Raw genomic sequence first — 72,089 nt, 5'->3', positions numbered from 1 at the left:
GGAAAGTTTACATCAATACAAGCCTACCTCAAGAAACAAGAAAAATCTCAAATGAACAATCTAACTTTATGTCTAAAGGAACTAGAGAATGAAGAAAAACAAAACCCAAAGTTGGCAGAATGAAAGAAATCATAATGATCAGAGCAGAAATAAATGAAAAAGAAACAAAGAAAACAACAGCAAAGATCAATAAGACTAAAAGCTGGTTCTTTGAGAAGATAAACAAAATTGATAAACCATTAGCCACACTCATCAAGAAAGAGAGGGAGAGGATTTAAATCAATAATATTAGAAATGAAAAAGGAGAAATTACAACAGACACTGCAGAAATGCAAAGCATCCTAAGAGACTACTACAAGGAACTCTATGCCAATAAAATGGACAACATGGAAGAAATGGACAAATTCTTAGAAAGGTAGAAACTTCCAATAATGAACCAGAAGTATAACCTTCAAATAATGAAACAGAAAGAAATAGAAAATATGAACAGAGCAATCACAAGTAATGAGGGTGTAACTGTGATTAAAAATATCTCAACAAACAGAAGTCCAGGACCAGATAGCTTCACAGGTGAACTCTATCAAACATTTAGAGGGGCCTCCCTGGTGGCGCAGTGGTTGAGAGTCCGCCTGCCGATGCAGGGGATACGGGTTCGTGCCCCGGTCTGGGAGGATCCCATATGCCACGGAGCGGCTGGGCCCGTGAGCCATGGCCGCTGGGCCTGCGCATCCGGAGCCTGTGCTCCGCAACGGGAGAGGCCACAACAGTGAGAGGCCCGCATAACGCAAAAAAAAAAAAAAAACATTTAGAGAAGAGCTAACATGCATCCTTCTCAAAGTCTTCCAAAAAATTGCAGAGGAAGGAACGCTCCTTTCATAGAATGAGAAAATTCATTCTATAGGGCCACCATCACCCTGTTAACAAAACCAGACAAAGATAGTACAAAAAACGAAAATTACAGACCAATATCACTGATGAATATAGATGCAAAAGTCCTCAACAAAATATTCGCAAACAGAATCCAAAAACACATTGAAAGGATCATACACCAGGATCAAGTGGGATATACCCCAAGGATGCAAAGATTCTTCAGTATATGCAAATCAATCAATGTGATACACCATATTAACAAATTGAAGAATAAAAACCATATGATCATCTCAATAGATGTAGAAAATTTTTTTGACAAAATTCAACACCCATTTATGATAAAAATTCTCCAGAAAGTGGGCATAGAGGGAACATACCTCAACATATTAAAGGCCATATATGACAAACCCACAGCAAACATCATTCTCAATGGTAAAAAACTGAAAGCATTTCCTCTAAGATCAGGAAAAAGCAAAGATTGCCCACTCTCACCACTATTATTCAACATAGTTTTGGAAGTCCTAGCCATGGCAATCGGAGAAGAAAAAGAAATAAAAGGAATACAAATTGGAAAAGAAGAAGTAAAACTGTCACTGTTTGCAGATGACCTGATACTATACAGAGAGTATCCTAAAGATGCCATCAGAAAACTACTAGAGCTAATCAATGAATTTGGTAAAGTTGCAGCATAGAAAGTTAATGCACAGAAATCTCTTGCATTCCTATACATTAATGGTGAAAAATATGAAAGAGAAATTAAGGAAACACTCCCATTTACCATTGCAACAAGAAGAATAAAATATCTAGGAATAAACCTACCTAGGGAGACAAAAGACCAGTATGCAGAAAACTATAAGGCACTGATGAAAGAAATTAAAAATGGTACAAACAGATGGAGAGATCTACCATGTTCTCAGATTAGAAGAATCGATATTGTGAAAATGACTATACTACCCAAAGCAATCTACAGATTCAACGCAATCCCTATCAAATTACCAATGGCATTTTTTACAGAACTAGAACATAAAATCTTAAAATTTGTATAGAGACAAAAAAGACCCTGAATAGCTAAAGCAGTCTTGAGGGAAAAAAAATGGAGATGGAGGAATCAGACTCCCTGACTTCAGACTATATATACTACAAAGTTACAGTAATCATAACAATATGGTACCGGCACAAAAACAGAAATATAGAGCAATGGAACAGGATAGAAAGCCCAGAGATAAACTCACACACTGATAGTCAACTAATCTATGACAAAGGAGGCAAGAATATACAATGGAGAAAAGACAGTCTCTTCAATAAGTGGTGCTGAGAAAACTGGACAGCTACATGTAAAAGAATGAAATTAGAACAGTCCCTAACACCATACACAAAAATAAACTCAAAATGGGTTAAAGACCTAAAGGTAAGGCTGGACACTTTAAAACTCCTAGAGGAGAACATAGGAAAAATGCTCTTTGACATTGATCACAGCAAGATATTTTTTGATCCACCTCCCAGAGTAATGGAAATAAAAACAAAAATCATGAATGGGACCTACTGAAACTTAAATGCTTTTGAAAAGCAAAGGAAACTACAAAGAAGACGAAAAGACAACCCTCGAATCAGAGAAAATATTTGCAAATGAATCAATGGACAAAGGATTAATCTCCAAAATGTATAAACAGCTCATGCAGCTCAGTATTAAAAAAACAAACAACCCAATCTAAAAATTCACAGAAGAACTAAATAGACATTTCTCCAAAGAAGGCATACAGATGACCAAGAAGCACATGAAAAGCTGCTCAACATCACTAATTAATAGAGAAATACAGATCAATACTACAATGAGGTATCACCTCACACAAGTTAGAATGGGCATCATCAGAAAATCTACAAACAACAAATGCTGGAGAGGGTGTGGAGAAAAGAGAATCCTCTTGCACTGTTGGTGGGAATGTAAATTGATACAGCCACTATGGAGAACAGTATGGAGGTTCTTTAAAAAACTAAGTATAGAATTACCATGTGACCCAGCAATCCCACTACTGGGCATATACCGAGAGAAAACCGTAATTCAAAAAGATACATGCACCCCAATGTTCATTGCAGCACTATATACAATAGCCAGGTCATGGAAGCAACCTAAATGTCCATTGACAGATGATTGGATAAAGAAGAAGTGGTACATATATACAATGGAATATTACTCAGCCATAAAAAGGAACAAAATTAGGTCATCTGTAGAAATGTGGATCAATCTAGATACTGTCATACAGAGTGAAGTAAGTTAGAGAAAAACAAATATCGTATATTAATGCATATATGTGGAACCTAGAAAAATGGTACAGATTAATGGGTTTGCAGGGCAGAAATTGAGACACAGATGTAGAGAACAAACGTATGGACACCAAGGGGGGGAAGGGGCGGGGGTGGTAGCAGTGGTGTGATGAATTGGGAGCTTGGGATTGATATATATACACTACTATGTCTAAAATGGATAACTAATAAGAATTTGCTGTTTAAAAATAAATAAAATTAAATTAAAAAATTCAAAACAAATTAGTAAGTAAAAATAAAAATATGACAGGGAATAAAAAAAGAATGGCTAAGTCCAAAATCTAGCCTTTAATCCCTGAATCAGAGGTCACAAATGTACACAAGACCATGGGCTTGGCAAGGAACAGAAACTGTGATAATCTGGTTAGGTGGGAACAGGGAAAATAGGAAAGACTATAAATGTAGCTCTATGGATTTGGTTCCAGCTAATTATTATCATGTGGAAATTCAGGCAAGAGACCACTATAGTCCAAAACTTTATTTGAAATCTCATAACTTTTAACTTCTGTTAAATAATCAGTGCCATAAAATTACATCTGTGAGTGTCAAAAATGTACATGATGCTCATGATGCAGTCTGTGAGGGCCACCAATTTTTGACTTCTGTTTTAACTCATGTGGTCTATGTTCTACCACTAGATTATAAATCCTTGTGGATGATATCGCCCCTCACTTATGTGACCAAGTAGTTCATCTCTCTGAGACTGTTTTCTCACCTGCAAAATGGAATCAGCAATGTCTTTATTCGTTTCCTAGGGCTGCTATAACAAAGTATCATAAACAGGGAGACTCAAAACTGAAATTTATTCTCTTATACTTCTGGAGCCTAGAAGTCTGAAATCAAGGTTTCAGCAGGGCCATGATATCACTGATAGCTTCCGGTTGTTTCTGACAATCCTTGATGTTCCTTGGTTTACAGGTGCATAACTCTGATCTTTGCATTCAGTATAATATTGCTGCCTTCTTTTTGTGTGTCTGTGTTTTCATATGTTTGTCTCTGTTCCTGAGTCTCTTTCTTTTTTTAAAGGTCACTGGTCATATTGAATTAAGGGCCAACCCTAATCTAATATGTCCTCATCTTAACTAATTGCATTTTCAAGAACACTTTTTCCAAATAAGAGCATACTCTGAGTTACTGTGGGTTAGGACTTCAACATATATTTTTGTGGCACACAGTTCAACCCATAAAGATACCTAACTCACAGGGCTGTCATAAAGCAGTCATTCTTTGGATTTATCCTGTTTGGGGTATGTCATTTTTCCTCATTCAGTGGATTCATTTTTCCTTATTTCCAGAAAATTATTTTTAAATTTTGTCTCTCTTCCATTTTCTCAATTATGTCTTTCTCAGATTTTAATAAGATATATATTAGAATTTCTCATTCCATCCTTCTTATCTCTGAATCCCTCTTTCAAAATTTCCAGCTCCTCATCTCTGTTTATTGTATTCTAAATAAATTGTTGTATATGTCTCCAGATCATTTATGCTCTCACAAAGTTTGTGTGTCTTCCTTTTTTACCTATCAATTATTAATTACAATTGATGTATGTCCTTTATACATGTTCCATTTTCATTAAATTGTTCTGACTATTCCTTTTTATAAAATAATTGCTTTCTTCCCTTTATTTGAATCCCTCATACACTGACATTATATACTCTATATTTGATTAATCCAACACTTGCATATCCTTGGAGATATAAATTTGTAGCTTCTTGTTTCTGCTGATATATTGTCACAGTGGCTTGCATTCTAGTGTGTTTGTATAGTTCTTATTTTGAGTAGAAAATTTGGGGGGCAACATTGGAAAATAATTCCTTCTGCTTGAGCTGCCATGTGACAACACAAGATTCAAGGCCTACATTCCTCCTCAAGGATTTGGCCCCAGTGTGATTCCAAGGTCAGCCTTTCCACTTTGTGGAGGTTCCATGGGTCAGTATTTTCATAGTACTATTGGAATAGAAACAAGGAGAACACACTCCTCCTGACTGCTGCCAGTCCATTCAAGCTCTGCGCTGTTCCACTCCAGCTCACAACCTCTGCAGCTTCTTTTCCCAGCCAACCCTAAATCCCAGGTGCTCCCATCCCATATCTTGGTCTGAATGCCCTGGCTTCTCAAGGCCCAGCTCCTGATTCATATGTGACCAGCAATGCCTCAATGAATATGTGCTATTAAATTCTCAATGCTGTGGAGCATGGGTGTCTCAGAGAGCTCTTATTTATCCCTGATGCTACTAGATTAGGACATTCAGCAATGATATTCATAGAGAATATATATCCAAAATACCTTGGATTATTTTTATATAGTCATAACCCTCACTCTTGGAGATTCTGGTTCAATAATCTGGAGTAAACTTGAATATTAGTTTTTTCAAAAGTTTCCACAAGCAGAATAAATATAGATTAAGTACTCATTCCAATGTCTATTTCTCCTTAAACCCTCAATACAAAATAGCTACTTTAGAGGCATGTTCATGTGACTCTCCTACTCAAGAAGCTACATTGGCTCCCTATTACCTGTCACATCAGTTAAAATTCCACACTGAGGCTGATTACTGTAAATCATCATAATCTAGATCCAGTCTATCTCTCAAAACATGCCTTTGACTGATCTCAAACAAATGTCCTTTGATTCAAACAAAATTAAAAAAAAAAATTCCCTCCTTCCTTGATTTTGGCCTTGAAATTTTGTTTATATTATTCTCCCCATCAGATTGCTCTGGTCTCACATTTCTATGCTCTGTTTTTTTTATTTTTTTTTTTTAATTTTTATTTATTTATTTATTTATTTATTTTTAAATCATGGACTTTAGAGTTAAGCAATCAAATTAAATTTTGTACTCATGGACTCTGCTATTGACAAAGAGATGTATCCACTCAGAACCTCAATTTCTGATCTTTAAAATTGGGATACTAGTAATAAGTTTCCAGTATTGTTGAATGGGTGAAGGGACTTATCTCAGTACCTAGAACACAGAAATATCTCAATAAATTAGTTACATTCTCTCTTCTCTATTATCAATCTGAAAACTATCTTTCCTGCTGGCATGTGCACTCTTCCCTGCACTTTCCTGCCGGCATGTGCACTTCTTCATAAGTCATATTTAATTGACCCTTTGCTGATATATCCAAAGCCCTCACTTATCATCACTATAATTCTTATCACTGTTTATATTTTATCTCCCCAAATTATCTTCAGTTCCATAAGAACAAGTGAATAGTTTTATCCTCTGCTTTTACACTCCATATTTCCTGAGGAGTCCAGGCTGAAGCATAGCACATCACATAGAGCAAGTATTGGATGGGGAGGAAAGCTGTCTTCTCACCCAAATTCTGCAACTTGTGCTTGCCAAGCCTCTGAACCAACTGTTTACCTGGTTTTCTTCTTCATAGGATATAATTAGTGCTTATTTAACCTAACTTACACAGTTGTTATGACAGGACATAAAATATGGCATATGAAAAATTTAGAAGTACTTTACAAAATATATTTTGACATTGCCTTGCTTTTGGAATATAGCTCATGACTACTATAGCTGGGAGGCATTGTGGCATGGTCTTTACACATACTATGCCATCCTACAAATAAGAATAATTATGAGCTCCCCCATACAGATGAGAAAACAGAAGCTTAGAGACATTAAATAAATATCCAATATCGAGTGTTAATAAATGGAAGTTGATGCCAAGGCTATTGAATCTCAAAATCCATCTTGATAAGCTGTACAGAAGGGAAGGTTTTAGATGAAAAAAAAGATAAAATAACATGTTAGTTGTCTTACTAAGATTTATTAATCACAATGTCCTAAAAATATAAAGAAGAATAAGAGATAGATAAACTTAGAGGGTGAGTGGATTTCTAAGGGTTGAAAATGGCACAACCAGAACACAAGCACAGGATCTTCTGCCTTCTGTGTAAAAGCTTCTCATATTACCTTTATTAAAAGATGATACTTTTGTACAAACAGACTATCACAGACAATTCTAACAGGAGGATTTTTAAATCATTATGCTTCCTTTAAAACACTTACAATTGGACTGCTACTTTATTTTACAACAATCTTATCTATGTAATATTCTATCTATATATTACTACTTTCTAGGTACATATCTTATTTGATAAACTGGTCATCTCTATAAATTATCCCTATACATTATTTTCATTCTGTCTACAAATCCCCATCCAACTGTAGATAATTCCATTTCTGTCACTATAGGAACCTCTTCCTTTTACCAGAGTTTTGACTGATTTGTGGAGCTTGATCGAGAATGTCCAGAAAAACAAGAAAAGAAAATTCTTTCCAGTCTATCATTACAACAATTGATTTTAGTTTTTAACCAGCAATATTATTGTGGTATAATTTACATAAAAAATAAAGTGGATCTCTGTTAAGTTTACAATTTGATTATTAATGACAAATGTATATTGTAGTATAACATCACCCCAATTAAGATGCAGAACATTTCCATCCATCAACCCAGAAAGTCACCTTGTGCCTTTTGTACTCAATTTCCTTCCATCTTCCCCTCAGGCAATTAGTGACTTGATTTCTATCACAATGCATTTGTTTTTCTTATTTTAGAACTTCATATAATTGAAATCATAAGGTATGTATTTATTGTATATGGGTTCTTTCGGTTATAATAAAAACATAATATTTTCATCCATGTTTCTGCATGTTTCAGTAATTTGTTACTTTTTCAATTGTTTTTATTTTTTATTATTTTATTTATTATTTTTTATTATTTTATTTATTATTTTTTTTGTGTGTGGTTCACGGGCCTCTCACTGTTGTGGCCTCTCCCATTGTGGAGCACAGGCTCCAGACACGCAGGCTCAGGGACCATGGCTCACAGGCACAGCCACTCTGTGGCATGTGGGATCTTCCCGGACTGGAGCACAAACCCACGTCCCCTGCATCGGCAGGCGGACTCTCAACCACTGTGTCACCAGGGAAGCCCTGTTACTTTTTTATTGTTGAGTAGTATGCCAGTGTATGCATATAATACAGTTTGTTTACTCCAGCACCTATAATGGGCATTTGGGATGTTTCCAGTTTTTAGCATCTTCACTTTTGTGGAAACAGTGGACCCATACTATGCAGTGCCTCTCTGTTTAGCTTCCAGAGATCAATGGGATAATCAATTGATCATGTCCTTAGAGTTCTACATCGCCAAGTATACTGCCTAGCCATCCTTCTGTGGCTTGGATGCCACATCAGCATGCTTCAACTCAGTGCTATGTGGCCCTGGCTGGTGGAGAAATCCTCATGTGAAATCCTTAAGGTATTTGGGAAATAACTAACTAAACAAATAATTATAAAAATGGAAAGGAAAAAAGTACATGTAATTTCTGCTTTCTTACCTGCAGCAAGTCTCCCTGTGGCAAGGAACACAGGATTGTGCTGCAAACTTGATTGGATAACTAAGCAAAGTAGTAAAGATTAAAAAAAAAAAAAAACACCCTGAGAAAACCCTTGGATTAAAATCTACACAGTGAATTTTCTAATTAAAATAAATTTAACACTTAGCCTAGAGTGCAGGGAGCAAAACTGGTGCCCACATGCAAAACAAGTTTGTTTGTAATTGTACAGAATTTTAAAACAATAGTAATAGAGCTATCAATATTTAATTTAGATATTTCATGCATGTGTGAATGTACACACACAGACACACACACACACACACAGAATATTTTAGTAACTCTGGATCCTTATTGTCTTAAGATAATAAGGCCCAAAGTGTTTTATTTTTTATTTTATTTTTTAAATTTTTTAAATTTAATTTTTATTTTATATTGGAGTATAGTTGATTTACAATGTTCTGTTAGATTCAGGTGTACAGCAAAGTGATTCAGTTATACATATACATATATCCATTCTTTTTCAGCTTCTTTTTCCATATAGGTTATTACAGAATACTGAGTAGAGTTTCCTATGGACAGTAAGCCCTTACTGATTATCTATTTTATATATAGTAGTATGTATATGTTAATCCCAAACTCCTAATTTATCCCTCCCTCTCACGTTTTCCCTTTGGTAACCATAAGTTTGTTTTCAAAGTCTGTGAGCCTGCTTGTGTTTGGAAATAAGTTCATTTTATTAGATTCCACATATAAGTGATATCATATGATATTTGTCTTTGTCTGATTTACTTAACTTTGTATGATAATCTCTAGGTCCATCCATGTTGCTGTAAATGGCATTATTTCATTCTTTTGCATGGCTGAGTAATATTCCATTGTATGTATGTAACATATCTTCTTTATCCATTCCTCTGTTGATGGACATTTATGTTGCATCCATGCCTTGGCTGTTGTAAATAGTGCTGCAGTGAATTTTGAGGTGCATGTATCTTTTCAAATTATGTTTTTTTCCATATATATGTCCAGGAGTGGGATTGCTGGATCACATGGTAGTTCTATTTTTAGTTTTTTAAGGAACCCCCATATTGTTCTCCATAGTGGTTGTACCAATTTACATTCCCCAAAACTATTTTCAGTAAATAAATTGATAAGCATGAAGGCCTAATATCTGCATTTTTTTACTAGCCCATTTTTCATCAAATATATCAAATATATGTAAAATAAATTGACCACATTGAGTTTATTTCTGGGATAATTAATTGTACATGTGTTTACAAAAAGCAATGACTTCTTGTGTCTTCCTGAACTCCTCTATTTTCAGTATTAATGAGTCTTCCAACATTCATAACCTGCTTCCTTAATTAATTTCTCCTCCATAGCACTTACCACATCTAATATTCTGAATATCCTTGTTACACATATTGGGTTTCATGTTTGTCTTTCCATTTTGGATGTGAGGCCATGGTGGGTAGGGGACCATTGTTTGCTTTGGCTAAACCCTGGCACCTAGAACAGTGTCTGGTATGGAGTAGGTCATCCATATATATTTGCTAAATGAATGAATAAACGAGATGCACAAAAGATAAAAGGAAAATCTTCAGATAATTAACCTTGGCTATTTTTCAAGTGTACAATATTTATATTATAAATAATAACACCACTTATTGTGTGTTTATCATGTGTCAGGAAATATTCTATGGAGTTTCCACGTTTTCACCTACTTAATGCTCAAAACTGTGTATGTATGTACTATTAATGAAAGCATTTTACAGATAGAGGATGCAAAGCATAGAAAAGTTCTATACCTTGCCCAAGAACAGATAGTTAAAATGCTAAAAGTCCAACATTCTGAGTCTGGAGCCTGTGCTTTTATCTCTGCATTGCCCCTCAAAACAGCGTCACTTGAAATAGAAGAGTGTTAGATTTGATTCTGGTGAGAAATGTTTCTTTCCTAAAAATAGAAAATGTAGGAAATTCTTTCAGTAGAAATTTTAGGAAGTTCCCTTCCTAAAAGCTTCACAGGGACACACAGCTCCTAGGACACAGCCCAGAGTCATTAGGTGGGACCATCGATTACAGTGGTTCATCTTCTCCCAGTACTGTAGATTGAATGTCTGTTCCAAATTCACATGTTCAAAACCTAATGCCCAAGGTGATGGTATTAGGAGGTGGGACCTTTGGGTGTTGAATTGATCATGAGGGCAGAACCCTTATAACAGAGATTCCCAGAGAGATACCTTGTCCTTTCAGCCATGTGAGGACAATGGTGAGAGGTTGGCAGTCTGCAACTCATAAAAGGAACTTCACCACAACTCAACCATGCTGGCACCCTGATCTTAGACTCTCAGCCTCTGGAACTGTGAGGAATACATTTCTCTTGTTTATAAGCCATACAGTCTGTAGTATTTTGTTACAGCAGCCTGAATGAATGAAAATACCAAAGAATGAGTTGCTCTTGCAGATCACACTTCATTATTATGTGAGTTTAATTGTATATATACTTTCTCACTCTTTTCTTATTCCGTAAGCCCCATTCCCTTCCTACCCTGACCTGAGTCAAGTTCTGGTGAAGGATACGTTCTCTGATGTTGTCTCAGTTTCAGTAATCTGATAATTTCTTTGGAACAACAACAAAAAATGCATATATATGCATGTGTCATGGGTATTTTGCAATGTGTACACGCCCTGCTGAAAAGGAAGGTGGAACATGCTTTCAGTTTCATACCACACACCAAGGCTAAGAGAGAAAAACCATGGCCGGTGAGTTTCTTTCTTGAAAGAATAGTTTTGGAGGGGCTGGCTTTTTCAGAAGCCATAATTAAGTTCTGTGAATGTTTAGGTGAGCAGAACAGAGGGAGTGCAAAGAGAGGGAGGGGTGGGGGCAAAGGGAAGGAGAGAAGGGGTCCAGAGGCCGCACAGTCTTTAAAAAGGGAAGACAAGGTCCAGAAAGGAACCAGGCTTTACTGGCTGGTATCCTGCTGTCATTTTGCAATCTTAACTGAATTCTTAAATGTCATAGTCTGACAGATGATGCAGAATTGGCATAGAATGGGTACAAGCAGTTGTTGTCCCCAAGGGAAATGGACAATCACTATTTCATTATTTTATTATGCACAGTTGAATAAATATGAGGCATGTTATGATGACCCCTGGTTTTCAGGTACTAACTTGGAGGTAGTAAATCTCAGTCTTCAGGCCACTCAGTGAGCATATATGGGTAATACTGAGGGAAGAATAAGAGATGTGGGTGTCCTCAGGATTACCACACTGTGTGGGGAGGGACATTTTATTGATTAAATCTAAAGGAGGCTATTCTCCGTTGCTGAGGTGAAAGGAAAATGAGGCTGTTTCTGTGACTTGAGGCATCCTTATGTTTCCAACAGACAAGGTCCTGAAGGAGAAGAGAAAGCTGTTTGTCCATTCAGTGGGCATGGGTACAATAAATGGCTTGCTGGATGAACTATTAGAGAAAAGAGTGCTGAACCAGGAGGAGATGGAGAAAGTAAGAGATGAAAATGCTACAGTTATGGATAAGGCCCGGGCTTTGATAGACTCTGTTATTCGGAAAGGGCCCCAGGCATGCCAAATTTGCATCAGTCATATTAGTGAAGATGACTCCTTCCTTGCAGGAACACTGGGGCTCTCCTCAGGTAAGGGTCAATAACTCAGACTGAAGTTCATGTAGACCATGTTTCTTTATGCCTAACATCTGATTTCTTCATTGGTCATGTTAGTTTGCAAACAACTTCCCTACCTCTGGCTTCAGGGCCCCATTTCTATATCAGTGGTCATTTTGCATCCCCTCTGTCTCTTTTCTTCTTTGTTCCTGTTGTTTTGGTCTTAATGGCCTTTTTTTTTTTTTTTTTTTTTTTTTTCTTCAGTACGTGGGTCTCTCACTGCTGTGGCCTCTTCCGTTGCAGAGCACAGGCTCCAGACACGCAGGCTCAGTGGCCATGGCTCACGGGCCCAGCCGCTCCACGGCATGTGGGATCTTCCCGGATCGGGGCACAAACCCGTGTCCCCTGCATCAGCAGGCGGACTCTCAACCAGTGCGCCACCAGGGAAGCCCTTAGTTGCCTTCTTTTGATTAAAGCTCATTTCCTATCCTGAGTACGTTGTAGCTCATTTGTTGAAGGTCATGAGAACAGTCTTGAAAAGCTCCATGCTGTATCCTCTATTCCTCCTAGCAAGGCACTATTGATTTATCTAGTTAGTTAAAATAGTTAAAGCCTAGAGGTCCCTAGGAACTTATGTAGTCATCAGACACAAAGGTTTAAGGTCTGTAATCAAATACTTTGTCTAACTTCTCTCCAAAATTTTGCTCTCCAGGTGGAATAAAATATATTTCAGGGATAGTGGAACACTCAGAGAATAAATTCAACTTTTAGGAAAAGTAAGGATTTTAAGCAGACTCTTTAACTTGCCCCCTTGCATTTTCTTTTGAATAAGATTGTGCACTAGCATGGTACTCTGCTGGGGACCATTCTGGGAAGCCCAGCTCCCCTACTCTAGTCTCCTGAGGGCCCAATACAGTTTCAGCCATCTGAGCTGCCACTTCTGTGGTTCTCTAGTTCCTCCATAAAAAAAAAAAAAAAAAAAAGTGGAGCTCTGATGGACTTACAGTTACTGGTTTCTTTTGTGCTTCTGGAAGTCATTCAGGGGAAGAAGATGTTATTTGAAAGCAAGAAGCCATTTTTTTCCTAGGGATTGAGAGAAGCCTGTGCCCCTCTGAGTGACACAGCAAATGTTTTTTGTGTTCAATTTCTTTGTTTTGTTTTGTTTTGTTTTTGATACATCATTTACATTAACCCCTGTCTTAAGAAGTAAAGACAGGGCCTCCCTGGTGGCGCAAGTGGTTGAGAGTCCGCCTGCCGATGCAGGGGATACGGGTTCGTGCCCCGGTCTGGGAGGATCCCATATGCCGCGGAGCGGCTGGGCCCGTGAGCCATGGCCGCTGAGCCTGCGCGTCCGGAGCCTGTGCTCCGCAACGGGGGAGGCCACAACAGTGAGAGGCCCGCATACAGCAAAAAAAAAAAAAAAAAAAAAAAAAAAAAAGAAGTAAAGACAATCAGTCAATAACAATAGTGTTCTAGAATATTTGTATAATAGCCAAAGTGTCTTCTTCCTTGTCATGTTTCTTTCAACTCATAGTTCTTGAACCATAGGGGCACTTATACAACTCGCGATAACTAATTCCTGGAGTCTGCCTCCCTAGTTGTCAGATGATGCCCCCTCTGTCAGGGTTGTCATCACTTTTTTCCTCCTCATCTATTTGCCAGTTGTTTCAGGGTGCTAGTATATGATAATTGGATGTAATATTTAAATGTACTGTAAAGGAAGAGATATAAAAAAATTCTTAGCAGACACAATACTGCAATAGCAAGGCCTCCTCCAGAAAATGTTCTTGAATTTATTGATGGTTAATTTAGTCCAGCAGTCTACATGGGAAAGACGGGACAAACTGCAGCCTTCTTCCTCGGACTTGAAGTTTTGTGAGATGTCCTATGGGCTCTCCTCCATTCACAACAGAGACATGAACCATATTTTGCCTATGGAAATCTTGTCTTCAATAGGTACTATGAGAGAAAAACTTGGAGTATTTTTCAGTTGTTGGCTCATGCCAATTATTAAGTTTCTGGAATAAGTTTCTCAGGTGGGTGTTGCTACATTGAGATCTTTATAAAACCTTAAATAAATTTAATCTCAATTCCTGTCCTTGAAATTGACAATCACAATGTATAGTGACGCCAGAGAAGATATTAATAGATTTGAGTGAGTAAGGCAAATGCAGATTACAGAGGCTGTGTGTCTAACACATTGGGGTAAGAATCTTCACAGACTGTGACTATTTTAATGTCCTTCATCTTTCCTCAGGTTCACAATCTGGAAATTATTTTAATACACAAGAATCCCAAGCGGTGGTTCCTCCTTTCCCAGGTAATGGTATTTTCAAAGCAATGACATTCTTTGAACCCCACCTTCCCTGACATTAACTACAGATTAATGGGATGAATCCAGGGTAAGGGGGGTTATGAGTAATTCTCACAGATTTATTCCATATCCTTTTCTCTTCTTAATCTATTCTGCTTTAGTAGGAGCTGTTCCTACAGCTTCACTATCATGTTTATACCAACAAATCCTGAATCTGTATCTCAAATCCTGACTAACCACTTGAGTGCCACACTTCACTAAGTGTCTATTGAACATATGCACTCATATCTCCTGCAGACACATTTACTCTACATGGGCCCAGAAATAGCTTGCCATCCTTCCCCCACCTTGCTTCCCTTCCACTTTCCTCTATCTTGATTAATGGTGACACCATTACCCAGTTATTCAAACCAGAAACCTGAAATTATCGTAGACACTTTCTTCTTCCTCACTTCCAACATTCAAGCAGCAGCCAGATTTTATTGATTTCTCTCTCAAATTCAGATCTGTCTCTGCATTTCTACTTCTACAACTAGATTTCAGAGCCCCCATTGTTACAGTGTTCCAGAATTCTCCAGTCATAACTCTCAATATATTTTTCTTGCATTTTTTTAAATAAATACATCCTTTTCCCTCACAGAACTTTAAGTTTAATGAGGAAATTGAACATATCTGATTTATTTATAGATAACATCTAATAGAAGTTGACCTGTAATGTGTATGAACATATATTTGTTAAGACTATTTCACTAAATAATGTGGGCAGAATCACTACTATTTGCTATGCCATTAGAAAATATTTAGCACATGCCAACTGTGTTACAGACCCTATTCTATAAACTATTTAGAGAGTAATGAATGAAACAAGAAAGGGTCTTGCTTTTATTGAACTTACATTAATATATGAATAGTGAGTGGATAGGCATTTAAGAAGCTCCACCATCAAATTAAAGCCAGCCATAAATTTAGGGATGGAAATGACACTACACATACCTGTATCAGTTAAGATGATACGGAATGTTATAACACAGACATATTTTTATAATGGCTCAGATATGATAGAAATGTTTTTCCCAAATCACAAAAATTCTAAAATGGGCATTTTTCATCAGAAGGCAGCTTTCTTCCAGGTGCTAATTAAGGTACCTAAGCCTCTTCCATCATATGGCTCTGATATCTGCAACATATGATGTCAGAATAACTGTGGTAACAACAGTCAAGTTAATGACATTGGAAAGAGTATATGGGATCATTTGTGAGAGATTTTGCTAGGCTTGACCTGGATGAATCACACAGTACTTCAGCTTGCATCCCATTGTCTAGAACTTAGTTATATTGTCACACCAAGTCACTGGATTGGTTAGCAGTATAGATCAGATATGTGTCCAGGAATAAAGAATAAATTGTCTTGTTGAACAGCTAGCCAGTCTCTGCCACAAAACTTAAATGGAAAACTTTTCATTCTACACAATATCGAAGGTAACACAAGAAATACCTAGGTCCCAAATCACAAAGAAGTTCTTAAAAATATTTCATTTCTCTACCCTGAAAATGGTGGTCTCAGCTTTATTGAATCAAGGTCAATATGCATTAGATTTCTTATTAGCAAACCTTATATTTGTCTGAATCCAGCCTCTTGCTTACCAAATAATCACTGCTTTACTTGTCCTGGAACAGTATTTCATCCACAGTTGTAGACAGATTTCATCACAAAGTGATCTTTTTCTCTTAAAATAAAAATACCTTTAATTTGGAAGAAATTTAGAGGCCACAGAAGCAAATATTTCACCAAGTTTAGAAATTACCCTAGTGAAGCAATTAAGGGTGCATATTTTCTTAGCTATTTCATGGGATGGGACACTCACTATATAACCAAATGCCATAAGAAAAATTAGTTCTAATAAAATCCAAATATTTATCTTTAATATTTTCTATTGTTCTTCAGACTCCTTTATGAAGGAATACATTTCTTCCACATAATAATGATTTCTATAGTTTTCTCAGATATATCCATTCTAATTATCTCTTACTTTCTCCACAGTCAACACACTTCATGCTACCTTGGCTTACCTGAATTTACAATAGTTTCTTCAAATTCCCCTTCAAAATTGAATATGTTTCTTGCTTGAATAGTTTAGTTTCTAAAGGATCTTCCAAATATCAAGAAAACATTTCTATTTTGAAACAAAGATTATGTTAATTTCTTTAGAAAATACATCACATTATTGGATGGTGTTGAACTTGTGATCAAAGAAACCCCCAAGCCTTTTTTCAAATGAACTACTGTGAAAACTATTCCTCATATATTTGTGCAATCAATGTTTAGTGCTATAAATCTCTCTAAGAGTACACCTTGATTTTAGTATTTATCATTCTATTTCATATTCATTTTAGTTCATGTATTCAATATCTTCTCCTTCTCACTATATGTACGCACAGTAGAGAGATCTTAAAGTTTAGGACAAAAGTTCGCTTTCTTTCTTTCTTACTTTTTTTCTCTCTTTCTTTCTTTCTTTCCTTCAAATCTCTAATGTCTACTATCATGCCTGTTAAGCAAATAAATAACTAAATAAATAGATACATAAACATATTTTTTAAAACATCATTGAAATAGATTCATTAAGGTCTACCTCCACTATCCTAATCTTTCAATTATTTGAAATAGATTTATATCTTAACTATTATATCTAACATATTGTTTTCTGAGAATTTTATCATGCATGGCCTTAAAAACCTCCCTTTCAATTATTTTAATGAAAAAGATTTGTGAAATTCTGATTCTAAGACATGAAGGGATGTGATAACTGTATCACACCACTGGAAATCTCTGGCTTGGAATATATTTCTTTAGCAGAGATGCATTTAATGATGCTAAGGACTAGCCCAGGATTGTCTTCTTAAAGATTAATTTCCTCCTCCATGGCTTCACACACAGATGATTCTAGGAGGAGCAGCAAATGGGACAGTCAGGAATGCCATTATTCATAATGTTTCTTGTCTCTTGCAGCTCCTCAGGCAATGCAGGACAACCCAGTTAAGTGTGCATCTTCAGGGCCAGGAGGGAACCTCAAGCTTTGCCCCCTAGAAACAGCCCAAAGGATATGGAAAGAAAAGTCAGCAGAGGTGCTGTGCTCAGAACATAAGGATCCGGGTGAAATATACATGGAAGACCATTCTAAACTGCAGTGTTCTGCCTTAGAGCTAATTTACTTGAGAGGTTCTGGAAAACCATTCTGCTCTTCCCTTACATAAAGGATTCCTATTTCCCAGGTTTATGTAGAGATTTCCAAGTTTGGTCCAATCCCCTGAGTAAATAATTATAATAATAACAACAATAGTATCTATTTAATGCTTAATATGAATCAGACACTCTTCTAAGGAAGTTGCAAGTAATAACACCTTGAACCCTCAAAATAACCCATTTTAGAGATCAGGAAGCTGAGACATGGATTGTTAACTATTTTGGCTAAACCAGTAAGTCAAGGAATACATTTTAAAATTGAGTCATTATGACTCCAAGCCAGTTCATCTCACACAGCCCTACCTCTCAAAAGTATTTAAATCAAGTGCTCAGCTGCCATCTGGGCATTTGCAAATTTCATTCCACTCCTATGGTAGGACTCATTCTCCCTCCCTGTTTTTATCTATGTTTCAAGAGATTAGGTTTCTAGGTAGGACTAAGGGTAGAGAAGCTGTCTTATACATTCAAGATGAATATTTAATTAGAGAGAACAAGACTGTTCATCCAACCTACATTTCTTACAGATTTACCCAATAATGGAAAGGTCAATCCGCACACGTATTGCCCTCATTATCTGCAACACAGAGTTTGAAAATCTTCCCAGGAGAGATGGAGCTGATGTTGATATCAGAAACATGAAGATGCTACTAGAAGGTCTGGGGTACAGTGTGGATGTGAAAGAAAATCTCACTGCTTCGGTAAAGTCTGTCATAATGTAGAGACAATGCTCATGCCCTTTATATTCCTAAATAACATTAGAAAGATTGGTTGTAGAACCAGAAACTTAAACTCTTGACAGTCTAAAATCTAAATTTGTTCTTGTAGGGTACTTCATGCTTCTAACCTAGAGTCTTTTAACAAGGGTCTGGTAAAACTTTTAACTGGGAAGAGTTCTATTAATTCAGTAATGTCAACAGCCAAATGAATAAATAAATAAATAAACAAACAAATAAATAAATAAATAAATAAACAGTCCCTTACATTCTACTAGAAATCCCTGAATGGCATCCCATAACATTTTCTTCACCTTTCTGTGAATTGAAACTTAAATTTTCTTTTTGTATTTCATTGATTTTCATATCATCCAGGAATTCCTTAATGTTCTTTATTTGATTCCAAGGTGCCATGATAACCAATCACATAGTTCAAAATCAGTGGTATGTCTCTTTTAGGACATGACTGTAGAGCTGAAGGCATTTGCTGCTCGCCCAGAGCACCGGACCTCTGATAGTACTTTTCTGGTTCTCATGTCTCATGGAATCCGGACTGGAGTTTGTGGGAAGAAATACTCTGAAGAAGTCCCAGATATATTAAAAGTCAACACCATCTTTCAAATTTTGAACACCTGGAATTGTCCAAGTTTGAAAGACAAACCCAAGGTGATCATTATCCAGGCCTGCCGTGGTGGTGAGTGCTGATGTCTGTTAGAACACAGACGCTGAAGTTTTGATCTCATCATCTGTATGTATCCAGTATTTTTCAGTTCCTTTGAGTCTACTCAAAAAAGGCTACAATCTTTTTTGGTGACGGCAGATGTTCTTTGACATTACAAACAAGTTTGTAGCTTCTATGGATTGTATGACTGGTTGGAAGATATTTGTTCCATTTTCAACTGAGATATCACTTTTAATCTTAAGACTGATACTTGGTTGGGATACTTGGATGGGATATATTCATTTGAGGGCTAGGAGAGATAAGATAAGCCTCTTAAGATAAGAATTGTTGAAAAGATAGTTTTTGAAATGTATGTGTGGATCTGCATGTGAATTAAAGCTAATGACAAATAGATTAGTAAATATGGTTGTACAGATGTTTAGGGGAGAAAGTTCTCTTGACTATTGATAGTAACAAGAGACCAAATCTTGTCTTTCCAGAGAACCATGGGATGGTATGGCTAAAAGATTCAGTAGAAGCTTCTGGAAACTGTTCCTTATTGGCTCCAGAAGATTTTGAGGATGATGCCATTAAGAAAGCCCACATAGAGAAGGATTTTATTGCTTTCTGCTCTTCGACACCAGGTAATGGATATCTGTGTAAGACACGTTTGTGGGCATTACCAATGCAGAAACTCACAACCATCCTTTAGAGTGTGGATATCTGTGTTGAACTTTTCATGAGACTCTTGAAGACTAACTCAAGCCTTCCTCTCAGTGACACCTTCAATTCCCCTTATCCATGGAGACCAAATAAATATACATATATTTTTACTAAATTAGTAACTAGTAAACTCCCATGGTGCAAAATATTTTCCTGGACTGTGAGAAATAAATAGAAACATATCTACACTGAAGTAAATTAGAATCTGACTCCACATACAAAAAGTTCTACATGTTGGGATCACTCAGCAGTTCAATTTGCCTAGACAAATATTATAAAACTGTGGTATTTATAAAGGGGGTAGGGAGAAGGAGAAAAGCAGACAAAGCATATTGAGTCCCTAAGTTAAAGTTGTTTCAACCAGAAATATGGAGTTTATGAAACAGAAACAACCTGAATGATTCTAAACCTCTAAAACCTAGAGGTTTTAGATTAAGAGTACTGCCAATTATATTTTGACTCTGTCATTTAGTACTCTGTATGTAGCTTCTCTGGGCTTTCTTTGAATTCCTCACTAATATATGCAAATACAAATATCATTGTTGTAAGGATTAAATGAGATAATAAATATGAAATATTGAGCATGACAGAGTAAAGTACACATTAAATGATGACTACTATTAAAGATGATTTTATGGTGTAACTTAATTCAAGGTTTTACCTTGAGTTACTTTCCATATAAAGGCTTAAATAAAAGTCATCCACTATGTTTTGGAATTTCTTGGACATTGACATTCTCTTGATTACTTCCAACCTTAAAAACTTGCCTCTGATCAAATAGTTTAATTTCCAGATTATTTTCTATAATATGGTGCCATCTCTCCGGAGATAGCCTGCTTTTTGCATTGTGTTGATCATAACTTTTTGAAAAAATCTTTATTGGAGTATAATTTCTTTACAATGGTGTGTTAGTTTCTGCTTTATAACAAAGTGAATCAGCTGTACGTGTACATATATCCCCATATCTCCTACCTCTTGCGTGTCCCTCCCACCCTCCCTATCCCACACTTCTAGGTGGAAACAAAGTACCGAGTTTATCTCCCTGTGCCATGTGGCTGCTTCCCACTAGCTATCTATTCTACATTTGGTAGTGTATATATGGCCATGCCACTCTCTCACTTCTAGTGTTGACTATATCTTGATGTAGAAATCATTTTTTTTCAACAATTGAAAACAATGAAACTAGGCAAAACCTCCACACATTTACAGTTTGTGTATATTTAGCAGACTTAATATTAGACATAACTATTTTTTAAAAGTCCTTTGATCCCAACCTTCCACAAGAGACTTACCTCTGGCAAATATAGGCTTTGTAGCCCCTTGTCATCTTGTCATCCATCTGGGTGATTTCTGTCTCCTTTTCATTCACTTTCTTTACCCTCCTTTCCAGATGATTCATAGAAACTCCAGTTCAGTTGTCTTCAGTTTCCACAAGTAAACCTAGCTTCACATTCTCTGGTATTAATCCCAATTACATTGTACGTAGTGCTCTTCTGAAGAAAAGTGACAGACCCCTACCTAATTTCACAAAGAACTTACAGGGATACCAGCCTGCAACTCTCTCCCACCTACTTCCTTTAACTGGAACCAGCTTCGTAAGACTGTTGTAGTTTTAGATAGGATATTAATCCATTACTATTTTACATTTTATTACCATGTTTATTGGCAAAAAGGTTTTTAAAGCATATATCCATGTTAAAGGCACAGCTATTGATACTTTTCTTATATATTCCTTTGCATAATTTTGAAATGGCTTATAACATCTATGTTCCTACTATTTTGTATAATTATTATTTTTCAATGTCTTTTCCATAAGACTGTTTTGTCCTCCAATAGAATATGATATTTCCCTCTTAAATTTTTTTCTAGGTATGTATTTCTTTTCTGTTGGTACCATTTTCATATTTAGTTAATGTTTTCTTTGTCTAAATACCTTATGGTCAGTATTATTTGATTTTAATTAAACTATAAAGTAGATAAACTGAAATATTATTAATATGATTACCTTGTATAGACTGGGTATTACATATCCTATATTCTCCCAGATCCTTGTGATACATTACATCTAATATGAAAATATATCTTTGTGGCAGAAATTATGACCCTACCCATTGCTGTCAAAGCCATTGCCTTTCAGAACATATAATTAACTATCAAGTCACTAAATAGTACTCCTGGGATCCATACTCAGGTATTTCTTTCTCAAAACCCAGTCACTCCCCTCCACTTCATTATGCCTTTCTCTCCTTGTCTACTAAACTTGTGTTTCCTTGAACTCAGAGACTGTGCTGCCCTAACATCTGTACTTATATAGCATACTTCACATGACTTTAACTATTGTCAAGTATCAGTGAAAATATACACACAAAATGATGAATATATTCACTTAAAAATGACTACAGTCTGTAGGAAACAACATAAACTCAACAGCCTGCCTCAGCTTGAAGAGAAATCCTAGGACTCCATTTTTGTGGCCAGGCAAGACCTTGCATGAAATTTGGAATGTGTTTTCTTCACAGATAATGTTTCTTGGCGACATCCCATATTGGGTTCTCTTTTTATTATTAAACTCATTGAAAATTTGCAAGAATATGCCTGGTTTTGTGACCTGGAAGAAATTTTCCGAAAGGTAGGTTCTAGATACTTCTTACACTCTACTTACCTGTTTGTTCTAATTGGAAATCTAGGGAGCAGCTCTGGACATGTTTTTCTACTAAAAACTGTTCTGCATTTCAAATGAGTTTTGAGGGTCTTTGGTGAGTCAGCCAACCTGGAAGCCAGTTCCAAGTTTTATGACATAGAAACCCCCTAGAAGACAATCAATTATTTGAACTCCCCTCTTTTCTGAATAGACAAATGAGTGGACTTTAATTTGCTTGTGTCCATATCTATTAGATTCAGTAGATTTTAAAAGCTTGGTCATTCCATCCTTAGATATGTATATTGCTGATCTGTACAGAGGCACAAACTTTTTGTTTTTATCACTTATTTTGCTATACTTTTTGCAATTTTTCCAGCATAAGTGAAAATCCTTCTACTCAGAAAAAAAAATAATTCTACAGACCTTCTTTTACTTTTAGGTTCGATTTTCATTTGAGCTGCCAGATGGTAAGGCACAGATGCCCACCGCTGAAAGAGTGACTTTGACAAGATGTTTCTACCTCTTTCCAGGATATTAAAAAAGTAAGTTGTAGGGACAGATGTGTGTGTGCAGTAGGGGTGGGGTGAGGTTGGAGGAAGAGTGCTGAACTACATCCTGGTCAGATCTCAAGGTCTAATATAATAAACGGAGGATAATGAAAGGATGTCTTTCTGTTGTTTAGTGCAGAGCACATTGCACTCCTCTCAAAGTTCTTCAGAGATAGATGGCCCTTTCTCAAGGTTAGCTGATATAGATTGAGAGGTGGCCAGAGATGATGAAAGCTCAGTTTTAGATGTTCCTCCCCTTTACCTCAGCAGGGCAATATTTAGACATAACATACGCTCTTCCCTCTTATGAGTCTGTGTGACCCCTTGGTGGAGTGATTCTATAACTTGAATTTCTTTTAGCAGGATTCATTTTTTTTTTCTTTTATTTCCTCTTCCTTTTCTTTAGGAAGCCAGGAGTTCTGCCACTCTATACATGCTTTGGGATCCTGTCAGCAGAAAAGAGACATTTCTTTAAACATTCCAATAAATCTGAAATAAAAATGAAAGGCTGTCTTTTTTTTTCCCACCACTCTTAGAAGGCAGGGGATGGAATTTGGAGCAAGTAATGGCTTTGGAGTCTTTAGACTTCATAAGAACTGAACTGGCTAACTCCATTATTTCCTTCTAGAAACGATTTGCTAGACTTTCTTCTTTAGGAATACAGAAAAAATTACAGTAGGTGCCTGACTTCAAAGAATTTAGAGCTCAACAAGAGATTCAGAGAAGGTAATATGATAAGAAACATCCCAAATCCCAGAATTTAGGATGAAAAAGTCACGACTACTGTTTATGTAATTCTAACCCTTCCTTAAGGAATTTCAGGAATACAAAGTATTTTTTTTTCTTTTTTTATTTGGGTATAGTCGGTTTACAATGTTGTGTTAGGTTCTGCTGTACAAAGAAGTGAATCAGCTATATGTATACATATATTCCCTCCCTCTTGGATCTACCTCCTACCCCCCACCCCCTTCCCACCCATCTAGGTCACACAGTGCAGGAGCTCCCTGCACTGTACAGCAGGTTTCCACTAGCTATCTGTTTTGCACATGGCAGTACATGTACATCAATCTTAATCTCCAAATTCATCTCACGCCCCCTTCCCTCACCATGTCCACATGTCCATTCTCTATGTCTGCATCCTTATTCCTGACCTGCAAATAGGTTCATCTGTACCACTTTTCTAGATTCCACATATATGCATTAATATATGATATTTGTTTTTCTCTTTCTGACTTACTTCACTCTGCATGACAGTCTCTAGGTACATCCACATCTCTAAAAATGACCCAATTCTGTTCCTATTTATGACTGAGTGATATGCCATTATGTATATGTACCACATCTTCTTTATCCATTCATGTGCTGATGGACATTTAGGTTGCTGCCATGTCCTGGCTACTGTAAATAGTGCTTCAGTGAACACTGGGATGCAGGTCTCTTTTTAAATTATGGGTTTCTCATGGTATATGCTCAGTAGTGGGACTACTGGGTCATATGGTAGTTATATTTTTTTGGTTTTTTAATGAGCCTCCATACTTTTCTCCAAAGTGGCTGCATCAGTTTACATTCCCATCAACAGTGTAAGAGGGTTCCCTTTTTTCCACACCTCTGCCATCATTTATTGTTTGTAGATTTTTTGATGATGGCCATTCTGACAAGTGTGAGGTGATATCTCATTGTAGTTTTGATCTAAATTTCTCTAATAATTAGTGATGTTGAGCATCTTTTCATTTGCTCTTTTGGATATTGAGCTGCAGGAGCTGTTTGTATATTTTGAAGATTAATCCCTTGTCAGTTGCTTTGTTTACAAATATTTTCTCCTATTCTGAGGGTTGTCTTTTTGTCATGTTTATGGTTATCTTTGCTGTGCAAAAGCTTTAAGTTTTATTAGGTCCCATTTGTTGTTTTCCTGTGTGTTTTTATTTTCATTACTCTAGGAAGTGAGTCAAAAATGATCTTGCTGTGATTTATGTCAAAGAGTGTTCTTCCTATGTTTTCCTCTAAGAGTTTTATAGTTTCCCATCTTACATGTAGGTCTTTAATCCATTTTGAGTTTATTTTTGTGTATGGTGTTAGGGAATGTTCTAAGTTCATCCTTTTACATGTAGCTGTCCAGTTTTCCAGGCACCACTTATTGAAGAGACTCTTTTCTCTATTATATATTCTTGCCTACTTTGTTGTGGAGTAGGTGGCCATAGGTGTGTGGGTTTGTCTCTGGGTTTTCTATCCTGTTACTCTGATCTGTATTTCTGTTTCTCTGTCAGTGTCATACTCTCTTGATTACTGTAAATTTGTAATACAGTTTGAAGACAGGGAACCTCATTCCTCCAGCTCTCTTTTACTTTCTCAACATTGCTTTGGCTATTCAGGGTCTTTGTGATTCCATATAAATTGTGAATTTTTTTTTATTCTAGTTCTGTGAAAAATGTCATTGGTGGTTTGATAGGGATTGCATTGAATCTGTAGGTTGTTTGGGGTAATATAGTCATTTTCACAATATTGATTCTTCCAATCCAAGAACATAGTATATCTCTCCACCTGTTTGTGTCATCTTTGATTTCTTTCATCAATGTCTTATAGTTTTCTGCATACTGGTCTTTTACTTCCTTAGTCAGCTTTATTCCTGAGTATTTTATTGTTTTTGTTGCAATGGTAAATGAGATTGTTTCCTTACCTTCTCTTTCTGATTTTTCATTGTTAGTGTATAGGAATGCAAGATATTTCTGTGTATTAATTTTGTATCCTGAAACTTTTCTAAATTCATTGATTAGCTCTAGTAGTTTTCTGGTGGCATCTTTAGGATTTTCTATGAATAATGTCATGTCATCTGTAAACAGTGACAGTTTTACTTCTTTTCCAATTTGGATTCCTTTTATTTCTTTTTCTTCTGTGATTGCCATGGCTAGGACTTCCAAAATTATCTTGAATAAGAGTGGTGAGATAGGACATCCTTGTCTTTTTCCTGATCTTAGAGGAAATGCTTTCAGTGTTTCACCATTGAGAATGATTTTTGCTATGGGTTTGTTGTATATGACCTTTATTATGTTAAGGTAGGTTCCCTCTATGCCCACTTTCCGGAGAGTTTTTATTATGGGTGTTGGATTCTGTCAAAAGTTTTTTCCGCATCTATTAAGATGATTGTATGATTTTTCTTCTTTAATTTGTCAATATGGTGTATCACATTGATTGATTTGAGACAGAAGAATGAATAAGTGAGCTGGAACATACAATGGAAATAAATGCCAAGACACAGAATAAAGAAAAAAAAAAAGAATGGAAAGCAATAAGCACAGTCTCAGAGTCTCAGAGTCATCTACACCAACACTAAATGCACCGACATTCAAATTATACTGGTCCCAGAAGAAGAAGAGAAAAAGAAACAGTCTGAGAAAATATTTTAAAAGATTATAGTAGAAATCTTCCCTAATATGGGAAAGGAAATATCCAACCAAGTTCAGGAAGTGCAGAGTCCCATGCAGGATAAACCCAAGGAGAAACATGCTGAGACACACATTAATCAAAATAACAAAAATAAAATTCAAAGAAAAATATATTTAAAGAAACAAGGGAAAAACAAAAAAAATAACATATAAAGGAATCCCAATAAGGTTATCAGCTGATTTTTCAGCAGAAACTCTACAGTCCAGAAGGAAGCAGCAGGATATACTTAAAGTGATGAAACAGAAAAACATACAACCAAAAATACTCTACCCAGCAAGGCTGCCACTCAGAGTTGACAGAGAAATCAAAAGTTTTACAGATAAGCAGAAGCTAAGAATATTCAGCACCACCAAACCAGCTTTAAAACAAATGCTAAAGAAACTTCTCTAGGCTGGAAACACAAGAGAAGAAGAAGGAAAAGACCTACAAAAACAAAAACCCCAAAGCAAAAAACAAAAGGCAATCGGAACATACATATCGATAATACCTTAAATGTAAATGGATTAAATGCTCCAACCAAAAGGCACATACTGGATGAATGGATACCAAAATAAGACCCATTTATATGCTGTGTACAAGAATCCCACTTTGGGGCTTCCCTGGTGGCGCAGAGGTTGAGAGCCTTCCTGCTGATGCAGGGGACACAGATTCGTGCCCCGGTCTAGGAAGATCCCACATGCTGCAGAGCAGCTGGGCCTGTGAGCCATGGCCACTGAGCCTGCATGTCCAGAGTTTGTGCTCCACAACGAGAGAGGCCACAACAGTGAGAGGCCTGCATACCGCAAAAAAAAAAAAAAAAAAAAAAAAAAGAATCCCACTTTGGACCCAGAGACACATACAGACTGAAACTGAGGGGATGGAAAAAGATTTTCCATGCAAATAGAAATCAAAATAAACCTGGAATAGCAATACTCAAATCAGATAAACTAGACTTTAAAATAAAAACTTTTATAAGAGACAGGGAAGGACACTACATAATGGTCAAAGGATCAATCCAAGAAGAAGACATAACAATTATAAATATTTATGCACCCAACATAGGAGCACCTCAATACATAAGGCAAATGCTAAATGCCATAAAAGGGGAAATCTACAGTAACACAATACTAGTGGGGGTCTCTAACACGTGACTTACACCAATGGATAGATCATGCAGACAGAAAATAAATAAGGAAGGAAAAACTTTAAATTACACTGTAGAGCAGATAGGCTTAATTGATATTTATAAGACATTCCATCCAAAAGCAACAGAATACACATTCTTCTGAAAGGCACATGGAATGTTCTCCAGGACTGATCACATGCTGGGCCGCAGAGTGAGCCTCAGTATATTTAAGAAAATTAAAAGCATATCAAGCATCTTTTATGACCAAAACACAAGGAACTTAGGAATCCAGTACAAGAAAAAAACTTTAATAAACAAAACACAAGGAGGGTAAACAATATGCTACTAATCAATCAAAGGATCAATGAAGAAATAAAAGAGGAAATCAAATCAAAAAGTACCTAGAGACAAATTAAAATGAAAGCATACCCACCCAAAACCTATTGGATGTGACAAAAGCATTTCTAACAGGGAAGTTTATAGCAATATCATCTTACCTCAGAGAACAAGAAAAATCACAAATAAACAAACTATCTTTACACCTGAAGCAACTAGAAGAAGAAGAACAAACAAAACCCAAAGTTAGTAGAAAGAAAGAACTCATAAAAATCAGAGCAGAAATAAATGAAATAGAAACTAAGAACACAATAGAAAATATCAATGAAACTAAAAGCTGGTTCTTTGAAAAGATAAAGAAAATTGATAAACCTTTAGCCAGACTCATCAAGAAAAAAAATAAGGGAGAGGGCTCAAATCAATAAAATTAGAAATGAAAGAGGAGAAATTACAACTGACACTGCAGAAATACAAAGGATCATAAGAGACCACTACAAGCAACCGTAAGTCAATAAAATGGACAACCTGGAAGAAATGGACAAATTCTTAGAAAGGTACAACCTTCTGAGACTGAACCAGGAAGAAACAGAAAATATAAAGAGACTGATTACAAATAATGAAATTGAAACTGCAATTAAAAACCTTCCAAGAAACAAAAGTCCAGGACCAGATGGATTCACAGGTAAATTCTATCAAACATTTGGAGAAGAGCTGACACTCATCCTTCTCAAACTTTTCCAAAAAAATTGCAGAGGAAGGAACACTGCCAAACCCATTCTACAAGGCCACTATCACCCTGATACCAAAACCAGACAAAGATATCACACTAAAAAGAAAATTACAGACCAACATCACTGATGAACATAGATGCAAAAGTCCTCAACAAAATACTAGCAAACAGAATCTAACAACACATTAAAAGGATCATACACCATGATCAAGTGAGATTTATCCCAGGGATACAATGATTCTTCAATATACAAAGTAATTTGATTCAACTCTAGGTACATAGTAGTTTACAGTCTCATTGATAAGATGGGACAGTCAACAAACATAAAACAATCAGCAGACAGTACATGACACTTTATGAATAAATGCTAGGGTGACTTGTATGCAAAACAATGTCCCTGTGTGGTGCACAGATAATGAGTTTGGGGTGAAATTTTCACTTAGCAAGGTTAGACTTAGGAAGAACTGGAAAAACTACTATTGTACTTGCAAATATGAGCCTTTTCTAATCCTAACCCTTTAACAGTGAAGGTGAATTTCTGTCCTTTTTTTAAAATTTATTTTTTGGACTTGTCAAAAATACACCTTTTTTTTTAATTGGAGTATATATATATATATATATTTTGGAGCATAGTTGATTTACGATGTTGTGTTAGTGTCAGGTGTACAGCAAAGAGAATCAGGTGTACATATACATATATCCACTCCTTTTTAGATATTTTTCCCATTTAGGTTATTACAGAATATTGGCTAGGGTCCCCTGTGCTATACAGTAGGTCCTTAATAGTTATCTATTTTATCTATAGTAGTGTGTATATGTTAATCTCAATCTCCTAATTTATCCCTCCCACCCCCCTTCACCTTTGGTAACCATAAGTTTGTTTACTACTTCTGTGACTATTTCTGTTTTGTAAATAAGTTCATTTGTACCATTTTTTTTTCAATTTCACATATAAGTGATACCATATGGTATTTCTTTCTTGTCTGACTTACTTCACTTAGTATGATTTACAGCAACATGGATGGATCTAGAATTTCTGACCTTTTCAAGACCTTCAAGTTGAGCATTTCATAGTCTTTTTTTTTTCCTTTCACTAACAATTCTTCTGTATATATATATATATATATATATATATAGTACTATCACACAATCATTCTACTATAGCCTGAGACTGCTTCTATGGTCAGTCTTTGTTCAGAATATAACAAAAAGGGGAGGTGAATAGTTACCCTCAGTAAAAATTAAATGTTAAGGGAAGCTTAGGCAGTTAAAGAAAATCATGAAACGAATGGAGACAAGGGTTCAGAACTTATTTCCAATAAAAGTATAAGATGATAGGGAGATGGAGAGGGGATAATACCACCATGATCAGCACAGTTAAAACAGGAAACTAAAGTCATTTGGGTAATCCTTATCAAGAAATGAAAGGGAACCTGTTAGTTTTAACTTCTTCATGATTTGCACTTGTAGCTGAGCAAAGGAGAAATACTGAGAGATAAGAAGCAGGACAGAGAGAAAGAGGTGTGGAGCAATGAGGAAAGAAAAAGAAAAGGAGGGAAAAAACAGTCAGAGGTTCCAACATAGGCTGGAAAATATTTTGTCAATTCAATTTTTTGCTTCCAAAAGGAAGAAAAAATTCTTCCCAAAGGATTGGGAAATCCATTTGCTGACTACAGGGGACTTCCTGACAGTGAACGCAGAAGTTCTGAGCAGCAGTTTCCCAATCTATGATTAGGGGTCCCCGCCCCCTGAATGGAGGAAGTGTCCAGTAACTTTCATTTTCAAGCCTGTGCTCTTCTCAAGGCATCAAGAAGGGACTACGGTTGTTACATATGGCTGGTGAGTAAGGGTCCTTCCCCAGCTGAGGGTCAGGAACTTGGGTCTTAGAAAACACTTATTAATTGCTTTGTGACAGGAAGAAATATACAAAAGGGACGTGAGTCAATTCTGTGCAAGGTAAATTCTCCTTATTAACTCTGTGTAACTTGAACTGGGGGACACTGCCTCGGAGACGCTGAAGGAGAGTATGGTGTCCAGATTATCTCAGAGCCAGGAAGAAGTTATTTCCTTTTTTGCAGTTCCTGGTAATCAAAGTGAAGGGTGGATAAAGACAAATAAAGTAAGTTATTTATGTGTGAGAAAACTCTGAAAATTCCTAAATGCACTCTGAAATCTTCTCAGATTCCTCTTGGTTCCATAAAATTGTCCCCGTAATCAGATAAGTGAGTCTTTGGATTCCCACCCCCCTTACTATATCCTATACTGAATTATGCTCTTTGTCTTTATAAAGTAACTACACCCCCCCCCTTTCTAGCTGTGGTGTTAACTACTCTAGCACAGTATTTCTTGGATTGCTATCACAGTTTTTAACTGGTTTCCCTTTCTCCAGGATTTAACCCTCCTATCCATACTGCATACTGCTTTCAGGTCACATATCTTACACACAGAAAGCATAAGAGATGGAATCATTGGCTATTTATACAGCTAGTATTCAAGTATATCATATCACTTCTTTTTGAATTTAGAATTTTATTTAATTTATTTTTTTATGTAGCATGTTCTTATTAGTTATCCATTTTATACATATAAGTGTGTATATCACTTCTTTTGCTTCATTTTCTTCATTTGAAAAAGAAGAGGTTCAACTACATCAGTGGTTTCTAAACATTACAACAAATCTAAATAATCTGTAGACATTAACAAATTTAGATTATTTCCCCCTTCATAACCCCGAATTACTCAACCATGGATAGACGGTAAGCATTTATAATCTTTTAAAGATCTACAAATGATTCTTATTTAGCTGGACTAGGTTCGTCTGCAGATTAGCAATGATAGGAAAGATGATCAGATCCTTATCTTTCAGTTTTTACCTTCTAGGTATTTACAAATGCAATTTTCTTACTCAGGAACATACAATGGCTCTGTATTGCCTTTTAAAACATGTCTGAACTTGTCAGACAGATTTTCCTACCTTTCAAAATATATTTATTCACTTTACCATTAATCTCTCTAAAGCATGATTTCAGCTTCATTAACAAACATTCACTTGCATTCCCCCCACTCATACTTTCTTGCTATTGTGTTTCTTTATTTCTTTCATAAGAACTGACTGTTTTCTTATCTTCTTCATGATGCTCATACAGCATTTGACTGGGGAGTAGTATGTTAAATTCACACTCATGGCTGCCTCTTTAACTAGGCAGGATGACCTTACTTGTTATTGAATTGGAATCAGGACATCATTAAATAATAGATATAATAAACTGAAAAGCAGTAGACAAAACACATAAAGTGACTCAATAAACATAAACTAATGAGTTTGATTGCCATTGTTAACTAGTTAACAGCTATAAGGAAAAAAAAATGCTAGCTTGGGAGAAACAAGTTTCTCTGGGAGCATAATGCTCTGACACTCAGTCTAGTCTTAAGCACCAGGGAGAATTGCCTAAAGAAAATGCCATGTCATCTGAGACCAGGAAGCAGTTGAGAAATAGAAAGGAATGTTGGGTGTGAGAAACTGTACACATAAGGATCCCTAAGTAAAGGCTTCGTAGAACCTGAAAGAAAGGCAAAGTGTTTAATATGTAATGAGCAAGGTGGGTATAGTAGCAGAGGATGAGGCTGAATGAGAAGACATAGATTAGATTAAGTTGAGACATTTCATGGTTATGTCCAGATTTTTAGAACACTGACTTTGCTTCATTGAGAAGAACAGATTAGAAGGGGACAAGAGTAGATTTATCAGATTCTTAGAGTAATTAAACAAGAAAGGATGTTGGCCTGAACTAGAGTATCAAACAGTTAGAAAGGGAGAAGTAGTCAGATTCTGTAAACATTTAGCAGATAAAATCAATACAGTTTGAAGTGAGATGGAAAATAAGATATAAACAAAGCAGAAGAGTTTCAGTATCACCAGCTTTTACTGATTTGGTGCACTTGACTGTAAGATACCATTAACTAGTACATATAGGGAATGAAGCAGGTGATGAAAAATGAGCAGTTCACATTTTAAAAGTTGAGTGTAATGAGTTTGTGGGATACAGAGAAGGGATGAATATATGAGCCTCAATTTTGGGATCCACCTTTGTGCTGAATCTATAACTTTAGAGATAATTTAGTTATTATTTAAAGCTAATAACTGAAGACATGAGAATGTGTAGATAATAAGAGGATGTAAAGTAAAAACTCTTTGGTTTTATTGTTTACCATATTTCTCCCAGTACCACTTATTCAGTCAACACTCAACCTTGTTGAAGGCAGAAATAAATAAAATAGAAACCCAGAATTCAGTCAGAGTAAACATTTCATAGATTAACTTGCATGTTGTTCATAATTCTTCAATCTCTCTGTTGTGACATGTGTATACTCTAGTGTAAGACCAGTGTTTCTGCCACCTTTTCTAAGAAGAAGCATTTTGTGACCTCATCTGCAGAAATTTACTCAGTCTTTTCTGAGTCCCTGAATCACTTTCTATTCTCTTAAGTAACTCTTTACCAAGTATCATGTAAAGTAGTCTGATGATTTGAGTGGGGACTCAATTCTGAACCCCTGAGTTTGAATCCCTTCCTACCCTCTTACTAAACACGGTGTACTATTCACACAATTTGGATCAAATATTTAACTAACTTCTCTGTGTCTGTTTCCTTTACTATATAATAGAAATATTAATATATATGTTACATGGAATTTTTATTAACTTTTACTTATAAGATTCATATGAAGCACTTGAGACCAATGGGGCCTCAATGAATATCAACTATTATTACTGAAGTTGTGCTATGTTTAACTTTATAGAATATGGTGTAAGAACAGAATTTGAATCCTAATTTGTGTGATCTGGGCATTTTATTTAAATGATCTGTAAAATAGGGAAAATATTAACCATCTCATTGGATTATTGTGAGGGTCCATCATATTAATATTTATAAAGTATTTAGTACAGAGACTTTTAAATAATAATAATATTGTATATTGCTTTAAATGTATTTATTTTTTAATCCTAAATGCATAATAGATGTTAGCTGTTATTAAATGAACTGATATTGGGTAACTTTTTACTCATGCTTTGTAATGTCCATGTTTCTTTCTCATAATAGTTTCCCAATAAACATTTATTGAAAGAATACTTCAAGATAACATGAACAGGGCTTCCCTGGTGGCGCAGTAGTTGAGAGTCCGCCTGCCGATTCAGGGCACACGGGTTCGTGCCCCAGTCCGGGAAGATCCCACATGCCGCAGAGTGGCTTGGCCCGTGAGCCATGGCCGCTGTGCCTGCGTGTCTGGAGCCTGTGTTCCACAATGGGAGAGGCCACACAGTGAGAGGCTCGCGTACCGAAAAAAAAAAAAAAAAAGATAACATGAACAATGAGGCTGGTGCTTCTGGGGCGAAGTTCTCATTCAATCTCTTGGTGCATTTTTTTTTTAGAATATGTCATTTTGTGTCAAGACTATCTTTATATCTAGATGAACTTTATAACTGTCTTTATACATTTAATTAAGTATTGATGAGATACCCTGCCTGCCCATGCACTATCCATTCCAATAATACCTGTGGTATAGCAATAAAATACTTATTAATTTGACTTCCTTAATCACCCACAAAAATTCTAATTATCCCAGACAGTAATATATTAACCTGGTGTCATATTGATCTACCATATTGAAAGATCAGTCATCAGATTATTTGCAATTCTGAATTTTTTATTGAGACAAGATCAAGTAAAAGGAAGCTTTGTATTTCTGACAGAAGACACACACAACAAAAACCCACTTAAGATTTTGGAATCTGTGGGCAAAGAACTCATTACTGGTGTTTTGGATGACTTGGTGGGAAAAAATGTCCTGAAATTGGAGGAAGAGGAGAAGAAAAAACTTTATGATGCCAAGCTTGAAGACAAGGCACGGGTCTTGGTGGACTCTATACGAAAGAAACGTCATGAGGCAGGTCAAATCTTTGTTCAAACCTTCCTAAACATAGACAAAAATTCCACCAGTATAAAAGGTAAGACTGAAATTCTTTTCAAGGGATATCTTAAATTTTTCAGATCTACTTGACTCCAAGGCTGCTCCACTGTCCTCTAAGTTTCCCATCCTCCTATTACTAAAGTATAATTTTCACTAAACCTATCATTGTCCTTTTAGAGGCCAGTTTGTCATTTGTGGGAGGGCATCTAATTTCCAATTAGCGTAGAAGTTGAGTCCTTGTGTTTAGGTTGATCATAGAGATAGCTAATTGCAGATACTTTGTAGTAAGGAATACCTGGAGTTGAACTAAGGTTTCTGTCACTTTGGACACTATGTGACTTCATTCAAATTTCTTAACCTCCCTAAGCATCAGTATGAGCATCTGTGAAATGGGAACAATTTCAGATACTTCATCACAGGCTTTGTAAAGCTAGGAACATAATGGCAGGCACAGATTGACAATTCCTAATACTTTAGCTCCCATCTGGAACTCTCCTCTGAACTCCAGATATATTTAGCTCTAGCTGCATATTCAACATTTCCACTTGAATGATCCACTGGCTTCACAAAGCTAAGATATATAAAATGAAACACTTTATTCTCCGCATCAAATCTATTACACTTCTACCCCTTGTCTATCTCATTAGACAGAACTATAATCCACTGAATTCCTTAATCCAGATCACAACTGTTTTCTTCACCAATGAATAATAGCTCTTAGCAGAGTGCCAGAGACATAGCAGGCATGTAATGAATATAGGATGAATAGGTAAATGAAGAACATGCATGTAATAAATATTAGTTATCAGAATTATTCTTTAGCTTATAATATTTAAATGTTTACTGTGCTTATTCATTTCTGTGAGTTATAAAATATGATCAGGAGAATACTTATTCAATATAAACTGTCCGATATGTTAACATCTTTCAAAACTTCACTTTAATTGAATTATGAATATTAATAGAGTCTAAATATCCTCAGATCCAAGCTCACCAGTGATGGACTCAATTTGGTATAGAGTTTAACCTAAAATTCCAGCCTGAATACTAGAGTTTATCAATAATAATAAGCAATAATAAACAAAATGCAACATAACTGTAGAGACCTCATTATAGCAAATAAGTTTTTTCAATAATCTCTTCTCTATGGACAAGGGACACTCCCACCAGCAGGAAGTACACACTAGTCTAATAGATGTACAAGATTGTGGCCTAGGCTATGTTATCATTAACATTTAAGTTGGTCCTTGTGCAGGTTTATTACTTTCTTTTAAACCTGGGATGGGATAAAAACAATTTGGATTTAAAAACAAAATAAGAGAACAGACTTGTGGTTGCCAAGGGGGAGGGGTGTGGAGGAGGGATAGATTGGGAGTTTGGGGTTAGCAGATGCAAACTATTACATATATAATGGATAAACAACAAGGCCCTACTGTATAGCACAGGGAACTATATTCAATATCCTAAAATAAGCCATAAAGGAATCGAATCGAATAGAATAAATAAAAACAAAATCAGAGATATTTCAACAAATGGGGATCAGAATTGAAATAAGGGGAACTTTAAAATGATTTTAGCAACCCCAGGAGCCAGAATGAGCCTTAAACTGAAATAACCTGTCCCATCAGTAGAGTCTGTGTCAGGCAGGAGGCAGGTATAGACAGTTTCATGAAGTATCCAGTAGGCCCCTGAGTTCTACTGTACATGGAACATCCAGAGGAATCTCAGGACACCTAGAGTATACTGGCCCAGAAGACCAGGAAGCTTGGTGAGTGGGGCTATTAGAATATGTAAAAGCCCTAGCCAGGCCTTTTGGGCATGGATATAATTCAGAGGTTTCTTAACGAGATACTGAGGAAATGGAGTGGGGGATAGGAAGAATCTAAGCTATTTGTTTCAGTTAGTTAGCAGTATATGTACATACTATGTGCCAAGCACTGTTATTTAGTCAGAGAGATAATTACTCAAATTCTTACTTGCCAAGGGAGAAGGACTTGTCTTATCTAATATCAGTATCTTTAGTTTTGTTTCAGTTTAAGGGGTTTCTTGAGTATTTCATTAGGTAACTGATAAAACTCATATATTAAAGTTTTTATCTAATCTGCTAATTTTCTTATTTCTTTTTGCTGTGTTGTCAGGCCCATGGGTACTCCTTTTGAATAGCAGGCTACACTATATTACACTGTAATGAAATGATTCAGTTTCATGCTAATTTTACTATTAGACATAAGATAGTCTAATTTTCCGTTTTATCTGTAAATACTGTATCTATATATAGACATATAATGGTCATTAGAAGATGACATTTATTAAATTCAAGAGTACACCAAACCTGTAAATGACCTGGAAACAGGAGACTTTCAATGACAAAACATACCCTCTGACCAGGGACTATCCCAAGACCCTGGACTTCTTCACATTGGCAGAATCTTCTGGAGTAGGAAAGGAGAGTATGTGTCTGTACTTTATCTACAGAAATAAATGTTAAGACAGTTTGGTAGCCTTAAAGACATACCATTTGCTGCATCTCCAGAGCTTACATTTTTAGCATACTTTTTAGAAAGACATTTATAAAAAATTATATATTTAAAAACTAATAGAAACAAATAAATGAAATGGAAAAAATATATAAAGTTTAAAAACTGAAAAATTTACAGAAGATAATATTGCCTTTCTAATTAAAGTAAAATAAAATAAGAGACTGTCTTTGTTCATTCATGTAAATGAACATAAATGTTTATTCCTTTCATAGAAAAAAACCTTGTTATGTTAGGTCTTGATAAACCTCTTCTGAGTTTTGTTTATGAGGAATCTCTTCCTTCCCTCTCCAAGGGAGATCTCTGGACTTTCCCAGTCTCTTGCACAATCTTAGTCAAATGAGGCCAAACAGTTTCAGAAAATATTACATTTCTCATTTCCAACAAGGAGAAGTTATTTCCTCACATTTTAAAACATGGGTTGAAAATTTAGGGCTGGTTATTCAGCACTTTGGAGGCAAAGACATTCAGAGTAATGTAGAATCTCTGACAAAAAAAAATTGTCCCTTCAACACTGGATGCAATACTATGATTAATGCATAGCATTTCTCCTTTAAATAGCTGATTTCACAACTTGGTGAATCATTGAATCCTATATCCTCTGGAAAGGTTAAGAATTCACGCTGAGGTTGCTGAAAAAATAATACCTGGATGGTACAGGATTTAGGATTCTATTAAGTATTTGAGTGTGTATGTGTCTGTGTTTGTTGTGTGAATTGGGAGTGGACTTGGGATGTAACATTACCCAATATGATAGCTACTGGGCACACGTGGCTTTTAAGTGCATAAATTGTGGCTAGAAACAGGTTAAAATGATACTATTTTGGATATATTATGTTAAACAAAATATATTATTAAATTAATTGATTCTGTCTGTTTTTATTCAATGTGGACAGTAGAAAATTTTAAATTGCAGTGCCCTACCCACCTGCGGCTGAGGTCAAGTCAGGAAAGAGCAACAGGCATCTAAAAGCACAAAAAGGCAGAACCTGTGAGATCTGACCTCAGCTTCATCCCCAAGAAGTCAAGTGGTCCACCCCCTGAGGGACAGACCCCCGCCCACCAGTTTTTCCTCCCATGTGCATAGATCAGATTAGGATGAAAGGAAGAGGCAAGACTCTATCACAACCTATGTGTTTGGGGTCAGGTGTCCCCCAACAGGTTTGTCTGTGTTTGCACCTTGTCCTCTGTCTGAGGTGCTGTGGCTGTATCCTCCTCCTGCCCTGGTATATTTGTATCTTTTCGCTTTGTAATAAGTGCTGCATACTCTCAAAAAAAAAAAAAAAGTGACTCAGTTCTATTTCTAGTAGATAGCATGCTGGTAAATATTTACTAAATGTACTCTTGCTCAGAGACAATAGAAAGTCCACACAGATGAGCAATACTCTAGAGTAAAACCACTGGAAAAAATCAAACTGTTTTCATGAGTAAGGGAAGGCTAACTTTGACCCTAAATCATTAAGGTGTTTTCCTCATAATATCAAAATCTATTATTGCATTTTTGAGTGGATCTGCTTTTACTACCAAGGATTTCTCCCTTCTTTCCCAGTCATAATACATCTGTCTCCTCATACACAGGTTAGATACAACTATAACCCAACATGTTAAAAATCTTTTTCCCAGGATATCCCATTTCTGTCAGTTTTCTTAGGTGATAACTGGGTCACAGAGTCAGATATCACAATTTATATTATGCGATGTATCCTGCAGCTCCTGAGGAAATCGTGACTGGACCAGATGAGTCAGCAGAAACTACAGATACCCTCAAGCTTTGCCCTCATGAAGAATTTCTTAAACTGTGTAAAGAAAGGGCTGAAGAGGTACTGTGCTCTGTACATGAAAGAGAGGAAGAGAGAAAAACAATTGCTTTCACTAATTACACAATTTCTTCAAGCATTAGTTACAGAGTGGTAGTGTGGGACAGTGGATTCCTTTTTCATAGATGCTTTGAGCAGGAGGAAATCACATGGCTTCACACAGATTCCAATTCTCTTTCAACGCTATAATAAAATACAAGTCTCTCACATTTTTCATTTATTTATTGCCCTATATATTTGGGATTTATTAGAATTTTAGCTGTAGTCATAGAATCAAAGTATTTATAACATGGCTGAGTAGTAATTGTTTGCATTCCAGTTAAAAATTATTAACACCTGCAAAACATTATAAATTAAAATAGTACCAGAATGGGCTTCCCTGGTGGCACAGTGGTTGAGAGTCCGTCTGCCGATTCAGGGAACATGGGTTCGTGCCCCAGTCCGGGAAGATCCCACATGCTGCGGAGTGGCTGGGCCCGTGAGCCATGGCCGGTGAGCCTGCACGTCCGGAGCCTGTGCTCCACAACAGGAGAGGCCACAGCAGTGAGAGGCCCATGTACCAGAAAAAAAAAAAAAAATAGTACCAGAATAATGTTACCCAAGGCAAAGTATCTTTGGTATATTTATTTTTAGCTGGAGTCAGTGGCAAATATCTCCTGGTTTTTACATAATTTGATCTGAACCTTGATTGTTAAGAAAGAATTGACTAAGTGGAGAAGAAAGAGGAGAAGGAGAAGGTAGGAATTTTTCTAGTCTCCTGAAGATTCTCGAGTAACTATCACAAATATAATCTGGATCATTGTCTGGGCTTTTGAAAAATAATTCCCTTCCAATTTGTACTTCTTTCTATTGTCAATTCAATCCATTACTAAAAGAGAGAAGACAGTGTCTTCTGGTACAGGGTAGGAGAGAGGACAGCTATGCAAGCCCTTAAAAGCAACAGTGATTGGTGTATGAGGGTTTAAGAGAGATTTAGGTAAATCAAACTCACTGCATATCAATTTCCTGCAGATCTATCCAATAAAGGAGATAAAGGTCCGCACTCGTCTGGCTCTCATCATATGCAATACAGAGTTTGATCATCTCCCTCTCAGGCATGGGGCTGCACAAGACATAATGGGAATGAAGGGGCTGCTTGAGGGCCTTGGCTACAGTGTGGATGTGGAAGAGAAACTCACAGCCAGGGCAAGGGCCCCTCACCCACCCCAAACACATACATATTCAACACATATCTTCCTACTAACAAGTGAACTTTATAATATTAAGCAAATAACTTTAACAGCCATAGGTCGCATTTGTGTGGTGTGTGTGTGTGTGTGTGTGTATCTAAGTGTGTGAATGTGTGTTACAAAATAAAAATATTAAGACAGGTGAAATCTACGTCTCTTTAGAGCTTCAAATATCCTCAGTTCCATAAAACTGTTCAAAAAGTGATTGGCATATGTACCCACATAATTCTTTATTCTGAAGTGGGATGATTGAGATTCAGCCCCAATATTTCCCAGAAAATTCTGGAGTAATGAATGTTAGCAGGAGTGTGATCACCATATAAATACTGAATCCTGACTGTCCCAGGGGCTATTTTGGCATTGGGGATGGGTCTGTAAATGAGACAGAAGGTTCCCAGCTCACATTGATATAGGTTCACTTGGGGGGGGGATCAAACTATAAGCAAAACAGAACATTTCAGAGATTTGATGTATCTGTGTGTCTCTACGATTGAAAAGAAGTGAAAAGGAAATGAAAAGGAAAAAGGAAACATAAGAACAAATCGGTGAGTGGGGAGTAATAATGTTTGATGGGATGGCCAAGAAAGACATTTTGAGGAGGTAATATGGGATCTGACACATGACTATCAGAGACAAGATAGCTCTGGAAAGATGTGAATGAAATATATTCCAAGCAGGCATGACTACAAGTGAAAAGTCTGAACCTATATGAAACTGGCACTTGAAAAGTATGAAAGACCAGTGTGACTAGAGCCTAGAGGAGGAGGAAGAATGTCAGAAGGGAGAGTATACTTATGTCAGAAGTTTTATTTTATTCTAAGTATGGTGGGGAGTGCCTTAGAAGGGAAGTGGTATGATACATTTATTATTCAAGGTTTTTATTAAGTAATGAGAGAAAATACAGAGATGAAAATGAAAGTATATAGTGACAATAAGCAATGTAAAATGTATTAAGAGGACAGGTTATATAATGTCAGAAGGAACAAAAAGTTGAAGCCATTGATCCATTATAGAAATAAAAATAAAACTATCATCAAGCAACCACTATATAAAGCCACCATGACTGGAACGTTGCAGAAGTTTCTTATACTGATCATGATAAATAGGACATCAGTTTAATTTTAATGCTTGTTCTGTTAAAGTAAGACTTTGCAGTATTTTTCAGGATATGGAATCAGTGCTGTGCAGATTTGCTGCCTGTGAAGAGCACAAATCTTCAGACAGCACATTCTTGGTGTTCATGTCTCATGGCATCCTGGATGGGATCTGTGGGACTACGCATAGTGATGAAAAACCAGATGTGCTACCTTATGACACCATCTTCCGGATATTCAACAACCGCAATTGCCTCAGTCTAAAGGACAAACCTAAGGTCATCATTGTCCAGGCCTGCAGAGGTGGTGAGTTCTGAGATGAAAAATCCAAAAGTCATAAAGTTGTTTGCAGAGGATTGTAGTATGTTTTGTTTGTAGGGGAAAACATCTTAAACCCCATCCAGTGCAAATAAACTAAATTGAATTATTAGGAAATTCCATTTAGGGGGCTGGTATCATGAGACTTTGTTTTGTTAGCTGAGAAATTTCTGTTCAATTTGATTCAAGGTAAGTGGTGAAGGAGATCACAAGAATTCTCAAATCAAAGTTAAACAAAAGTATTCCAAACTTGGAATGAAATCATTTTAATGACAACTTTACTTGTAAATGTTTTACAGACATTTTGACATTCTCTGGCTTGAGAATAATTTCATTTGAAAGTCAGACTATTATGTAATAGCAGTATCTTTTTCTTTCTCATATATTATTGAAAGGGAAATGAATAAGGAGATGAGGGAAACTGGGATTGCAGTGACATTTTTCTTTGCTTTTTTTTTCTTGACTCCCAGTTCCCTTTTAGCTTTTTGGAACAGTGTTTGAAGATGAAAAGCCAAAATAATTTAGCTATAAAATGATAACTATGCTCTGAAATTATGCAGATAAGGCTTTAACTTCTTTGTTATTCTCAGCAAGTGGGTTCTTCCAGTTCTACCATGCTGTCACTATTAACTGGCATGTTACTCAACAACACAAGAAAAAGGCAAACTGTTGTATGTGGGGCAGAGATGCACCTGTATGTGTGTATGTGTGTATGCACATGTGAATGTGAAACTGGTTAGAATAAACATTGTAAAAGAATGAGGTGGGCAATTGTAATAGTCATACTGAGGGAGACACACAGTATGTAGGAAATTGATGTCTCTACAGCAAATCGTGGGGAATTATGGGTCAGTGACTCTCCAGCAGCCTTGGCAAACAGCTCTTCACAGTCACCTGAGAACCTGGAGGAGGATGCCGTTTACAAGACCCATGTGGAGAAGGACTTCATTGCTTTCTGCTCCTCAACCCCACGTATGTGTCTTTCAATTGCAGACATGGATTTGTGGGTCTGAGGCTACCTCTGAATGATTCTAAAAAATGAAGATAAGCTCCAGGCAGCAATTATTTGATGAAATTTTTGAATGCTGTCAATATATTTTACTTATTCTTCACTTTTAAAAATTGACTTTTATTATATGTTGCTCTTTACAGACAAAGGTATAGTAGCCATTAAAACAACCTAATACAAGAAAATCCCTTTACCATCACACAAGTTAAAAACAAATGATTGATTCAGTTTTCTATTAAATCCATTTAACATTTTGAGTAGAGTTTTTATGGATCTAGGGACTGACGGCCATTTCTCAAAAATTATCTACTCCAAGCCATTTTCTCCATATTTCCCATCTGGTACTATTTAGAATGGTATCCCAGCAAGAAGGTAGATGCCCTTTTAAAGGGAGAAGAAAATGATACAATGGGACTTATTAGGCCTACTATCAGGGGAACAGTATCTAGTCCTTGAACTCTAGGTAATCATCTTGAGAAGCCTTGTATCTGAGGGTTTCTAATTTACATATTTTAAAGTACTTTTACCACTTTATGGAGGTATAATTAACATACAAAAAGCTGCACATATTTAATGTATACAGTTTAATCAGTTTGGAAATAAGTATATACCTGTGAAATTATTACCACTATCTATACCAAAAACATTTCCCTTCCCTCCAAAAGTTTCATTAGATCTTTTCATTTATTTTGCTCACTATATTGTGAAAGACATCATGTTATATAATCTGTAAACAATCACCTGTGTGAACATGAGGAAATTCTTTAATCCTTCTGAGCTTCTATTTTTCCTCTGTAAAATGGGATAATTACAATTATCTCTCAAGCCTCCTTTAAAAGCCAAATGAATAAGCATAAGTCACATAGTAGAAAGTCAATCCCCAAAATACAAGGTAATCACTATGCAATGACCTGCAGTTTTGATGAGCTGCTTCTTTAGTTCAACTTCTTTATGGAAAATGAGTTAATGAAACGTTGTAAGTTCTTCCCCTAAACATGTCAAGATAATTCTCAAGCTATGTTTTAAAAGACAAAAAATGTAAAAAAAAAAAAAAAATGGTGAAGGCCACAGCCCAAGGCTTACCTCTCCTTATTGTCATAGATAATGTGGCCTGGAGAGACATCACAAAAGGTTCTCTCTTCATTACTCAACTCATCAAATGCTTCCAAAAATATTCTTGGCGCTGTCATCTAGAGGAAGTATTTAGGAAGGTAAGCTCCTCTCTCCTTTTCTAATCATGTATTTGTTCAGGAAGACTTTACTATTATTTGTCTTTCAAGTGACAATGACAGATTTTTGTCAGGCAAACAAAAGTAGAGTGGTACTGCTTTCTGTAATCCATGTGTTTAAAATCTGATTTACAAAAAGACTATGTTAATGCACCACAGCAGAAGATCAAAATAGAACAAAATATTTTAACATGTGAGCTTGCATGTTATGGGCTATACGTTCTTAAAATTCAAAGAATGGAAAGTATTTTGGATTAATTTTCACTGCTTCATTTATTAAATAAATATATATTGGGTGGTCTACTTGGTAATGGGTTATATCTTCATGACACAGGGGTAAATGAGACATATGTGACATAAGGCTACCTAGAACTAACATTCTTGTGAGAGAGATGGGTACTGAATAAGTAGTCCAACAACAACAATAAAAAATGTATGATACAGGTTGTGTTAGGATCCAAAAGAGAAAGTCCTAGGACACATGAAAGAGAAAGTAGGAGAGAAATTCTTTGAATAGAGTGGCTCAGAAAGGAAGACTTGATACTTCTTCCCCAGCTCAGGACATTCCTTATTTGCCCCTTCTTCCTAATTTATTTTCCTCCAATAGCTCTTACTACCACCCACCCAGTATATATTTTGTTTGTTTATTATCTGTATTTACTCACTTGCATGCAAGCTCATGAAGACAGGGATTTGTTCAACTCTCAAAAGGCTGGAAGGGAGGAATTAATATTCACTGAATAAATAACTGTATGAATAAGTGAATAAATGTCCCTCCTTTTTTAGGGAGAAAATTATTGGTATTAAGAACATGGGAAAATGTGGTTATTTTTAAACTAAAACCATAAAGAACAGTAGCACTCCCATGGGAAAAGAAGGATATACCTTTAGTGAATTGGAGAAGATTGCATTGTAACCTGAGTCACAGTCTCTGTGAATAGGAACTTAGGAAGTTAAGTACTATTGGATGAATAGGATTTAGACATTATACTTTCAAGTGAATTCCTCAGAATAGATTAGAAATACTGGATCTAGGTAAGTAGGATCTCATTGATCAGTCTATGGAAAAAGACTTCAGAGCTCATCTTGATGGTGAATGTGAATATTTCTCATAATTCAGCCTTTAAGGACAGAATCCTGGGATTTTAACCTCATTGAATTGAGGAGCTAACCTTATTAGAGTTTGAAGATAGAGGATCTCTGAGGTCCACTTCTCATGAACGAACATCAAGGGATAATTAATCATCAGATCTGTAGATCAGAAGTGGAAACTAGAAAAAAAATGCAGTTTGAAAAGACTTGAATTAGGCATGAGGTGTGTATTTTGAGATAAAGAACATATTCTGACATTAGGTGTCATTTCTAAGAGGTAGGGTAGCAGTGACGGGGAATTAGAATGTCCAAGGGCTTGGTTCCATCAATCCTAGGAGCACCCTTCATTCCAAGAATTTTTTGGCTCATTGTGCAAAACATTTTTTGAGAATGCATAAGAGGTATGTATCAGCCAGAACCTCTTTCTGTTTTTAGGTACAAAAATCATTTGAAAAACCAACTGTTAAAGCCCAGATGCCCACCATTGAATGACTCTCCATGACAAGATATTTCTACCTCTTTCCTGGCAATTGAAAATAGTAAGTATCAAGAGTTTTTGTTGGCAGGCAAAATAAGTAGGACAGTGATATTAGTAGTGAGGTCCAATGACCAATGACAGCCTGTTGCTTTAGTGGTCAAATTAGTAAATTAGTATTCCTTGTTAACGTAGTTTGTTGATTAGTTGCTAATTTTTACTTTATTTATATGCATCTGCGTCCACCCCTCCATCTCTACAATCATCAATCAATAAATCAATCAAGGGCTCCCCTGGTGGCACAGTGGTTGAGAGTTCGCCTGCCGATGCAGGGGACACGGGTTCGTGCCCCGGTCCGGAAAGATCCCACATTCTGCGGAGAGGCTGGGCCCATGAGCCATGGCCGCTGAGCCTGTGCATCCAGAGCCTGTGCGTCCAGAGCCTGTGCTCCGCAACGGGAGAGGCCACAGCACTGGGAGGCCTGCATACCGAAAAAATAAATAAATTAATTAATTAAATAAAATAAATCAATCAACCAAGAAGGTAAGCCAAATCAAGACAGAAAGTAATAAACAGTGAAGGACACAGGGTAACAATTATTAGCATAGACATGTACTCATTCTTCCATTATTACTTATATTCATGTCTCTCTCTCTCTTTCTTTCTCTCTCTCTGTCTCTCTCTGACACACACACACACACACACACACACACACACATTATTAGTTGCCAAATATTGCCTCAGATTAAAAAAAAAAAAAAGAAAAAAGAGGTGACTGTAGAGAAAGCAGGACTGTGGTCCTCTGAGTGCAGGTGTCATATTACTGATACTGAGCTACCATTACCATACAGTATAAAATGCACCCTGGAAAAGTTTGTGTCAGTGAAGACTCTGTTTCTCTGACTGTTCTCACAGTGTAGATCACAGAACATTCAGAGTCAGTTCTCAGATTCTTAATTACTGCTCAGAAACCCCTTCAATCACCCATATTAACACTTAAACAAAAAATTTTTGTCAAATTATTTTAGAATGAGTTTATTGAGTTTAGACCCAACAATCATTTACTCACTCATAACAGCTTTATATCACACTATATTATAAGCATATTATTAATCTCCCTCTCAGAAACATAATTAAGATTATATTTTATAGTAAATTTTATCTCAATTCTTGAAATATTTACCCAGTATCTTCTACCCCTGGTTTCTGACACCCTGGCTATATAAATGCATAGATACTTCAGCAGAATAGCTTTTACTGCTTAATTAGTCCAATAGAACCATATTTGGGGATTGAATTATTTATTTGACTAATACTTATCAAGCACTTACTATGTTCCAAGTTCTGTTCTAGATACTTGGAATGTACCAGTGAACAAAATTAATGGAGTCCTTGCTCTCAGAAAGCTCATACACTAGTGAGTGGAGACAGACTCTAATTACACAAGCAAGTAAATATACCTTAGAGAGTGGTAAGAGCTAAGAAATAAAAATGAAAAGGACTAAAGAAACACAAAAAATGGATACCGGGCTTCCCTGGTGGCACAGTGGTTGAGAGTCCACCTGCCGATGCAGGGGACACGGGTTCATGCCCCAGTCTGGTAAGATCCCACATGCTGTGAAGTGGCTAGGACCATGAGCCATGGCTGCTGAGCCTGCACGTCCAGAGCCTGTGCTCTGCAACGGGAGAGGCCACAACAGTGAGAGGCCCGTGTACCACAAAAAAAAAAAAAAAAAAAAAAGATGGATACCATACTGTTATAAATAGATTACTCAGTAAAGGCTGCTTTGAAGTAATGAAATGATTTGAAATCAGAACAAAGAATGGATAGAGTAAGGGAGTGAACCTTATGGTTCTAGTGGGAAATGCATCCCAACACCAGAAATAGGAAGTACGGGTGCCCTGAATCAGATGTGTGCTTAAGATGTTTAAAGTACTGCAAGAAGGCAGTTGGCTAGAGAATAAGAGTGGGAAAAATGTTAGAGTAAAATTCAGAAAAATGGTGAGAAGCTTGATCACATGGGCCTTGATGATCACATGGTAAATGTTTTAAAATCTTTTATCCTAAGTGAGATAGGAAACCCTTCAAGAGCTTTTGAACAGAGAAATGATATAATCTAACTTAGATTTTGCAAAGATCACTCTGAGTACTTTTTGATGAATAGACTACAAAGGTCACAGATAGAAGCCAAGGGAAATGGCAAAAGCATATGGAAGAAAATCAAAGAAGAATTACAGTAAGGGTTGGATTGAAGGCTTCCAGGGATTACTATCTTAACCTTCTGTTCTTTTTCTCTTCTTCAGAAAATCACAGGAAGTTCAGCTGTTTCAACTTCAAGAAGCACTTTTACCAGTACAGAACACATGTTTAACCTTTTGTCTTTCAGTGAAAATGAAAACAAATGAAGAGTTTTTTGGGGGGTCTTCTAATAGAGAATAGAATTTCAGTTAAAATGGTGGATGTATGGAAATGAAGTGGAAGAAGCAAACTGGATTTTCTAGTTTTATTGCATATAATATCTGCACTTCATTGAGTGAAGGGAACTGGTCATGACTTGCCCTCAGCAATAGGGTGAAAGGAGATGGTGTCCATCTGGAGACAAAAGCTGTAAACTGGTCAGCTCCTCCTTTATATACTCATCAAACCCCAGGCCTAGAATTGTGTAGAAGAAGTTTCCTAATATATTATTTAACCAACATCATAACTTGAGTTCATTTTTTTCTTCAGTAAGTTATTTTAGCAAATTACATGTATGTATCTTTCTTCCCATCTATAAGTTAATTTGCTTTCTTGTTGATTATTTTCTTTCCAGATTTCTGCATATTTCCAAGCTTCAGGAAAATTTTATTATTTAGAAAACATTTGGTTATTGTCTAAAATAAATTGGGCTTTTGATTCAAGATTGTGTAACTGAGTATGTTTGTATGGAAAGACAAATATTATTAGATAAAGAACAGCAAAGAGAGTGGGGAGTGTCAGCAATGGAAGAGGAGAATGTTAAAATTTCTGGAAGGGTGAATCTTGGTAGAAGAATTTTGACAACATGGTCATCTGAGCTACTAAGTAAGGAGATGTACCACTTCTGTTACATACACACAGAATGCTGAATAAATATTTTAGTACATTATGAACTGCATTAAAAAAATAAAAACATTATCTAGATGTCAAATACAGCCATAATAGGTAATATTTATTATTGTATGTCAGGATTATTTTAAGGATTTTGATTGTTATAAGGGATTTTGTGTATATAAGTAGCTACTTTAACCCTCATAACAGCCCTATAAAGTAATCATTATCAATATTCCCATTTTACAGGTAAGGAAACAAAAGAAAATAGAGCTTAAGTGATGTGCCCAAAGTCACACAGTCAGTAGGTGGCTGCACCAGGATTTGAAGGCAATCTGGCTTGCTCTGGAATATGAATTATTAACCACTGTACCACCTGACATCTCCAAAGCAAGGAGAGACTGAAAGTGTATGGGTTTGAACTGTATTTCAAACTTCAATTTAACTGAAGTTTGAATTGTAAGGTTAACTAACACTACAAAGATTCATGATGTTTAGGTTTCTCGACTTCATTTGTCCATGTGGAGACATGAGACACATCACAAAGTTTCAAAAATATACAGGGAGAGACTTCATTCTCTGACTACTGCATGATAATATTAGAAACCTAATAACATAAAGACTGCTACACATTGCCACATAGTTGGAAATAAAAACACACACCGATAACATATACATATACAAACATAAATTATGAAATATACATAAACACATATAAAAAGAAGAAAGGAAAAAAGTATAAACTAAGCATTCAACCTGAGAAGTCAGAAAAATACTGAACCACTTAGAAAATAGAAGAGAGCAAATAATAAAGATTTAAAAGAAAAAAAATATGAGATGGTAACAAAACAAAAAATTGAACAGATCACTTAAGAAAAAAACCTGGTCCTTTAAAAAAGACTGGTCAGATAGCAGACGTTCAGCAAGATTGAGCATGAAAAAATAGAATTAGCACAAAGACAATATTAGAGATAAAAAGGTACAATAAATAGAGATAAACATAAATTAAAAAAATAAGAGAATACAATACATAACATAGATGGAATTCTACAAAAAGTGAATTAACAAGATTAATATATAAAGAAATGAAAAGCCAAATGGATCAATAAACATTAAATTAAGTATTTTTGTCATATCTACGGCAAAAGTAACTAACAGACCCAAGTGATTGTAGACAAATGTCTTACAAAACGTTTAAGAAATTGATAAACTCAATTTTACATAAATGTTTCCATAAAATGAAAAGAGAATTAAACTCCAATTCTTTTACAGATCTAGTACAAAATTGATATGAAACTAGAGAAGTAGAAGCAAAGTTAGAAAAATACAGGCTGATTTTTCAGGAACATTGATGTAAACATTCTAAAAAACATGTTAACAAAGCAATGCTAGCCATATATGAAACATTACTAGTATTTTTTAACCAGTTAGTATTTATTCTGGGAATGCAGTTATAGTTTGATAATAAAAATAATTACGATAGCATTCCTCAAAATAAGAGATTAAAGGGAAAATTTTGATTTTTTAAGAAGTTTAGATGGCATTCAATAGTATTCAGAATTTGTTCATAATAAAAAAGAAAAACAGAGAGAAAAGCAATCCCTTAATCTAAGAGCATGTATCTAATAAAAGCCTATCAGGAAAATAGGAACAGAGGAATAACACTTTTTTTTTTTTTTTTTTTTTTGCGGTACGTGGGCCTCTCACTGTTGTGGCCTCTCCCGTTGTGGAGCGCAGGCTCAGTAGCCATGGCTCACGGGCCCAGTCGCTCCACGGCATGTGGGATCTCCCCAGACCGGGGCACGAACCCGCGTCCCCTGCATTGGCAGGCGGACTTTCAACCACTGCGCCACCAGGGAAGCCCAGGAATAACACTTAAAATGAGAAAATCTATAGCTTTCTTGTACAGAAATATTAAAGTATTATCTTTAGATAAAATAATATTTTTTAAAAATTCAATTTTGCACTAGATTTCCAAGACAATAAAACCAAAAGTAAAAATATTTGGAAGCCAAGAAACAAAACCATCACTATTCCTGAAAAATATGACATTATTTATTGAAAATTTCTTACAATTAATAATATAGTTCCCACATTTGCAAGAATTGAGTCAATATACAACATTTAATAACATTCTTATATTCAAAAGATAACCAATTAGGAAGTACTTTTTGCTTTTTTAAAGCCTCTCTTTGCAAAAGCAACAAATATAACATACTTCTAGAAAATTCTAAACAAATAGTTGCAAAGTATATGTGGAAAAATATTTTTTAAAAACATTGAGTGATATAAAAGAAGATTGACTAGAATGAGGGATAGATCACCATCATCAATAAGACAAATAAATGTAAAAATTTCAATTTTTTACCCAAATTAATCTATAAACCCAACAGAATCCCATAGAAACTCTGAGTATTTTCTTGAACTTGACAGATTGTTTATACTGTTTGTTTGGAAGGTGAGATAGTAAGAATAGATAAGAGGAGAAGTGACGGTCATGAGCAAAATTCATGTTTTGAATGTAAAGCCAACATATTGGATAAAGTTTGAGAAAGAAGAAAAGAATTACATGTTCCACTCTGAATAACTGGAACAATGAAATTGGCTTTAATAACTGTAAGAGTAAAATGGAAAACACTCTCAGAGTAGGTAGATGGGAGGTGGGGGTTGAAATGTCAAGATTGAGATATCTACCAGACATTCAAATAGATGCCCATTGACATTGGCTATATGAATATGGTATTCAGGGAACAGGCATAGGCTGAATATTAAAATGTTGGGTGGCTTCCTATATATAAACAGTATTTAAAACCAAGATACTGGATGAGGCTGCTAAATAAGTGAGGAAAAACAGAGCAGAGACCAAAGCTATGAATTAACTGGCAAGCATTACTAGAAGAAGCAGCCAGCTGAAGTAGCAGGAGAATCAACACAGGGTTGTTATTTGGAAGGCTAATTAATGAAGGGTTTCAGGAAAAGGTGAAAATATCACTGTGAAATGCTTCTATAGGTCAAAAACGCTATTGGGGATTAAATATTTAATTTGACAATGTGGAAGTCACTGGTTACCTTAACAAGTGTCATTTTGGTAGGGGGCTAGAGACAAAAGGGTGATTGGAGCTGGTGCAAGACAGAATAAAAAACATTTGGAGACAGCAAGGATAGACACTGATTTTGAGGAGCTATGGGAAGTGGGATCAAGGGAGGGTTTTTTAATATGGGGTATTATAATGTATTTTTATGGTTATAGTGTTGATATGAGTAAGTGGGGAAATCAGTGATGTAAGAGAGCAATGTGACTATTGTGAAACGATGTCCTTGAGTAGGTGAGAGTGAGTGAATAGAATGAAGAAAGTGATGGCTTGGCCTTAGATAGAATTACAGGAGTGAAGGCCCAGTATAGGAGACCAGGTAATTGTGAGTTAGTATATCTTGAGACTAGAAATATCCTTTGTGATAAAATTATTTGGGAGATTGGGCCCAAAGAGAAGGAAATATAGTCCCAACATATCACTTTTCCAGACAGATGGCAATATGTACATAGCCAAAAATAATATAAATTTTCTTCATTAGTTCTTTAACATTTAGTTATTATAACAGACAAAGCACAGAAGGCTTGGTTGTGGATACACAAGTGAATGAAAATCTTAATAAGTTGACAATGTAAAATAAAAATATAGGTTAAAAATATTGGTATAATTGGAGGTGAGAAAAGACAGAGGAGACTGTATGAGGGCAAAAATTTTCAATTTACATAGAAGAAAAGTAAGCTACTGAGCAACACTGATGGAAGAGGAAATGAGGGTTAAATATATTATTTAATATTTAAAAATTGTGATATCAAATATTAGGTAGAATAGGATGTAAATGAGGTGGTGTAAATGAACTGCATCACATTTTTCAAGGTAATCAATGGCATTGTTTGTATTTGATATATAAGAAAAGAGGGGGATAAAATAGGCAAGTTATAGAGAATTCTGAAGATTACCACCAGAAAATAAAAATAGAAATCATTTAGGGAAGTGACATGTAGGATACGGGATCGAAGATGGGGAGAGATACTGGAGAATATGGTTTTTATTAAACACTTTGCTGTACTACTGGATTAGTTGCCTTAAGTGTGCATAATTTGACAAAATATTTTTAAATTATAATCTATCAACACTTTAATACTGTATAGTCATCAAAAATGAGATAGTTCTTAATGTGTTGACTTTTTTAGAGGTTTGTCATACATTGTCAATTTTTTTAAAAGCAAATTATTGATAATATGGGAAAGAAGTTATAGGTAAATATGTGTTTGTCTGTTATCTATTGCTGAGTAACAAACTACCCCAAACTGCAGTGGCTTAAAACAATAAACATTTACTATTGTTCACAAGTTGACCAGTTCACTGAGTGGCTCTTGTCTTTGGATTTATTCATGTGTCTGAGATCACCTGCATGTAGGGTAAGCATCTATACTGACATTGTTGGGACCTCCTATATTTTTGGAAAGCATCTGGCTTTCGAAAGTGTAAATACAGAGTGAAGTAAGTCAGAAAGAGAAAAACAAATATCATATATTAATGCATATATGTGGAATCTAGAAAAATGTTACAGATGAACCGGTTTGCAAGGCAGAAAGAGAGACACAGATGTAGAGAACAAACGTATGGACACGAAGGGGGGGAAGTTGGGGGGGTATGAATTGGGAGATTGGGATTGACATATATACACTAATATGTATAAAATAGATAACTAATAAGAACGTGCTGTAAAGCACAGGGAGCTCTACTTCACTGTACGGTAAAAAATAATACAACATTGTAAAACAACAATACCCTGATTAAAAAAAAAAAAGAAGAAAAGAAAAGCTGGTCTAGCATGACCTTGGCTGAGACAACTGGGCTTTCCTCTACGTGATGTCTCTTATTCTCTAGTAAACTAGGCCAGGCTTATTCACATGGAGGTTCAGGTGTCCAAGAGGGTAAAGTGTACAATGCTTCTGAATATCTGTGCTCAGAACTACACAATGTCCCTCTACTGTATCATGTTGGCCAAAACCAAGTTACAAGGCCAGTCTGTAGTCAGAGCAAAGGGCATGGATACAAGTAGGCCAATGATCATGGCCATCAATAAAATCAGTATTGTATTATGTGTTTTTTATAAGCATAGAAAAAGATTCACAAAGATGCAAGCTAAACATATAATTGCATTATATATTTATAGTGTTGTATGTTTGTAATGTGAAATTAAAGAAGCTGGATGATCTTACTCTGTTTCACAAAATTTTCTATTGTTTCATTTTCATGGAAAACATCTATGTATTATTTTAAGAAAATGTTTAAGAGTTCCTTGTGCATTTAACAGATAAAAGTATACACATGAATCTCATGGATAAACAATACCCAGAGTTGACAAAATAGCAGATGAGGAGAGAAGAAAAGAGATCATTTATCTGGATTTTTAGAACTGTTTGGCACATCAATTTCTCACTCTGCTTCCCCCAGGGCTTCTAAGTTCACACTTCATTTCCGGGGTTGAGGAGACATCAGTCAAGTGAGGCACCCCTACCATTTAGTGGCTAAGGGGTGGCACAGAGACAATAAGGGTCAATTTGACTTATTAACTGTGTTAAAAATAGTCTGGAAAACAGAACATAGAAATTTATGTTTGTGCCCCTGTGTGTGTGTGTGTTTGTGTGTATGTATTTCATTCTGGTGACTTTGTTACAGTAAGGAGAAAAGTCAGTATTCACTTCCTGTGTTCTAAAAGAGAGAAGCTACATATCAGAGGGGGAGTCAAATTCTATCCTGTCAAAGTATGAGAGAATTTGAGAAACTGCAGTTTCCCTTTTAGGTAATGCTGGTCCACTGAGAACAAAGAAAGAAAACTGCTTTCATTTTCACCACTTTTCCTGCCCAGGGAGCTGGAGCAGCAATGGCTGGTGAGTCGCTCTAGGTTTTCTGTTGTTTATGGTTATGTTTTGTGGGGAGAAAGAGCTCAGGAGGAAGGAACGGGTGAGAGGAGAAGGAGCAATGAAGGGGGCACACATGAGACACAACTATTTTACTCTGAGACTGTAAGGGATGGAAGCTTTGGGCACAGTAATGAGTATGTTAACAAAGTGTTTTAGACAATACATTACAACTTCTTGGAAAAACGGAAAATTTAGAAAATCTGGACCTATGTTCTTAAAACTTCCTTGTTGATTTTAGGCTTTTCTTTGGACTTCTGTACTTGATCCAGAGTTCTCACCCAAGTGTTACCTTGTCACAGTGAAAGGCCATGCAGTAAAAGTACAGAGTAACTCGAGTTTCCTCCATATTTCTACTCTCTGTGTGAATTTTAGTTGATAACAGTGAGCAAACCAGATGCAGTTTGTGCTCTCATTCTCTGCACAGAGAGTCGCCCTGTCAGCCCTGCCCATGGAAACAAAAATGCATTCTTTTACAGGTGTAATATGTTTTACTGCTATACATATTGAATATAATGTGTTTTTAAATTAGGTATTGATAAAAATGACAGGAAGTGAAGGCATCATGGGTGATACAAAGACTAAACTGAGTCAGTCAACTCTCACTGATGTACAGTGAAGTTGCTTCACTTCTCTGGACCTCAGTTTCCCCATCCAAAAAAAAAAAAAAAACATTAGATAATTGAACTTCCATAGGTATTAGTCTAAGTGTTGTCCTCAGACTAGCAGCTTTGGCACCACCTCAGAAATTGTTAGAAATGTAAATTTAGGGGCTCCACCCTGATCTATCAAAAAATAATTTCTGGGAGTGGAGTGCAAAAAGCTCTGCTTATCAAGCTTTTTCCAGAGATTCTTTTTTAAAATCGAGAACCACTGGACTGGAATCAGATATCTAAGCTCCTTTCTGTATCTAAAATCCTATCATCCTCACAGAGAGGAGACTACCAAAAGAAGAACCAGTTAACATGGTGAAGTTAATGGCCAGGAACGTGCTTGATGGCATTTTTGATGATTTGATGGAAAATAAAATGTTAAATAGGTGTGAGTTACAAAGATTAGGGGAAGAAGTGGACCACATTGTGAACAGGGCTGGAGACCTGGTTGATGATCTCATTGAGAAAACGCAAATGGCAAGCAAAATATTTAAGGACCATTTCTTCAACCTCAAGAAAAAACTGAGTTTAAGTGAGTGTCTTAGTAAAGGGCTAGTAACTTGTTCTTTATCTACTATCCTTATGCAGTTTTTGTCTTTGTATTTCTTTTTGCAAGTGGATAATATACTATTCACATTTCTAACACCTTCTTTGCCTGTCTATCTTATTTAATGCCACAAAATACCCTGATATACCCAGTCCCTGTTCCATCATCCCCAGTCTGACACAAATTAGGTGCTGAGTAATTATTTGTTAAAGGAATAAAGGGTGATGGTGCTGTATTAAATTAAATGATAGTCTTTAACTAATCTGTGTTACTATGGCCATACACTGTGGCCTTTAGAGTCGTTCCCAGATATAGAATGATCAGTAGAACAAAATCCACCATCTTCTTCTTAGATGTGGATTACCCAAGGAACAAATCTCTGAGAGCCTGTATTTCTCCTTGTTAAAGGAAGACAAAGGGAAATTGAAAGTTTGAGGAACATAGATGTGTCCTTCTCTCTAGAGCATGTATTGGCACACTTTTTCTTTGATGAGCCAGAGATTAAATATTTCAAGCTTTTCGGACCATATGGCTTTTACAATAATTACTCAAGCCTACTGTTGTTGTATAGAATCAGCGATAGAAAGTAAGTACAAAATAAGTGTGAATGTGTTCCAATAAAACTTTATTTACAAAAACAGGTGTCAGGCTGAATTTGGACAGTGGGCCATAATTTACTGACCCCTAATTCAGAGTAAAATTATACATGAGTATATCCCCAATTCTTGGAATACCCTCTGGGACTATTTTGTTATTGTTGAAAGACTAACTTTTGTACAACAATGTATTTTTCTTCCTCATAATGAAAAGTGTTATTTCAGAAAACCTTGATTAATGAATTTGAATATCCCTTGAATTACAGAAGAGGAAGATAAATGAGCTCTTCTTTGTTTCAGAGAAAAACTGCCTCCTCTTTCACTTGGCGCAAAGTTACAGTTTTCTAAAACAAACCTGGAACTTAGAGAATGGGGCAAATCTCCATGCTTCATGGAGTAGTCAGTCCCATGAGGAGCATAGTCATTTCTTAGTCAGTGCAAGGGAAAGAGTTTGAAGTGTATAGTTTCTATAAACTGAGTTCTGCTAACAAATTTTATTTTACTATTTTTTCAGGATCTCATCTGGAAACTGAGAATGATGAATCTGAGAGCATTGAGTCAGTCATCTTCTTCTTTGAGAGGTAACTGCCTCCAAATCTCACATCCCAAGTGAAAACTCTTAGACATCTAGTGCTGTTAGAAGGTATTTCCTTAAAAACCTAGAAATTCTATGTTCTCAGTCAGTTTTCAACTTTGGAAATAACCTTCAGAATAGAGCATTGATCCTTAAATTTTTTCATTCCACCTCAGAATCTGAAGATGAAAGTGAAAAAAAGTAGAGATGAGGAAAAGTTGAATCAGCCCAGGCATTGGTTCTCCCTCCAACAGGTAACTGCCCCAAACCCAGTGGCTCATGGGAACCCTCATTCATTACTTGGATTAAGGCAGCTGTACAATATCCCTACATTATAGTGGAAAGACCACTGAACTGAGGCTCAGAAAATCTGGCTTATTTCTCTCCTCTGCACCTAACAAAGTCCCTTAAAAGTAAGGTTAGCATTTACATCCCTGATATTCAATTCTCCTAAGAATGTAGAAGTTGAAAGTGAAGATTATGAAACTGAGAAGAATGCTAGATTGTCCCAGGTATCTGTTCTAACTATGATAGGTAATATCATGGACACATAATGACATTATTAGAGCAAAGACAGATAAAGAAACTCCTTATGGTGTAATGGAAAGAGAACTGAAGTAAAACCCAAGAAATGTGTAATACTGAGCCCATCACTGTCACTGATTAACCATATTTGCTGGTATAACCAACGTTTCTGAAACTCACATTTTTAAATGGAGTTGATAACATCTTTGAAAGGATTCATAAAACATCAAAAATATAGGCAACTACCAACTGCACAAAACAGAATAAGGATGTGATTAAGACAAACACATTAAAAAAAAAAACAGCATGAGTCACACATACTATGTGGTCACCAAAGAATCTGATGAATTATTGGGCCACATTAAAGAACCATAGCATCCAGAAAAAGGGTAATGATAGTATTGTCTTCTGAGTGCTATATTTTCAAAAGTTACAGAAAAACTTACAAAAGGAATAAAAACTTTGTCATCTTTATTCATTGTTATATCCATTCATACATTATATATTCATATACTAATTGAAAATCTACAGTATGCTACTTTAATTACCGTGTGTATAGTAGTGAGAAAGATAAAGTTACTGCTTTCATACAGTGTACTGAGGGCAGATATATAGTAAACTCTCAAAAAATAAACAGTGTAATTTCAGGGGATGTACACAAGAAAGAGGATTAAACCATAGAAAGCAATATTGTTGTTGATGGGAGGAGTACACATGAGTCAGGGTGAACAGTTATGAGAACTCTTTTGAGATTATATTTCAGTATATACCTGAACAATAGGGAGAGAATTGTGCCAAACTTTAAGGCAAAAATATTCCATGGAAAGAGGAAACAAGAGCAAGGGCTGTGAGTCAGGAATGGTCTTGTCATATAAAAGGGTAATAGAGAAGGCTGGTCTGGCTGGGGAGTAGGAAATGAGGGGAATATGGATGCAGGAGCTGTCAGATAGACTGGGAGGGCCATAGCATGTGGGGCCTCTGAGAGAATGCAAAACAATTCAGATTTTATTGGCAGTGCAAAGCCTTTAGAAGTTTTTGAACAGAGGAGTGATAAACATAGAATAGAAAATCTACTTTTAAGCTATTTAAGTGTTTCAGTTAGGAGATAATAGCTTTTAAGCTGGGGTTGCAGTAATAGAGATGATAACAAGTGGTTATATTTGGGATCTATTTTGGAGATAGAGTCAACAGAAACTACAGATGGATTGGATATGGGCTAATGAAAGAGATGAAGGATTTGTGGAGATGAAGGATATGGGCTAATGAAAGAGATGAAGGATTTGTGGAGACATGAATAGACCTAGAGGCTGTCATACAGAGTGAAGTAAGTCAGAAAGAGAAAAGCAATTATGGTATATTAGCACATATATGTGGAATCTAGAAAAATGGTACAGATGAACCTGTTTTCAAAGCAGAAATAGAGTCACAGATGTAGGGAAAAAATGTATGGACACAAAGGGGGAAAAGAGGGAGGTGGGATGAATTGGGAAATTGGGATTGACATATATACACTAATCTGTATGTATTTTATACTAATATGTATAAAACAGATAACTAATGAAAACCTGCTGTATAGCACAGGGAACTCTACTCAGTGCTCTGTGGTGACCTAAATGGGAAGGAAATCAAAAAAAGAGGAGATATATGTATACATACAGCTGATTCACTTCACTGTACAGCAGAAACCAGCACAATATTGTAAAGCAACTATACCCCAATTAAAAAAAAAAACTAGAAAAAAAAGATTCTAAGTTTTGGGCTTGGCAACTGGGTGAAAGATATCAATTCACCAATTTTGAGAGAGAGAAAACTTGTGGTTTAGAGAAAACTTGGGAGAAACCTATTTGTAGAGGAAGATGGTATCAGAAGTCCTTCTTTGTAAGTTTAGTTTAAAACATGTTACATCCAAGAAAAAATGTTGAATAAATGGTGATGTACAACTGAGGAATTCACAGAGAGATGTTGGTACCACCTAGAAGAGGTCACCTAGGGAGAGTTGTTGATAGAGAAAACAGAGACTCTAATATAGAATAATCCCACTTTTGCAAGTTTGACAGAAGAGGAAAAGTTAGCAATGAACACAGACAGATTTAGAAAGAGTAGCTGGAAAATGCAGGGTCACAGAAGCCTAGAGAGCCTTTTTCAAGAAAGATGTGTTCAACCATACTAAATGCTAAGAAAGCAACAAATAGTCAGTGGTAACCTTGGTAACAGGTACTTTGCTTAAGTTGTGAGGATAATGACCATTTTATGCGTCCAAGAAAAAAAATCAGAGTTGAAAACATGAAAATAGTGAAAACAGACAATGCCTTTAACGACTGTGCTGAGAAGTGGAGCAGAAAAATGGTACAATAGATGGAGGGGAAACAGAGTCAAGGAAATATGTTTTTAAAAGATAAATTAAGATTCTAACATGCCAACGGGGATAGCATAAAAGGGAGAGAGGTAGAAATTGATGCTCTAGAAGATAGGGCTGTATAAATGCTTGAGTAAAGTTCCTGTGTGTGAGAGGGAATGGGATTCATAAGGAGTGGTATCACACTTAGATCAGAGGAAGAACATATCTTTTTTTTTTTTTTTTTTTTTTTTTTTTGTGGTACACGGGCCTCTCACATTTGTGGCCTCTCCTGTTGCAGAACACAGGCTCCGGACGCGCAAGCTCAGCTGCAATAGCTCATGGGCCTAGCCACTCCCAGGCATGTGGGTTCTTCCCGGACCGGAGTACAAACCCGTGTCCCCTGCATTGGCAGGCAGACTCTCAACCACTGCGCCACCAGGGAAGCCCAACAAGGGCAGTTTTAAAAGCCCAGTTTATACAAGTTCTAAGTGCTTTAGTGTAGTAATTTCAAATTTTAATGTGCATGGGAATCATTGAGAACCTCATTAAAACATAGATTTCTGATTTAGTATGTCTGGGGCAGGGACTGAGATTCTTCATTTTTTAAAAGCTCCATGGTGATGCAGTGCTGTTGGTTCATGGCTGCTTGTGACTAGGAAGGGACTAGAGGACCCTCTGAGTCTACCTGGGGAAATAGGAAAAAGACTATGCAGGAAACACCCATTCCACAACTGGAATAGTTCTACTTCTCTTTGTTTTACATATTGGAGTTTTAATTATATTTTATTTGAAAGAAGAGTTCTGTGCTTTTAGCTATTAAAGGAAGTTCAAAAAGTATATGCAGTCTGGTACATACTCTAAGAGATTGTTTAATTTAATTGAGGAAATAAAGTCTAACATGTGAAATTCTTGCATTAATATTTTTATATACATAACTATGTGCAGATAATGTACTAGGTGCAGAGCATGTGATGCACAGCTAAAGCAGGCATGGTCACTAAACATTACAGAGTGTATGGTCAGGCCAGAGAAACAGAAATTAATTAGGGGAAAGTATCTGTTATGTTTAACAGAAATAAATAATGATTGTCAAATGTGATGTGTTTTAAGGAAAAAAATTTGTGCTTACATTTGAAAGATGAAGGAGTTAAGCATATTAAGGGCATGAAAGACAAAATCAAACAGACTCACTTATGTCACGTCTTTTGAAAATGGAGCTAAGAGGCCATTAACGAAGTGAGCTTTATGCACATCTCACCAGCTGAAACATGAACTTTTGAGCTGGACCAAACTACAAATATGCCAAATATTCCAATAACTCTGCAAGAATACCTGCTACTTGCTCCAGTAATGGACTTTTACTGAGTGATAACCTTGGCAACCAATCATGTTAAGTCAAGTCTAGCTTTCTGCCTTGCAACAGCGATCAAAATTCTTTGTAAGCAAATTATGTAAACATTCCCTTTTTTGTCTTTAAAAACATCTGATTTTGATCCTTAGTGGGACACTATTTGGATAGCTACCCAAATCTGTGTGCCCTGAATAACAATTCTTTGATCCCAAATAAATGGTTTTGTTTGATTATTGCCTCTTAACATTTTTTTAGGCTGACAAGGATAAGAGAGGAATATTCCAGACAGGAAAAAAAAAAAAAAAAAAAAACAGTGTACGAGGAGGGCTTGAGAAAGAAAGAAAGGAGCTTAGAAAAGAGAACCAGAGAACCAGTGTGGCTAAAACACAGAGCCAGGGGACAGTAACCAGAAGGGATTTGGAGAAGTACACAAGAGCCACGTAATTTGAGGTCTCATATATTAAGGAAGGATTTGGTCTTTTGTACTAATATATTTTAATACTAATTTTACTTTATACTACTAATTTTACTTTATACTAATTCATTGCTTAGGTGACCTTTAAGCAATTAAATGATAAGATTTTCTTGCTTTTTTTTCTTTTAAAAATTTTATTGAAATATAGTTGATTTACAATGTTATGTTAGTTTCAGGTATATAGGAAAGTGATTCTTTTTTTTTACATTCTCTTTCATTATAGGTTTTTACAAGATATTGAGTATAGTTTCCTGTACTATACAGTAGGACCTTGTTGGTTATCTATTTTATATATCATAGTGTGTATATTTTAAACCCAAACTCTTAATTTATCCATCCCCCCTTTCCCCTTTGGAAGCCATAAGTTTGTTTTCTATGTTTCTGATTCTATTTCTATTTTATGAATAAGTTCATTTTTATCATAATTTTAGAGTCCACTTATAAGTGATATCATATATTTGTCTTTGTCTGGCTTACATTACATAATATGATAATCTCTAGGTCCATCCATGTTGCTGCAAATGACATATTTCATTCTTTTTAATGGCTGAATAGTACTCCATTGTGAGATATATATATATATCACATTTTCTTTATCCATTCATCTGTCAATAGACACTTAGGTTTCTTCCATGTCTTGGCTATTGTAAATAGTGCTGCTATGAATATTGGGGTGCATGTATCTTTTTGAATTATGGTTTCCTCCAGATATATGTCCAGGAGTGGGATTGCAGGATCATATGATAGCTCTATGTTTAGTTTCTTAAGGAAAATCCATACTGTTTTCCATAGTGGCTACACCAATATATATTCACACCAATAATTTAGGAGGGCTCCTTTTTCTCCACACCCTCTCCAGTATTTATTATTTGCAGACTTTTTGATGTTGGCCATTCTGATCAGTGTGAAGTGATACCTCACTGTAGTTTTGATTTGCATTTCTCTAATAATTTGTGATGTTGAGAATCTTTTCATGCCCCTTTTGGCCATCTGTGTGTCCCTTTTAAGATGATCGCTGTGAGGATTCTGTGGAGAATGAATTACAGTGCCACAAAATTAGATGTAGGGAGATAGGTTAAAGTGCTGTTGCAGTATTACAAGCCATAGGTGATAATGATATTCTTGGGATGAGGTAAATATTTGGATCCAGGAAATAATTAGTATATAAAATTTATATGGCCTAGTAGTTTAGCAGGTATGTCTGATGAACATGAATACATGATTGAGGTGACTCAAGTTTGCAAGTAGAGAACTATAGTTCATTCATTAAAATGGGAATCCTGCCAGAAAATTTGAGATGCCTTTGGCATATTTCAAGATGAAATGAAGAGTGGAGAGTTATATAGCTGTATATTCCAGAGGAGAGAGTGTTTGAATTTTGGGAGATGCTTGCCTAAGAATGATATCTAATATTCTAAAAATGGATCAATTTATCTAGCAACAGAGAATAGAAGGAGAATAGATCCTAAAGCTAAGGTTTGAAGAACTCTAGAGTTCTGGATCTGAGACATAAATATTAATCAGCAAATTATACTAAGAAAGTATGGTCAGGGAATAAGAAAACTAGGAGGATGTGTTGTCAGAGTTATGAAGAAAGAATCTGTTGGAGTTACCAATATTTTCTGATGTGAATGGGAGACCAGGTAAATGTGAGGCCTGATAAATGACCATTAGACTTAATGAATTAAAGGTCATGGATGACCTTGTGGAAAGTCATTCGGTAAAGTCATTGTGGGAAGGAGAAGACAGACAGGAGTGAGCAGGCTAGTAGGAAATGAAGATGTTGACTATAGATACATTGGAGAAATTTAACTATAAAAAGGAAGGAGAAATAGGAAGGTAGCTGCAGATAAAGTGACAATTAAGAGAATATAAGCTTTTTCTGATAAGAGAAATTTGATCACATTGCAATGGTAAAGGGAGGTAGTAATTCAAAAGATGTTCACCTAGAGTCTGTCATACAGAGTGAAGTAAGTCAGAAAGAGAAAAACAAATACCGTATGCTAACACATATATATGGAATCTAAGAAAAAAAAAAGGTCATGAAGAACCTAGGAGTAAGACGGGAATAAAGACACAGACCTACTAGAGCATGGACTTGAGGCTATGTGGAGGAGGAAGGGTAAGCTGTGACAAAGTGAGAGAGTGGCATGGACATATATACACTACCAAATGTAAAATAGGTAGCTAGTTGGAAGCAGCCACATAGCACAGGGAGATCAGCTTGATGGTTGTGACCACCTAGAGGGGTGGGATAGGGAGGGTGGGAGGGAGGGAGATGGAAGAGGGAAGAGATAAGAGAACATATGTATATGTATAACTGATTCACTTTGTTATAAAGCAGAAACTAACACACCATTGTAAAGCAATTATACTCCAATAAAGATGTTAAAAAAAAAGATGTTCACTCAATAAAATAGTGAGTACAAAAAATTATAGTATTAAAACAGTATGGATGAAGAGGAGGCCCAGAGTCAAGGACTGTCAAGACCTGGCTTCTTTTATTCTATTATGTAGTAAATGCTCAAAGGATTTATGTTCTTTTCTACTACTTGCAGTCCTAAAGTCCATAATGTTGGCCCTGCCTACTAAGAAAGTCAAAGGAATTTATAATTGAGGGTCTATAATGGTTTCTCTGGGCCTTTTATGGAAACATCTCAACATTATCCAGATTTGACCTCCTTCCTTCTTATGAAGCAACAGAATCAAACTTTGTTCAAAAGCTATGGCTCTAAGAGTCTTGTACACTTATATAGTGGCTGAATTCCCCCATCATTTTAAAACCGTTTATTTTCAGGTAATGTTTCTTGGATACTTGACATAAATGGTTCTCTCTTCATTTCCCAACTTATCTACTACTTCAATGAATATTCTTGGTGTTATCATTTGGAGGAGATTTTTTGAAAGGTAGGAATCTCCATGTTTTTTTCAATTTATGTCCCAGAAAACTTTGTAGAACTGTTTGCAAAGCTTTTCTGTGAATCCTGAAGCTCTTAAGTCATCTTGATGCTCCTTCCTGTACTCCAAGTTTATTTAAAGAGGAAGTTTTTGGAAGCACACTACGTAGAACCAGAGTGAGTTTTTCTGATTCTGATAGGCTTGCTTTTTTTTTTTTTTTTTTTTTTGCGGTACTTGGGCCTCTCACCATTGTGGCTTCTCCCGCTGTGGAGCACAGGCTCCAGACGCGCAGGCTCAGCAGCCATGGTTCACAGGCCCAGTCGCTCTGCGGCATGTGGGATCTTCCCAGACCGGGGCACGAACCCATGTCCTCTGCATCGGCAGGCGGACTCTCAACCACTGCACCACCAGGGAAGCCCAGGCTTGCTTATTTAATGAGTGCTTTTGAGAGTACAATTTCATTTGTGTAGATACAATATCCAAGGAAAAGCTAAAAAGTTCTTCTGTTTATATTGTACTATCTGACCACAGCCTTAATACAAACTATATACTATATACTCACTTCTGAGAAGGCCAGAATTCCCTTTTAAATTTTTTTAAAAAGATTTCTTTACTATTTTAGGTTCAACATACATTTGAGACCCCAAATGTACTGACCCAGATGCCCACGATTGAAAGACTATCCATGACACGATATTTCTACCTCTTCCCTGGAACTAAAATCATGCAAAGCATCCAGGTAAATGTACCCAAGAAATGGATTTGGGTGCTCCCTGCTCAGAGTCTATACAAAAATTCTGGACAGAATGGAAAACAATGACAGAGTGCTGCAGCACCATAGTCACTGAGGCTCGTCTTATCTGCCTTCTCTTACTGGCTGCTGGTGAAACTGTAGTTTTATTTGACTTTGGCCATTGTATAATGACTGTGCATGAAATGATAAGTCCAATGGTAGCTTGCTAGAAAACATTTCAGTCCTCATTTCTCTCAAGGATCTACTCAGTGAATATAAAATATTTAGTTTTGATGCATGCACAAAACCAAATAATCAGACATGTTATGTAGAGCAGGTGTTTAGCTTCCTGACTTCCGAGATGTCAGTTTTGCTGAGTCACACCCCTTCTCTGTTTGTGATGAGGGCTGCCTGGACCACAGTGTCAACTGTTATTGCTGGATCTATGCTGAGGCAATGAGCAACTAGTGTAGATCTTCCCATTTGGGGATGACAGGTCCATAGCCCTTTTGTGAAGATACATCTCACAGGAGAGATGAGTTCTATTTATATCTTATCTCTAGGAGCCCAATTACTCATGTTGTCTTCTCTTTATTTTTTCCAGGAAAATTAAGGCATTATGGTCCCTATGAATCTACTATTTTAAAAGGTCAACTTAAATTAAGAATACTTTTATATAAACTTCCCAACTGCCCATGCTCCAAAAATAACAGGGTAAAATCACTCCTATACTACTGCTGTATTAATGCTTCATAAATTCTTTTAAAATTATGCTTGCTTTCTCATTTTACCATAAATATGTCATGCTCATTACAAAACAAATTTTAAGTATAGAAAAACAAAAATTTTAACGAAGAACTAATACTTGTTAACCTTTTTGGTATTTCTAGATGCAAGTCTAAATACGTCTACATTTTTTTTATTGTCAAGATTTGTTATATACATACAAGAAATAATGCTGATAATGACTGGCAGAGAAATGAAGATAAATGTATCTTTTTAATACTTTTACTAATTTAATAGATAAAAATAGTCAATTTCATTGGAACATATTTTTAATGTCTTTATTAGCTAGATCTTAATATGAATTATTAATTCATGTTATTTTCCTATTTTGTTTCAAGTTTTGTGTTTTTCTTATCAACTTGTGTAAATCCTTCCTGATAGTAGAAGTCATTACTGTTACATGCACTGATTTATCTTTCAGGGCTATGCCACATCACACTATTAGTTACTGTTGTTTTATAGTCTTCTTTAGTTCTGCCTGTTCACAATCTTCTTATTCTTGTATTGTACATGTTTTCAGATGAATTTTAGAAAGATGTTATAAGTTTTCTGACAACTAAAAGGGGGTTTTAATGGAATTTAAATAAGTACATCCTTAGGACTATGTTTTATGTAATCATTAAGCCACATATTATATTTTTATCTTTAAGCAAAAGTTTAGATTTTCCTTCACATAATTTCCTCAAATTTTTGGATAAAGATATTCCTGAATAGATTGTATTTTCTTACTGTTTTGGATGAAAATACTTTCCTCCATAGTTTCCAACTGGTTATTGCTGTGAGTGTTAAGAAAAGAAAATGACAGGCACTGTTGATTCTTAATTATATATAAATTTACTTCAGCAGCCATATTGAACATTCATTGTTGTAGAGAATCTTTCACTTAGTTTTTCTTTTGAAAATTCTACATATAAAATTTTGCTATCTGCAAATCATAAACTTGTCTTTCCCTTGCCACTATCCACAGCTTTTATTTCATATTCATGAAATTTTATATTTATCACATATCTCTAGATAAAATAAAAATTAAAATAGTGATAGTGGGCATTCTTAATTATTATTTTAGTGGAAATGCCTCCAGTGTTTCATCAGTAAGGATAGTTTTCCTTCTGTTGATTTAAGCAAGATTTTTTGATAATAAAGTGTATATTTACATTGTTATTTTCATATGGTTTTTCTCCCTCTAAGAGATGAATGTTATTTGGGCCCTTATGTAGACTAGAGCAAAGAGAAAGAAAATATGATCTTTCTATTTGAACTACTGATAGAGTTTATAAATAGGTGTTCTGATATCACGCAATGATTATATTACTGAGATAAAATCTTTGTCAAGAAAAAGGAAGAGATGAAAAAGCACATGCCCAATCTCTTTCAGAGGAGCTTTTCTTCCAATAAGCAATTAATCATAACTTAGTCAAAAAACAAATCATAGCTCCAATGGAAGCTGAGAAATTAAGTGTTTATTGCATGTTGCCTCATGCCTAACCAAAAAAATTGGAGTTTCTACTAGGAAAGGAAAAAGAAAACATATTTGGTCTCAACAGTGTCTCTACCATACATTGTTTCCATAGTCAATGGCTACCTAATACCCCATTTAATGGATATATTAGAATGTATATTACTAATTTAGGTAATTTCCAAATTTGTTATCTTAAGCAATTTTAAAATTAAAAAAAAATCCTTATAAATATATCTTTAAGTTTCTCTCTGATAATATTATTAGCATAAACTCTCAAAACTAAAATGACATGGTCAAAAGCATTAAAATTTAAAAATTCTATGTAAGGTATTATTCAAAAAAATTGTCCACATGTGCCCTCCTCATGAGCCAAAAGTGATATAGTCTCTTTTTCTATATTTTCATCAACATCATGCATGATCAATCTTCTTAATTTTTCAGGTTAAAAACAAAATCATTTTAATTTTTATGTATTTGATTTATAACTTGATTAAACATCCTTTCCCACACTTACTGGTCATTGTATACTATTTAAATGTTAGCTAGTGCCTCCTCTTGCCCACAAGGTCTATATAGGGTTGTCTTAAACTCATAGGAACTGGCACCTAGGCTACCTCAGTGGCTTCAAACTCTTCCAGGGCTTGTCCTTCTAACTAAAAGCACATTCTTACTTCAGAATTTGCTAAAACCCCTGGCTGGAGCAATAACCACTCCCTTCCCCCAATCTATAAAACTTGCTAGAGCCCTTCTTTGGATGTCTGCTAAATTACCTAACTTTATCAGTGAAGCTTTCCTTAACCACTCTAAATAACACAGCATGCCCTTTCCTTCCTCTGATACTCCCTACATCCTTACTCTGCTTCATTATTTGTTTCACGGTACTGATTACCTTATGACACACCACATAATTATGTTTTGACTATTTATATGTCCATCTCATTTCATGAGACTATAAGCTCCATGAGGGCAGTGACTTTGCTTGTTATTGTATTCACAGAGTGTAGAATAGTGTCTGGCACAGAGAAGACACCAATTTTTGACTAGGTGAATCAATACATCTAGACAACATTTTGCCATGTATCTAGAGAGATAAAATATGTAATACACTTTGCAAATAGCTTTGCAATACAAACTTTTTTCAATACAAAAGTTAGGTTTTGTTTTAGTTGAGTATTTTTATTTCTTATTTTATTAAACCTAAGCCATTTTTTCTAGATTCTTCTTGAGAACATCTACTATTTATGTGCTAGAAATTCATAATACATTCTTTTCTTCACAACCAAACATTTTTCATTCTATAAGTACTGTTTGTGTGATTGTTCTCTGCCTAATTCAATACTGGCCATTGGAGATACAACAATGAAAAAGATAGACAGGTTTGCTACTTATATAGAGTTTATTTAACATAAATATCTAAAACACACTATTATCAAATGAATGTTTGTTTCCCCCCCCCAAAAAATTCATATGTTGAAATCCTAATGCTCAATATGATAGTAATAGAAAGTGAAGGCTTTGGGAGATGCTTAGGTCATGAGGGTGGAACCCTCGTGAATGAGATTAGTGCCATTATAAAAGTGGCTCCAGAGAGATTCCTAGCTCCTTTCCTCTTGTGAACATATGAGGGGAAATCTGTGACCAGAAGAGGGACTTCACCTGACCTTGCTGGCACCCTGATCTCAGACTTGGAGCCTCCGGAACTGTATGCAGTACATTTCTTCTCTTTATAGGTCACTAGTCTGTGGTATTTTGTTAGAGCAGCCCAAATGTTAAAATGAATATCATGTCCTGAAAACTGAACTAAGAATCTCAGTCCCATTCTGTTCTTTCCAAAATTGTTATGTTGATGGCTGGCATTTCCATCCCCACACTTGCCCTTGCCAGAATCTTAGCTTTGTAAGTTAGCTCCTTTTTTTTCCCCTCATTTGACATAAAATCAGATCTGCCAGCTTTACTTTGGCATTTCCAAATCTGCTTTGTTCTCCCCATAATCACTCTCACCTGTTCAGGTCAAACCCCCTTTATTTCTCATCTGAAGTAGTACATAGTCTCATCACTGGTCAACATAAATTCACATTTGCCTTCCTTTGATACACTAGACTATCATTGGTGAGATTGCTCTGAAATGAATGTCATTCATCATTCACCAATTTATTAGTTCCCTATTCTTTTCAGAGTAAGCTACAAACATATTCTCATAACTCACAAACTCTGTTGTGTCCTTACTTCCTCCAACATTTCCTCTTCTGTTTTGAATCCCAGCTATGCTGAAATACTTGCAAGTCTCTATGTTTTATGTGCCTCTGCACGCTCTATATGCCTTTCTGTGTACTAATCTTGCTTCCTTGGAACAACCACATACTCCAATCCTAGAACCTTTTATCTGCTAATCTCTGATTATTCCTCATGATAGTAGTAACAGTAATAACAACAAAAATAGTAACAAAAACAGTGGTGACATGAGTAAACATGAGAAAAGTATTCATTTTAAATGTTTTTATTTATACTACGAGCTTCACAAAACACTTTATAAATATTTTCTTATTGAAAGTTCAGTTTCTGAGGGTAATTTTCTTTGATACTTTTCTCCTAGCTATTGGGTACTCCTCCAACATGTTTTCACATGTTCTTGAGGGGCAGTATTTATCAGGCACAGTCCACACAGGATGACAAAAGATACTACTGTATATAGATAAAGAGATGAAACTTAATACATGATTTATTGATGGTATTCAAACACTGAAAAAGAAAAAAAGGAATATTGAGGAAACACTAATGTGATATCTGCAGGAAGCATTTACCAATCAATCTAAGGTAGAGGGAATGCAAAAGAAATAATTGGGGTTATCAAAACCTAAGTTATTGAGAGGGGAAGACCTTCAAAATTAGTACTCACACCTCTAAGGAAGGGCACAATGGAGTAGCTTTGGTTTTTTAAAGCCTGATCATGGAAATTCCATGAAGTAGACTCTAGACCTCTGAGGAAAAGGCTGTACCCACATTTGACGTGAGTTCTTTCAAGGGGATGGGATAAAGCTGCTTCTAGGAGTGTTGCAATAAGCACAGATCTGAAACTAATTACCACTTCAGGAGTAAAGTGTCATTGTTTTGCCAATGTTGACAGGAATAGATAAACAAGTAATTTCTTCTCTTATCCTTATGCTTTCTTATCTCTGTCTTTACCCCTTATTGGTAGAGCCTAACTGGATGCTAGCTGACCAAAGAATCATTGTTTTCAGAATTCCAGCCCCAACATCATGAAGGAGAATATGGAAGGGTGAATTTGAAATGAATAAAGAATAATTTAATGACTGGTACAGTGCCGGGCATTGTGTTCTGTAGGTTGTCAGGGTCTTTCTGCTCTTCTTTTCTTAGTGCTACATCAGTATTACCACAAAATTCAGGTTGTTCATAACTGTATCATTCAGGATTCAGTCAGAGAAGCAGAACTACCAGGAAGCTGGTAAAATGGTCTGCATAAAGATAATGCCTGTGTCTATAACTGGGGCCTAAAGTTCACTGGGAAACAAAGAGGTGAGCGAAGATGGACTTGAAGTGAAGGAAGCAACTCAACTGAAACCTACGAGGATTACATAGAAACCAAGATAAAAGTCATCAGTCTCTCACTGTCTCCAAGCCTCCAACTTCAGAGATGACTGTGTCCTTCAGGACTCAAATCTGTAATTAAACATTTATCAGACCCAAGAGATGAGAAAGCTGAAGGAGGAAATCAGACTGGACCTGGAGGAGTTGTGGGCCTGGCTGTTTTTCCAAGGTAAGCATGTAGGTGGTAATGCTGCAAATTGTCTCATGTCCTTCATTGACCTTCCATATTTAAAGAAAACATGGCTGCTGCTTCACTGACATTCCAAATCTCATGAAAATATCTCTTGTGGCTGAATCTAACTTTGAACTTGTATGGATGGAAATTCTGAGAAACCTAGTTCCAGCTTAGTAAGTTGACACAATACAAAACTAAAAAGTAACCTGCATTTGGTACCCTATAAACATGTATGTATATATGCTCATAATATTGATTCACTGAGTCTCTCTTCCCTTCTACATTCTCTTCCTAGATGATATTTTTCTATTTCATGCTATTTAATACTATCTATCAATATATTTTAAAATATTCTCACTGTATATAATTGATAGTTTTGTCTTCTAAATTTCACATTAGTATTTAACTAATTACAAACTAGATATCTCCCATGGAGCATAATTCTAAAATTGAATTTGTGTTAAGTACTTACATGTACAGTCCCCAACTTACTTCTTTTCCACTCTTCTAACATTTTTTTTAAATCTAGTGATACACGTATAGTTACAGAAACTTGGGTGCTTCTTTGATATCATTCTCTTCTGAAAACCCCACTTAAATTTGGTCACCTAGATATATATATTCCCTCTCTGTTTTGCCCATTTCTCAACATCCTATACTTTCAGTCCAGGCTGAGACAACATCATCTCTCACCTGAACTACTGCAAGTGTGTCATAATTCCATTAAAACACGCAAATTCTCCTTTTTTTGTTGGGAATATATAGGGTAATAGAAAGAATAGGTTTTGTGATTATGATATTCATCAAATTAAATGTCTCAGCCAATGGCATTCTGTAATGTGCATTTTCTGTACTGCTGAGAATATTCAATTCTACTCTGGAAAACAAGAAAACAACAAGGTGGATGGAATTCTTAAGAAATGTTAAGTATAAATAGTAATATGCTACAAAG

The 72,089-nt window shown here is 35.9% G+C and overlaps 3 protein-coding genes across 5 annotated transcripts; all 3 read left to right on the top strand.

Annotated features, from left to right (window-relative positions):
• The first annotated feature begins 11,970 nt into the window (after positions 1–11,970).
• LOC132493424 (caspase-1-like) lies at positions 11,971–23,465 on the top strand. Its single transcript, XM_060103937.1, has 9 exons — positions 11,971–12,205; positions 14,430–14,492; positions 17,494–17,609; positions 18,252–18,425; positions 18,900–19,134; positions 19,602–19,745; positions 22,344–22,453; positions 22,905–23,007; positions 23,420–23,465. The coding sequence occupies exons 1-8, from the start codon at positions 11,986–11,988 to the stop codon at positions 23,001–23,003; spliced, it is 1,161 nt and encodes a 386-aa protein (XP_059959920.1). The 5' UTR covers positions 11,971–11,985; the 3' UTR covers positions 23,004–23,007; positions 23,420–23,465.
• Positions 23,466–30,314: 6,849 nt separating this feature from the next.
• Positions 30,315–49,080, top strand: LOC132493650 (caspase-13-like). Of its 3 annotated transcripts, none has more exons than XM_060104388.1 (8): positions 30,315–30,464; positions 34,375–34,629; positions 38,840–38,949; positions 41,341–41,575; positions 42,416–42,559; positions 43,698–43,807; positions 45,353–45,456; positions 48,712–49,080. In XM_060104388.1, the coding sequence occupies exons 1-7, from the start codon at positions 30,458–30,460 to the stop codon at positions 45,407–45,409; spliced, it is 918 nt and encodes a 305-aa protein (XP_059960371.1). In that variant the 5' UTR covers positions 30,315–30,457; the 3' UTR covers positions 45,410–45,456; positions 48,712–49,080. The 3 variants fall into 3 exon arrangements, with proteins under 3 accessions (XP_059960371.1, XP_059960368.1, XP_059960369.1); XM_060104385.1 differs by lacking the exon at positions 48,712–49,080 and adding an exon at positions 47,697–48,200; XM_060104386.1 differs by lacking the exon at positions 48,712–49,080 and adding an exon at positions 45,679–48,200.
• A 4,396-nt stretch (positions 49,081–53,476) lies between these two features.
• Positions 53,477–65,724, top strand: LOC132494237 (caspase-12-like). The gene is given in 5 exon segments (XM_060105240.1): positions 53,477–53,555; positions 55,355–55,606; positions 64,278–64,387; positions 65,001–65,117; positions 65,716–65,724. Coding segments are annotated over 5 exon segments (567 nt in total).
• The last annotated feature ends 6,365 nt before the right edge of the window (positions 65,725–72,089 follow it).

The sequence above is a fragment of the Mesoplodon densirostris genome, chromosome 7 (assembly GCF_025265405.1).
Source record: "Mesoplodon densirostris isolate mMesDen1 chromosome 7, mMesDen1 primary haplotype, whole genome shotgun sequence".
Lineage (NCBI taxonomy): Eukaryota > Metazoa > Chordata > Mammalia > Artiodactyla > Ziphiidae > Mesoplodon > Mesoplodon densirostris.
This window is presented reverse-complemented; position numbering and strand designations above follow the sequence as displayed.

Excerpts from the sequence above, each read along its gene's own strand:
- LOC132493424 (XM_060103937.1), top strand. The coding sequence starts at position 11,986 with ATGGGTACAATAAATGGCTTGCTGGATGAACTATTAGAGAAAAGAGTG. Across the intron at positions 17,610-18,251 it reads GGAAAGAAAAGTCAGCAGAG|ATTTACCCAATAATGGAAAG; the intron begins GTGCTGTGCTCA and ends CATTTCTTACAG. Across the intron at positions 18,426-18,899 it reads AAGAAAATCTCACTGCTTCG|GACATGACTGTAGAGCTGAA; the intron begins GTAAAGTCTGTC and ends TGTCTCTTTTAG.
- LOC132493650 (XM_060104388.1), top strand. Across the intron at positions 42,560-43,697 it reads TTTCTGCTCCTCAACCCCAC|ATAATGTGGCCTGGAGAGAC; the intron begins GTATGTGTCTTT and ends TTATTGTCATAG. Across the intron at positions 43,808-45,352 it reads TAGAGGAAGTATTTAGGAAG|GTACAAAAATCATTTGAAAA; the intron begins GTAAGCTCCTCT and ends TTCTGTTTTTAG.